Source organism: Poromitra crassiceps (assembly GCF_964638095.1).
Source record: "Poromitra crassiceps genome assembly, chromosome: 28".
Lineage (NCBI taxonomy): Eukaryota > Metazoa > Chordata > Actinopteri > Beryciformes > Melamphaidae > Poromitra > Poromitra crassiceps.
The window spans coordinates 2,648,045-2,711,193 of NC_139651.1; the positions used below are offsets into that span (position 1 = coordinate 2,648,045).

Consider the following 63,149-nt stretch of genomic DNA (forward strand, 5'->3'; position numbering starts at 1 on the left):
TCACAGAAAAAATATGTTTTCATTTAAGACAAACCACATGGTCAAAAATGCAAGTTTCAAAGGGAATCTTCAGCTCATGTAGACAACGTTGCCGAGTGTATACAAATATATAGGCATATATATTTACACTTAGGCTGTACAATTGGCTCCACCACGTATGTTTAAGATGCACTAACTAAATGCAGCAATCACTCCGACAATAAAGTCAGTTATAAACAACCTCGACACTCTTTAAAAAAACAGTGACAATGAGGTGTTGGGGTGGTCATCCCAAAAGTCAATCATCTTCCTCGCCCTCCCGAGCTCATTGGGGACAGCAAGTGAAGGAAGATGGCGCTGGAGTATTATGGGATACAGCACTGGAATGTGTAGTCAATCACTGGGTCAGGACTCCTCTGCCATGATGCGGGCACGACACGATGCCCGGAGCTTAGTTACGGTCGCCATGGGCAGACTTCTGGGTTCAGCGAAGATTTTCTAGTAAACGCACACAAAAAACAGACCGATTATAGAATTGAAAACAGCAAATAACCAGGGAAAACTCTTACTCTCACTGACGCTGCGTCTCAACTAGATACGAAGGAAAACTTTTTCTTTTACCTGCATGAAAGCGTGACACTCTTCGACAAATGGTCCATGTGTGATCTGCTTGAAGTTCTGGCAGACGTCCGGCAGCGACTGGGCCTGCTGGATCAGAGCCTGGTTGTGATGGATCAGTGTCAGAGCGACGCGGAAGAGGATTTTAGAGCCCTCGTAGAAGAGGCAATCCCAGATCCGCAGAACTGTCTGTGGGAGAGGAGAGGAGGTGGTGAGCAGAATCAGATGGACCTGTACGGTGCCGAGCTAAGCTGCAGAGAGGCAAAGTGAACGTCACTTCCTGCTTCAGCACTGTACGAGAGATTTTCTTCCGCAATTTATTTTCCCATAGACATTTCGTAAAATGCTCAAAAACGTTTTGGTCCCAGTGAAATGTTATGCGATCTCTCCTCTTTCTAAATATATCTGAACCGTTTGGTTTGAACAAGTAAAACTCTTTTTATAAGGATTTTACGAAATGTCTATGGGAAAATAAATGGCGGATGAAAATCTCTGGTACAGTGTTGAAGCAGCTAAGTGACGTAAACTCTCTGCCACATTTCAAAAACGTTTATCCTCCCCCGTTTATAATTGTCTTGACCATCAAAATTGCACTTGTGAAATGAAATGAATGACTATGCCTACAACACAGCACAGCGAATCCCACACTAGCTGTTGTAAACAGTAGCATCCATGGTGGTACGCTAGTTTAGATGTAAAGCACCTCCTGGATCCTGGAAGTACCGTAACTCACTCACATACTCAACTCGTCTCCATCCATTCTATCTTGCCCCTAGTGGCCATTAGGAAGCATGACACACAGGATGCTGAGAATCACTCTTTGAAACTTCAATAGACCCTTTTCGCAGCAGCCATTTTGAGTCCCGAGGCAGGGTACACACGGGTGTATAACCAATAACACGAATGATGGTTTCCAACTTCCATTCCATTTAGTGTGTTCCAATGCCTGGGCCCTCAATGTTATTGGTTACACCTGTGTTTACCCTGCCTTGAGACACAAAATGTTTGCTGTGAAAACGGTCTTTACTTCTGCACTGTGCGTGTCTCTGTTTGCACATCTATCTGTTTTGTAGATAGTTCTGAAGAAGGAAGCCATGATGGCATCAGAACCTGTCTCTGACGAGCTGCCTCTTTGCCACACAGCATGTTGCAAGGCTTTCCAGGGGTGCGAGATGCAAGTGATTGTGACATTTAGGTGACAACATCTTGGGGCTATTTGAGTAAGTAAGACTGACTCATGCGCACACACACACACACACACACACACACACACACACACACACACAAACACACACACACACACACATTTGCACACACACTCGCCCTCACCTCTGTTGGCAAGATGTCTATGTAGAGGCAGATGAACCATCGGGAGACCACCAGGGTCCACATGACGTTGTGCTCCACCATGGTCTCCCACACCCTGGGGACCTTAACCTTCACCAGCTCCCCCAACACCTCCTGGTCCATCTTCAGGCCCAGCATGGCTGGAGCGTAGTAGTCTGGTGAGCGGACACATTCATGTCAGTAATACAGTTCTCTGATTTAACTGTGAGTTGATGTACACAAATCCTGCACATTTGAGGTGGGGGGAGGAGAAATCCGGTAGAAACATGTGACTGAATACTGTGGGTATAGAGAGGCAAAGTGACCGCCTACTTCCTGCTTCAACACTGTACCAGAGATTTTCATCCGCCATTTATTTTCCCCATAGACATTTAATAAAATGCTTATAAAAAGAGTTTTACTTGTTCAAACCAAACGGTTCAGATATATTTAGAAACAGGAGAGACCACATAACATTTCACTCGGACCAAAACGTAACACAATTGCGGATTTAAAGAAAATATGTTTTTTTTTAGGTTTTGGTCCGAGTGAAATGTTCTATGGTCTCTCCCGATTCTAAATATAGCTGAACCGTTTGGTTTGACCAAGTAAAAGTATTTTTTATAAGCATTTTATGACATTTCTATGAGAAAATAAAGGGTGGGTAAAAATCTCTGGTACAGTGCTGAAGCAGGAAGTGGGCGGTCACTTTGCCTCTCTATTGTTCCTTCTAAATGTCAGGTGGTTCTCCATCATGTTCACCTGTTTGGTTGAAGCACCGTTAACAGACTTGATTGAATGTGTGTGTGTGTGTGTGTGTGTGTGTGTGTGTGTGTGTGTGTGTGTGTGTGTGTGTGTGTGTGCGTGTGCGTGTGTGAGTGACAAGAGACAAACGTAGCTCTTAGGCTACAGACAGATAAAGACCATGTGACCTCCAGGGTTATTCTTAGCACGGAGCACAGCAGACAGCCGGAACACACACACACACACACACACACACACACTGTCTCCATAGTGAGTGAGTGCTTCACGTGATGCTTTAGTGATGTTTTAGTGTGTGTGAACAGTGGGCCTTCTGATGACGCTTTTAATCCCCCCCTCCTAAAACACACACACACTCACTCACACTCACACTCACACACACACACACACACACACACACACACACACAGCAAGTCTACACACGCAGCGTGACATGGGCTTCCCCATAACTACAACACAATGGGATGCAGCACTACAAAAATAGTACAAAAATATCAAACTGTGTTAGATATAAGATCATACAAATAAAGATAATACACAGGGCTTATATTACACCCTGTACATTAAAGAAAATCGATCATACATGATCTAAACTGTGCTGGCATGGATGTGGAGTAGAGGGGACGCTCATGCACTTGTTGTGGAACTGCCCTCTTGTCAAACAATACTGGTCCGACATTACTGTAATCTTGTCTGGTCTCCTTGGCTTTGATATTAAACCTTGTCCTGTAACCTGCATATTGGGGGTAAAACTGTCTATTGAGCAACCAAAAATGGTCCATGATGTTATAACATCGGCCTTCCCTGCAGCTAAACGGATCATTCTAATGAATTGGAAACAACGGAAGCCAAACTGTTTCAATATGGAGACCTGGCGTAAAGACTTCATGGACTTGTTGTCAATGGAACAGGCAGCTCTACTCCTCCAAGAAGACAGGACTCAGGATCTTTATGGACCCTGGAGCTTTGTCACAATCCTCACTGGAATTTCTTAAACAGACTTTGAATTGCTAAATCTTTGTTTATATTCTGTACACCCCTCCCCCCTTTTCTATCCTCTTTGTCGTGTCCTGTTTGTATTATGGGGGGGGGGGGGGGGGGGTCTACACATGCATACACACACCTGGTAATATCCTGCCCAGTAGCACATCCATCAGCCAGAAGGATTTCTCCTCATCTTTAGTGACGAGAAGTAGATAACCAGCGACGAAGTTCATCCCCTGAACAAGAGAGAGACGTTCAGGTTACAACACACAGCAGCAGGTCACTTCTATAGAGCTGAGCAGTCACGTGACAGCTCTTTGCACAAAAAACAAAAAATAACAACGGGCCGGGGGTGATCAAAAATTATATTTTCCCCCTGTTTTTATTTTTTGTTCCTGCTCCAACTGAAATGTTTTATGGTCACTCACGATTCAGTAGATCACGGGTTGGCTTGGTTCCGGCCTTAAAACTCGTTATATACAGATTTTTCAAAATTGTCTATGGAGAACATGAATGGGAAACTCACTTCCGGGGCAAGAGATGTCACGTGACTGTTCAGCTCTATAAAGACATTTGGGTTACAAACACAAGCAGCAGGTCACTTCTATAAAGAGGAGAGTGAATTAGGCAGACGCAGAAAATACACAGCTCGTCATTTATTTCCCTCTGCGGATCAGGAGAGAACAAAACCTACAAACGTCTATTCAAGCTGAAATAGGCTACATGAGTATGAATGGAGCCTAGATTTGTATGAGAGCTGAAACCATCAGATACAGACAGGCCTGTTTGAATAGCTAACCAACTAGCCTCTGCTGTGGTGCACCAAATCGGCCTTTCAAATGCTAATGAATGAATCTATCTTGTACTAATGATTTTTTCCCCCCAATGATTCAGACAGACATAGGCTTTTCATAAGGACATGCACTGAACCCACCAGCACAGCACGTGGCTTTGCTTCATAAGCCATTCAAACTATAACTATTCCCTTTTAGGATTTGTGCGACATATAGAGAGGCAAAGTGACCGCCTACTTCCTGCTTCAGCACTGTACCAGAGATTTTCTTCCGCAATTTATTTTCCCATAGACATTTCGTAAAATGCTTATAAAAACGGTTTTACTTGGTCAAACCAAATGGTTCAGATATATTTAGAATCGGGAGAGACCATGGAACATTTTACTTGGACCAAAACTTAAAAAACATCGAAAAAATATGTTCTTTAAACCCGCATTTCTTTTTACATTTTGGTCAGAGTGAAATGTTATGTGGTCTCTTCTATTTCTAAATATATCTGAACCATTTGGTTTGAACAAAAACTATTTTTACAAGCATTTTACTAAATGTCTATGGGAAAATAAATGGCGGATGAAAATCTCTGATCTGTATCAGAGATTGCTGCTGAAGCAGGAAGTGACGTTCCACTTTGGCTCTCTATTCATGTAAACAAGTCTGGGGCCTGGGCTCGACTATCCAAAGATATTGGACAAATTCCATTTTTGGGGTGGATCGCCACTAGTCCAGCATTACCTGGCAGTAGCCCACAGCTGGATTGTGGTGACCATAAGCGAGCAGCACATTGTGCAGAGCTTTCTGCAGACATGGGCTGGACGTCTTGCGGAAATGGACGTTGTCTGGAAATGTTCTGTTCAAGTCTGAGAGAGAGAGAGAGACCACACAGATCATACATACACATCAATTATTATATTCTGATGTTCCTCACTCACAGCACAACTTCTGTTCATGGAAAAGCAATGCTAGATGATTGTGTTCACTAACTTTACTGTGTCCATACATCAAATGTAGATGTGCAGACTGCTGTGGAACAAGATCTGGCGTCGCAGATTAAAATGCCGTGCTGCAACTGGGCCGCAACAAATCCAGTGAGGGTGAGCGAGTCGAGCACACCGTTATCTGGATCTGTATCCGTACTCGGGAGGGCGCGTGGACTTAAATCGAAAATGGGCGGGGTTTAGACCGAAAGTGGGCGTGGCGCAGGTTTTTGTTTGTTTGTTTTTACAACCCATTTACAGAAGAGCCTCAGAATTCAGCCGGGATTTCCTCTATAGACGGTTTTAACTTGACAACAAAAACATTCTAAATTGAACCCCCGCTCACTTCCTGTTGCAGTGTTTGCTATGGACATAAAAGAAAAAAAAAACATTCAAGTGCAGGACTGACCATTCCGTGAAAACCGTCTATACAGCTGAGCATTGAAAACAAAAGTAACGATGTCAAGTGAATATTTCTGCAGTTTGCCGAATGCTGAGAAAAAGGAAGTGCTGTGGGGTTGCGCTCTGGTGAAAACCGTCTATATAGTAGCTAGTTTAGGCGTTACTCAAGCCCACATCAGCAGTAGGGGTGTCAAAAATAATCGATTATAAGATGCATCGCGATGCGGACGTGCACGATTCTGCATCGATTCACAAATGTCAAAAATCGATTATTAAAATAATAATAATAATCAAATAAAATATAATGGAAGTACATGCAGTTGTTTATTTTAATTATGGATCATAATACAATGCAATTCCAAATGCACTTTTATTTTAAAAGTAGCCACACAGTGAGAAAAAAGAAAGTGAGAAAAAATAAATCATGTATTGGGGGAAAAAAGTGATGCATCGATTTAAGATGCATCGAGATGCATCGATAATCGTAATCGAATCGAATTGTAGCCCTCTAAATCGTAATCGAATCGTGAGGCCAGTGAAGATTCACAGCCCTAATCAGCAGGGCGGCTGCTAGTTGACACAGGGGTTTGAACCCAGCAGGTCCAGATGAACGACAGTCTCCCTTACGATGCCACCTTGCAGTTCATGTGTTGAGCTCTTTGCGAATACAAAATTAACACTAAAAGGTAATGTCGGGTGTAAAGGAGCCTGGAGGCCAGAGTGAGCGGATGTGTCAAAGAGAGGGACTGTTTCACAGCCTGACCTGTGCAGATAGTTTCCACCAGTTTGGGGTCGTGCTGTGCCCGCAGCAGGGACTGGTAGTAGCCTTGGTTCTTCTCCAGCTGCTCTTGGGCCCCGCTGGCTGCCATCCAGACCAGCGCACGGTGCTCGTTGGGAACCCCCTTGCGTACGTAACGCTTCACTGAAGGAAAGGTACGACATTTCCATTTAGTACAAAGTCTGATTGTGTGCGAGAGGAGAGTTGGTGTGTTTGCTTGTCACACTCACGTTTCACATTCTTCTCCACCTTGCCTTTCCCCTTCAGTAGTTTGGACCACCTGATGGATCGTCTGGTGAGCACAGCTAGATACTCTGACATCAGCTCCTCATAGAACTCATAATCAAAGTCCTCTGAGCGCTCAAAGCCGTATGGATCCACACTACACCAAGAAGCACAAAGTCTCAGGTATATTAAAATGACTTAAAGTGTATACATATATGTCACTAACTGCTCGAGTGACATCACTGATGACATCACAACTGCTCAAGTGACATCACTGATGACATCACTATTGCTCAAGTGACATCACTGATGACATCACTTCTGTCACAAATCGTGACTGACACCACCACAGACAGAGCCCAGACTCTGGAGAATCTTTCCCCCCTAAATTGGCATGTTTTTCAGTCACATCATAATCATTCTGGATAATGGTAAGGCCCATTTGGTCACTTTTAGAGAGGCTTTGGGTAACTAAGAGATTAGAAAAAAGAGAAAAAAATATTTCTAAAATACAACAAAGTTGTTTTTATGAGTAATTTATGTGATACTGTTGACACACACAATTTATTTTATTATATACCTAAAGCCATTTGGTTACCAGGTAAAGCTTTTCAGAAATGCGCCTAGGTATTACCCTACAAAAAACACTGCCAAATACTATTGTCTTTGTATTTTTTCATCTCCTTTGAGTTGGGATGTGGTAAGGCCTGTGGCTCCATTGGGTTTCTAGTCAGAAATACAACAACCACACGTAACTGTTTACACTCTAAAAGCGTTTTATATTTTAGGCGAGAATAAACCACTGTGTTTGAGCTGGTGTTGCTCAGGGTCAGTAACACACACAGCCATTCAGGAATGACCAACCTTTTGTCTGTGGTCATAGGGGTTCAGAAACCGTAAGCATTTTAGTTTGGGTATGTCGTTTTCAGCATTTTCTTCGGAAATAGGTGATTGTATGAAAAAGAGGTACCGGTATTTCAAATCCAAAATCAGTCACCTGTTACGGTTCAACAGAGTTTAGGCCTTGTCATGAACACTTACTGAGCGCTTTTGATCAGGCATACCTAGACTGGACCAAACCATTACAGCACAAAAGAAAGGTATGTTCTTTTAGTGCCATGTTTCATAGCCTTTATCTCCACATTGTGTACATCTAACATCTGACTCCAGATTAAAAAGTTGTGGGAGTAGGTGGCTGAAACCAACGCCGTAAAGATGCTTATGTAACACTATAATCTTGTTGCCGCGGCGCTTACCCTGAAAGAACTGCTTGAAGAAGGAATGCACCTTACATACCAGCAGTGTGTGGTAGCTGCTGTAATCATAGATTGTTTTAGACATGTCCAAGCACAACAGCCTTACAAGCACCTTACACACAGCCATGAACTTGGCTTGTATGGATGTGCAAATACTGTATGAAAATAAAGGTATAGTTTGCATTGTAAATGTTATGTTCCCAAGCAGAGAATGCCCTTGTTTTGCCAAAACAAAAGCAAAGGTACACACAATATCCATGTGAATGTTTGAATTTCAGGTGTTGGGTTGCATTATCACATTTATTGTTCTTTCTTCTTTTAACAATGTACTGGCCCTTCTCATACTGCAAAAAAAAAGTTTTTGTATATACTGAACATGTGCAGAGAGAAATGCAGTGCAGTCTGTGCCGAGATTTCAAAAATATCTCAAATGCATTATGGATAGTTCAATGCATTATTTCTACATGTAGCCTATAGGTGTTTTGCACTTGTCAAGTGTCAAATACATGAATAGGATATAGTCTACGTCTAGCTATATGTTGTGAACCGCTCATGGGAATAAAATGTTAGCCTTCACAATATACCGGTAGGCCATTTCAAATCATTTTTTTTTTTTTTTTTTTTTTTTTTTTTTTTACTTTTAATGAAAACTAAACTAACGTAAACATCTACATCTGTGTTCATACACCCACGTGAACACAAACAGGCAATAATATAGAAAATAGCTCTGGGGTAAGTCATAATAAACCTGTTTATTCCAGTAACCAAGCTATAAAATGCCAGCGTTGGGAGGGAATATTGTGAGTTGTTACTCTTTCCCTGAGTAGCAGCAGCAGCAGCCAAAAAAGTATCTGATAGTGGTTGAAACTTGAAACAATTAACTTATCCAGACATCCCCATCGTCCAGAGCTCTTTGACCCAGGCACACACTGAACTAGAAAATAGACTACTAGAATCTAGAACTAGAAATGGAAGGTTGAAGTAGGCTACTACGCCATTATTTCCCACGGATTGGATTTTATGGAGCACACTGATAAGAGGAACTTTGGACACAGCAGGAAAATTGTCACGATTTCGTTATGAAGAATTATGGTGTAACCATGCCGCCAATTTTGGGGGTGTCACGGAAAGTAACTAACTTAACAAAGTAACGCTAAATGAAGACCTTGTAGGCTACTAATAATAGGCTACCTTTTTTATGATTTAGCGAATAGTGTTAGTTAGCCTCCTATATACCTTTTCGAGAAGGAGCTCCCAACACTAAAGCTATTGCGTTTGAAAGTTACACAGAGCCAACATAACATTAGGCTAAGTTAAAAGTTAACAGAGTGTAACTGTTAGCCTACCTGTCCACTCTGTCTTTTGCTCCAGAGTCGGGGGAGCGGGTCCCGTTCGTCGCTGTGTTCCTCTTGTGCTCCATATCGTCTTCTTCTCCAGACGGTTAATGTCTCGGAGATCTCGTGCTACGATCTCACTGGACAGCCACCTTGCAGCTTTTCTTCAAGAAGACACAATCTTGCGGTGCTAAAATGTAACAAGAAGACATTCTCAAAGTAACGTAACTGGTTAAGTTGCTGCACTAAACTTTGCTCTCCATATGGAGAACATAGTGCGCACCCGGCTAAACGGGACAAGCCGCTGCTTTTACTCGAGTCGGACTTACTTACATGCTGCACTGGAAAGCCATCGTCGTTTTCTTGTTGTCCCCCAAATCAAGCCGTTGTTCTACAGCAGTTTGGCTCTTTTAATCGATCGATCGACAGATGCAGAACCGTGTGGAGTGTGCGGTGGATTTGTCCTGATTGAATACCATCCACATGCACCTGTCGCTAGCGCCCCGCCTTATAGCTGTAGTACAATAACGCATTTGACTGAGTATCATCAACAACACCCAGAATACATCGGCTGAACCATAATTTCACATGAATTATCATAAATCTCTCTCTGGCACTCTTCACCTCCTGCTGCTCCTGGACTCTGGAGTCCGAGTGTCCGTCCGACTCTCTTGCAGACCCGTGTCGGACCCGGTCGGACCCCGTGACGTCTTCCCGGGACATGCGTCAATCAAGCTTATGCTGCCTTCACGTGCCTCTCGTAAGCTCCCACTTCAGCGCTCTTATTAATGATAACACAGTCGACCAGCTAAAGCAGTTTCTGCTAGCTGTGGTTTTGTTTTAGACATAAAGCGGCACATACAGGTACATTGTGTTACAGTGATAGAATGAAGAGGAGAAAATATGAATCAGACATACTAACGGTTATAAGTACTTTAATAGCCACAATTGTTGTATCATAGACCAAGTTTACTTCCCCAGTAGTTGCGCTCAACATTATCCGACATCACTTGAAGGCAGCAAAAAAAAAAAAAGTATGTAGCCACTCCTTCTCTAGCCACGTAGGCGTAACCATGAACAACACAGATCATCAACCTCAACCAAGTGGCATATTCTCCTCACTCATGTCTGCACAGTAACATGGCTCCAGATGCAAGGAGGAACAGACAAGCAAATCTGAATTAGCTGACTGCAAATGTCAGCATTAAGCAATAAGCAGGCAGTTTCATCAGCACACTTCAGCAAAATGAGGGTTGCAGGTTGTGGTCCCAACACCACCTCTGCCCCCCACCACCCTCCTTTTTTTGCAAGTGAGGTGATGCAGTAAACGCATGCAATCTCTTGAGCAATGGAAAAAGTCATGGTCCGTTTTTTCCATGGTACACTGGTATAAGTATGTGTAAGCTACATAAATGACATTAGATTTTAATGTTTTGCAGTGCATGTAGGCATCCTGAACAGGAAACACACACAAAACGGGGGTGAAATCCCCTTACTTTAGTGAAGTATTTTGCTGGAATGCATGCAGGCAAATCTACCAACCACTTGGTGGTGCTAATTTTGGACCCTGCCTGCCAGGCACAGCAGAGCAGCAAACATTAATCCTATTATGCATTATGCGTCCTGATGAGACTGAAGTCTTTCCCACGGTGTAGCCGAGAGCATCACGCAGGATTGAGATGGCTGATATGGGCTAAATAAATACCACATTCAGTGACGTACACTGATCATGCTGTAGTGCAGTCTTCAGTTCATATTGTGTCATGTGAGTGTTTGTTCTCACCCAGCCTGTAGGGTCATAACACTAGTCACGCTTGCCAAGGTTAACACAGGAAGGAAGGAGCCATTTCAAAACCTTGTTGCAAGACGAAAGGACACTGTTGCCTGTGCCCTGTGAATGAAGGTGCATCAATTGGTCTCAAACCAAGTTGGCCCATATTTTTTCTTGCATTTCAACTTACAGAAATGTTATAGCTATTTTGATATGGGGTACTATAACTGAACCTTGATAAGCACTTTCTCAGCCAGTTTAAAGGTTAGCCATTAAAATATCTTCTAGTATAGCAGTGAATGCTGACATAATAAAGTCTCTTTATGAAGTAATATACAAGTACATTTCTCTGATCTATGAAAGGCGGTAACCCTTTATTTTACAGGTACCCTAGTTACATATTAACTATTTGTAATTACACATGAACACCAAATGTAATTACACAGTAATTATCAATAGTTATAAATGACATTCATATGTAGTTATATTGTAACGGACCTGTAAAGTGGAGTGAGTCTGTTCAACTGTAATTCATATGTAGTTACATGTTACCGGACCTGTAAAGTGGAGTGAGTCTATTCAACTGTAGTTCATATGTAGTTACATGGTACCGGACCTGTAAAGTGGAGTGAGTCTATTCAACTGTAGTTCATATGTAGTTACATGGTACCAGACCTGTAAAGTGGAGTGAGTCTGTTCAACTGTAGTTCATATGTAGTTACATGGTACCGGACCTGTAAAGTGGAGTGAGTCTATTCAACTGTAGTTCATATGTAGTTACATGGTACCAGACCTGTAAAGTGGAGTGAGTCTATTCAACTGTAGTTCATATGTAGTTACATGGTACCGGACCTGTAAAGTGGAGTGAGTCTATTCAACTGTAGTTCATATGTAGTTACATGGTACCAGACCTGTAAAGTGGAGTGAGTCTGTTCAACTGTAGTTCATATGTAGTTACATGGTACCGGACCTGTAAAGTGGAGTGAGTCTATTCAACTGTAGTTCATATGTAGTTACATGGTACCGGACCTGTAAAGTGGAGTGAGTCTATTCAACTGTAGTTCATATGTAGTTACATGGTACCGGACCTGTAAAGTGGAGTGAGTCTATTCAACTGTAGTTCATATGTAGTTACATGGTACCAGACCTGTAAAGTGGAGTGAGTCTGTTCAACTGTAGTTCATATGTAGTTACATGGCGGACCTGTAAAGTGGAGTGAGTCTGTTCAACTGTAGTTCATGTAGTTATATGGTACCGGACCTGTAAAGTGGAGTGAGTCTGTTCAACTGTAGTTCATGTAGTTATATGGTACCGGACCTGTAAAGTGGAGTGAGTCTGTTCAACTGTAGTTCATGTAGTTATATGGTACCGGACCTGTAAAGTGGAGTGAGTCTGTTCAACTGTAGTTCATGTAGTTACATGGTACCGGACCTGTAAAGTGGAGTGAGTCTGTTCAACTGTAGTTCATATGTAGTTACATGGTACCGGACCTGTAAATTGGAGTGAGTCTGTTTAACTGTAGTTCATATGTATTTACATGGTACCGTACCTGTAAAGTGGAGTGAGTCTATTTAACTGTAGTTCATATGTAGTTACATGGTACCGGACCTGTAAAGAAGCTCTGGCCTGGGACAGAGTTTGCTAAAATCCAGTGGTGGATTCGAACCACTGAACTTCAGATTGCAAAGCACACAGCTTTAACCACTCAGCCACGAGGGCTTTCCCAATTTCTTAGTGGAGTTTGAGAGGATAACTGTATCAGTCAGATGTAGTCGCTTGTAGCGTTGTTATTATACACAGACTTGGGGGTAAATTTAATAATAATATAATGCATTTATTATATTACACGGGAAGAAGCACCCATAAGGCATCATGGCATCTAGAAATAAGGTGGATAAACAGACACTTAAAACTCAACAAAAAACCAAACCAATTCCACCATTGTGCAAAGTGCCTTCAGCCAGTCAGCCTTTTCTGTTAGAGCCTCACGAGAGTGGAACAATATTCCAACACACATCAGAGAACTCAACACATACCGTTAGTAGTTAAGTAATACTTGTTCAACACTGCTGAATAAGCATTACTTAACTATGGTTAAGTAACTCAGCACCATTAGATTGTTGAATAAGCATTACTTAAAGGGGGACTTACCCCCCCAGATATGTGATAAAACGTCATGCTGCTTGATTTGAAAAAACCTATGGGAAAAACCAAGAAATGAAGGTGAAGACGTCTCCTCTTGTCTCACTACACTCTTTGGCTGTGCTCAGACAGGAAACTTCAGAATTATTTTTACCGGAAAATGATGCCATGACAGTTTGCCCACCGCATCAGGAAAAACGTTATATGAGAGCTACAAAATCTTTATAAATATCAACAACTAGCCAATGCTGGTGGCCTGGTTGAAAGTTATATCAATTTGGTCATTCAGTAGCAAACTACTTAACTGCCATGTAACTATCGTTAAAAGAGCCTGGTGAATAGACTCACTCCATTTTACAGGTCCATTACAATGTAACTACATAATGTCATTTATAACTATTGGTAATTACTATGTAATTACATTTGGTGTTCATGTGTAATTACAAATAGGGTTCATTATGTAACTAGGGTACCTGTAAAATAAAGGGTTAGCAAAAGATGTTGCTAAATGTAACACTGAATAAATGTAAGTGACATGCATGTTGCATTTATTAAAGTTTTTTGACCTTGCAGGTGTGGGACATTGTGGTCCACTGATTGTACAAATTGTATATTAGCTTTCACTGTGGAGAGAGATTGAGATAAGATTCTGTTTCACCTTGTTTTTCAAAGCGACCTAGAAGGTAAAAGTGTCAGTAAAACGTATGATTTTGGGCTTATATGTGAGTTTCACTGAAGGATCCCCGTAGTTTATAGATCTGTATTTTGGTCTATCCTTCTGCTTGTTTGTCTGAGGTTGAATCTGATGTGGTAGTGCCAGGACCGGGGCCTTGCTTTCTTCAAGCAACAATGCCTTAGTGGTGGCGGGGATCTCAGAAGGTCTACAACTATGCAGCGCATCTGTATCTCTCCTGTCCTCAGATGTTACTCTTCCCTCTGTTCCCTCCTCTTCCTCATCTCGCTTCTGCCGCTCCTCCTCTGCTGCTTTCTCTTGTGTGACTGTGGTGAGGGTTTGCACTTGGATGTCAGGAAGGTGTGAGTGGAGGAGGGCTTTTAACTTTCCTGCTGTCATGCACCCAGTGTTAAAATCAGTCACTGAAGTGGCAGAGGTTGAAGGCAACATGGTGACCACAGTAGCTTCAGGGTATGGTGCGGATTGGGGCGAGGAGGAGTCAGTCTGATCAGCTCCTTGTAGACGATCTAACCCATAACCTGGCGGGACGAGATGATCTAACCCATAACCTCGCGGGATGACGTACTTGGGCAACCGCCTTTGAGCGATCACAGCTTGAGGCGGATCCAGCGCTCCCATAGCACTTCCTAATAACGGGGTGTCTGAGGTTGAATCTGTGTACGTACAAAATCCCTCGCTTTGGGGTTTTGTAGTGGAACTCCCTTGACGAACTCTTGCAGAAAGTCTGGCCTCCGTGTGAGAGCCCTTCAGGGCCACATTAGGTATGTGTTGTTCAGGTGCGGTTTCTGAAGTCCCAGGTTTGAGTTCCTCGAAACGTTGTAGAGCAGGGGACTCGGCACAAGCCAAAGACCGCACAGAAGGGCAGGGCAGGACAGTTGTGCTGCCCTCCATGTGAGAAGACTGTAGGACCACGCGAGGAGCTTCTTTTGACAGGTTAGATGACTTTTCCACCACGCGTGTTCTCGGTCTGTTTTTTGAAGTCCCAGGTTTGGGTTCCTTGAAATATTGTTTAGAAGAGGACTCGGTACAGGACAAAGACGGCACAGAAGGGCAGGACAGGAGGACGGTTGTGCTTTCATCCTTGTGAAGACACTGTAGTGCCACATGAGGAGCCTCCGTCATTAAGTCAAATGACTTTTCCAAGTTTTGACTCGGTGGCTTTTCTGATGTCTCAGTTTTGGGTTCCTCGCGATATTGTTTAGAAGATGACTCTGCACGAGCCGAAGACGGCACAGGCACAGAAGGGCAGGGTTGGAGGGTTGTGCTCGTATCCACGTGAGAACCCCGTAGGGCCACACGAGCTGCTTCTTTTGCCCGGTTAGGTATCTTTTCCATTTGTCGACTCAGTGAGTTTTCTGAAGTCCCAGGTTTGGGTTCCTCTGAATCTTCTTTAGGACAGGCTGTCTCTGCACAAGCTAAAGAGGGCACAGAAGAGCAGGGTGGGGCGGTGGTGCTTGCCTCCATGTCAGACTGCAGTAGGGCCACAGGAGGAGTTTCTTTTGCCAGGTTCGATGACTTTTCCAAGTGGTGACTGAGGGAGCTTTCTGATGTCCCAGGTCTGGGTTCCTCTACATCTTCTTTAGGGGAGGGTTCCGCACAAGCCAAAGACTGCACAGAAGAGCAGGGCAGGATGGCTGCCACACACCATTTCACTGAGGGCTGTAGGTGGGGAGAAAGCCTCTGAGGCTCTGGCAGCGACCACTCCACGACAGAAGTTAGACTGAGCAGCTCTAGACGCCCGTATTTTATCTTTTTAGCGATGCTATGGATTTCCTTAACTGCACTCTGAATTTCATCATATTCCCCAGAACTCCAAACCTGCACATCCTTATCATAAACCTGACCCTTTACCTCTTTCAAGGAACCACAATCTTCAAACTTTCCATCTGAAGGCTGGTCCCTCACTTGCTTTGCTTTAAAAGGAGTTTGTTCTCCCCGTTTTGAATTTTCTCTCGTTGAAACATCTCTTGGCTGCTCTGCTCTTTGTTCTTTCTTCTCTGTAGTCGAGTGTTTTCCTTTTACTTGTTGTCCCACAGGTTTACTTTTGATGTGCTTTTCCTGTCTTTGTTTCAGGACAGTTTGATCTCCCTCCTGTCGGTGCCCTTTTTCATGGCAAGCTACCATCTCTTTTATATAACTTGATACCTTGACTCCTCCAGAAGGCCTTTCATTCGAGCCTTTCAAGTCACCTGCCTTACGTACAGTCGCCACGGTTTCAAACCTCTCCATCAACGAAGATAGGAGGAGCCCTTTCCCAATGAGTCTCGTCTTGATTGGCTGTTGCCTCTCCATAGTCACACCCATTTCCTTCTGCTCAGCTGATGCAAACCTGGCCACCATGTCCTTCACACTGCCCCCTCTCTTCAGTCCTTGGCCTCTTTTAGCCTGGTAACTCTTGCCCTTGTGCACGGCAGGATCCCCATCTTGGTTCTGGAGGCCATTACCGCCCTCTCTTCCTCTGGAAGGCAGAGCCCCCACCATCCTGCCCTCTCTTCCTCTGGAAGGCAGAGCCCCCACCATCCTGTGGTGCAGAGCCCCCACCATCCTGTGGTGGGTGATGGGGGGTTTGGGAGTGGATCTGGTGAATTTGGCCTGGATGAGCTGGAATGAGGTGAGGCGCCGCGGTGTCGTTTTCCCTGCCGTTTGATTTCCTCCATACGTGTCCGGTACCGTCTCCTCTCTTCGATCCGGCCCGCATCGTCTAAGGTTCTTTGGAGCCGTCCCACCACCAGTCTTGCCCTGGGTCAGCTTCTGTACATCGGGGATCTGAACGGCATTTGTTTTAAGTCGAGTCTGTTTCGTCGGAGCCTCGGCCACCAGATGGGGCCATTCTCTGTTTCTTGTGTTTGTGTTTCGTTCGGCTTCAATACCCGACCCGGGTCTTTTCACGTTGCCATTCGTGGTTTTTCGGCCAGGAAGCTCCTGGGTCAGGTACTGCAGGAGACTCTCCAGAATCCCTCTGAGCTCCGGACGGCAGCTTCGGTCCCTGATCAACTTCCTCGCCATACTGACATCAGGGCCGATACTGGGTTTCTTCTGGTAATCTGCTCTGTGGAGAATAGAAGAGACGCACAACTAAATCCTTGGCGCTGTCTTCAGCGATTACCAAGTATTACTGAGAAGATGGTTACAGATGTTTTACAGTGGAGTGTGGAGGGATGCTTCAATTCATTCATTTACCTTAACTGTTGTTGGGAAATAGTGTCGGTGTTCGGTGCATGTTTGTGAGGAGAAGATGTTCTTTTATTTCAGCAGGATGTTTAGACTTGAAGAAGTATTCTGGCAGTGCAGAAGGTGTTATAGATTATTAGGGGATCGGGATGGTAGGACGCGTGGGGTAAGAAGAAGGAGAAATAGGATAGAAACTGAGAATATGAGGAGATGTCAGTGAAAATAAATTTTACCCATATAAAGAGAGACAGGGACTTCGAGAGTAGTGTATAGTTGAGTCCATTTTAATCTCATATCATATTTAATAATCACCATGTAATGGGGACTTAACAATATACAGGAGTAGTACACCATTATACATGCAAATAATTGCAACTCATCACAGTATAAGAAAATCACTATTATATTATGCAAACAAGTTTAAATCATTTGAAAATCTCTACCAAATGTTTACATCATGCAGCGATCGACTAAAGATAGACGAGTTGAGTCCAGAAATAAAAGTCTTGTTTTATAAAGCACCCGAGAGATTCAGGTAATGTGTATTAACAAGCTTCTGATACAAACAGCATAACTGTATGTGTTGAATGTTAATACAGGTTAGCTTTAGAGGGGGGGAAATGTCAGAGAAGGAAGTTATCGCCTGGTGGTAACTACAAAAAATTAACGATCCGGTTACTTCCCCCCCCCACAATTATCATTCAATATTAGCGGGAGTCATAGCAACTAAACTATTGGAGCAATTAGTAAAAACTGATTTTATGCTGTATCCCCTGTCATCAACAGAACATCATATTTAGAGTAGACTGATCCTAGACAGGGCTAGACAGAAAAGCCCTGTCATCAACAGAACATCATATTTAGAGTAGACTGATCCTAGACAGAAAAGCCTAAATCAGATCATGGCTGCAACTCAATACTAAGGAGGGAAAAGAGAGGATAGGATGCCTACTGAGACACTACCAAGGAGGACTTGGGGGGGGTGGGTTGGTGGGGGGTGGGGGGGCAGTGTGCCACAGAGTCATGTGCAGTTCCTCTGATAGCCAGTAGGGTTCAGGCCAGTGGAGAGCAGGTTTTACTTCTCTACTATGCACTTCTCAGCAGACGCTGCCTTGTACAGCGCAGCTCCCAGCTCTTCCAGGCGCTGCCGTTTGTCCAGATCCTGGTGCAGCCCGGCGGGGACCTGCTGGTTCAGGCCGTGGATCAGACCGTAGAGACAGCCTGCTATCAGACCCGTGGCTTCACCCTCACCTATAAGACCACAGAAGGTACAGAGGTCACTGCTATATTCACCCTGAGCTCAAACAACAGTGTGTTACAGAAGACACTCTAAACCAGTGGTCCCCAACCACCGGGCCGCAGACCGGTACTGGGCCGCAACGCATTTGGTACCGGGCCGCGAGCCGGGTAAAAAAAAAATGTTTTTTTTTTATCATCTGGTGGTAAAAAAATATATATATATTCTTTTTTTTAATAAACATAGGCTATAATATTATAGGCTGTGTGTGGTAGTTGAAACATAGTTTCAAGTTGACGTTTATTTATGTTTGTAGTTGAAACAAAAACATAAATACTGTAGGCTACATACAGTACAACACAAAAGGCCGTTATTTACCCTTTGTCGCTACCTGGTGAGTAAATATATATGTAACTAAAACCATTAAAATTGACAACTGGTCCGTGACTTTTCTCCATGTATCTACTGGTCCTTGGCACAAAAAAGGTTGGGAACCCCTGCTCTAAACAACAGAGTGTGTTACAGAAGTCACTCTACACACAACAGAGTGTGTTACAGAAGTCATCAGCAGCACGTTTGTTTTGGCACTGTTTGAAAGTGTCTTGCAGTTGCCGGATGCAGTAGGCTAGTAGCCCTCACCTCCGTGGAACATGGCCCGTCGGCAGAGGTCGGCCCAGTCGCTCCCTGCTGCCAGAAGCGCGTCGTAGGCAATCATGGGGGCATCGTGGCCCCTACGGCCCGCACGGCCCTCAGAGCTCCAGCGCTTATAGATCTGTATGAACACGGACATGGAGTGTAGAAGGAGCTTATAATCTGTATAAACACGGACATGGAGTGTAGAAGGAGCTTATATATATGTATGAACAGGGACATGGAGTGTAGAAGGAGCTTATATATCTGGACATGGAGTGTAGAAGGAGCTTATATATATCTGTATAAACAGGGACATGGAGTGTAGAAGGAGCTTATATATCTGTATAAACAGGGACATGGAGTGTAGAAGGAGCTTATATATCTGTATAAACAGGGACATGGAGTGTAGAAGGAGCTTATATATTTGTATAAACAGGGACATGGAGTGTAGAAGGAGCTTATAGATCTGTATGAACAGGGACATGGAGTGTAGAAGGAGCTTATATATCTGTATGAACAGAGACATGGAGTGTAGAAGGAGCTTATATATCTGTATAAACAGGGACATGGAGTGTAGAAGGAGCTTATATATCTGTATAAACAGGGACATGGAGTGTAGAAGGAGCTTATATATTTGTATAAACAGGGACATGGAGTGTAGAAGGAGCTTATATATCTGTATGAACAGGGACATGGAGTGTAGAAGGAGCTTATATATCTGTATGAACAGGGACATGGAGTGTAGAAGGAGCTTATATATCTGTATAAACAGGTACATGGAGTGTAGAAGGAGCTTATAGATCTGTATAAACAGGGACATGGAGTGTAGAAGGAGCTCATATATCTGTATAAACAGGGACATGGAGTGTAGAAGGAGCTTATAGATCTGTATGAACAGGGACATGGAGTGTAGAAGGAGCTTATATATATCTGTATAAACAGGGACATGGAGTGTAGAAGGAGCTTATATATCTGTATAAACAGGGACATGGAGTGTATAAGGAGCTTATATATCTGTATAAACAGGGACATGGAGTGTAGAAGGAGCTTATATATCTGTATAAACAGGGACATGGAGGGTAGAAGGAGCTTATATATCTGTATAAACAGGGACATGGAGTGTAGAAGGAGCTTATATATCTGTATAAACAGAACAAATAAAGATTAGACCACGGGCCCCCATATGATAATAAGATTGATGCTTTTAGATGTTTTATTACAGAAAGTGTATAAAACCCATGATGACCAAAATAGTCGTGTTACTTATGAATGGAATTATGGCGAAAATAAATGTAATTGTTTAAGAGTTACCTTGTCTGTCTCCTCGGCATCGTAGCGATCAGGGAACAAGGGTTTGTTCTGTCCTTCCTGCTCTATCGCTCTCTCTTCCAGGTAAAACTGCCACTTGGCCTCAAAGTAGAACCAGTTCTCCTGGTACTCTACACAAGAATGCACAATTACAGACATCACAGGCGTCAGCTGAGATACCTACACCTGACATACCTATACCTGTACACCAGTGTTGGGGAAGTTACCTTCAAGATGTAATACCGTATACTACATATTACTAATTACTTTCATTTGAAAGTAATAAGTTACTTTACAATATTACTGTCTGTGTAGAGTAACTCGTTACGTATTACACTACTTTTGCATTACTTTCACCAAAATAACAGCAGCAGCAGAATGACATTGCCACCACAGAACCATCCCGAAAAATAATTTCAACCGTCTTGAAGTCAGCGTAAACCGACTAAAATTCTAAATGTTATTATTTTCCTTTGTTATTGTCATCTATAGTGGTTATTTGCATAAAAACACACACTTTGATTAGCACATGATTCTATCTTTATTTAAATATGTGCTTTCATTTAAAAAATGTAACTCAATTTGTTACTTGTGTTACTTGACAAAGTAACTGGTATAATATTACTGCAATCCTATTGGTAATAAGTTATTACTGAGTTACTGCTAAAAGTAATATATTACATGTAATATGTTACTTTTGTAATGAGTTACCCCCAACACCGGTACACTGGTCTACTGATGTTCTTGCTCACACTCATACAGTAGCTACATATATACTGAAGCCTTACATACTGTAGACACACAAGACACACATACTAATGTTACAGATTTGATGACAAATCCTACTCAAGTACATTGTTACTTGAGTGAAAATTAACTCAAGTACAAGTACTAGTACTAGTCCAGGAAATGACTCAAGAGTAAAACAGTTGACTATTTAAAAGTACTCAAGAAAAAGTACATTGGCGTTACTTTAGAAATGTTTTGTATTTTAATGATTTACCCTAATAATTACATTTCACACATCCAGCACACGTTAGCAGTGTTAGCTAAGCTGTCCCTGTCTTTGTCTGTCTTGTCTTTCATGCTGATGCAGAGGCTGTCAGCGATGCTCAGTTTGCCAGATGTGCTAGAGCTGCTAGCAGCAGCAATATCACAATCAGATACATGTTGCTATGGCTATTAGCATTATGGCTATCAGCAGTGTCAAATGAAACGGAGATTTCTGAACTAAGGTGATGATGGGGATCATTACAATTTGATCGTCTACACGTCTAATTCAATTGGCCAGTCAAGAGCGCGAGCCACGCGGGGGGCATGGTGGTGCAGTGGTAAGCGCTGTCGCCTCACAGCTAGAAGGTCCTGGGTTCGATTCCCACCTGGGACGCTGAAGGAATGCGTGCCCGTCCGCATGTCCTCGAGTGCTCACCGCCCGGGTGGGGTCATCAAAAGGGCCTTTCTGTGTGGAGTTTGCATGTTCTCCCCGTGCCCCCTGGGGGTTTCCTTCATATAATGTAGGAACCCCTCACCAAAACATGCAATATCCTGGTTGCCGATGTGGTGCCTCCTCTGGTCGTTAGGGGCGCCTGTTCGGAGGGAGGGGAACTCTTTGGAATAGCGTGATCCTCCCACGTGCTATGTCCTACCGGTGAAGCTTCCCCTGTCAGGTGAAAAGAAGCGGCTGGCTAACTGGCCATGTCTCGGAGGAGGCATGGATTCAGTTTCGGCTCTCCCCAGATCGGCAGAGGGTGGAGCAGCAACCAGGATAAATACATTTAAAATTAGCACTAATGGGGGATAGAAATGGAATTAAAAAAATTGTGGAAGAAATATTTAAAAAAAAAAGAGCGCGAGCCACCAGTTTGGGCGCCCTAAATCAAGGCCATAAATGCAGCAGTGATTCTTAGCTAGCATTCCCAATGCTACTGTGCTGTTTTCATAGTGTGGTGTGCAAACCAAAAATCTGAATTTACTAATTAAAGTACTCATAGAATATCTATTATTAAAGTTACTCAAGTAAAAGTATCGCATTATAAAAAAAATACTGCAATTAAAAAGTGCAAATCCCCCCCCCCCCCCCAAAAAAAAACCTCAAGTACTTAATAATTAGTAAATGAGTACTTTCCACCTCTGGATTTGAATCGGCCTGGATGAACAAACCAAACTAATAGCGTGATCAGCCTCTCGTACACACAGAGAAACACCTGTAGGCTGACCTGCCATGTGTCGTATGGTCCTCCTGCAGTACTCCTCAGCCTTTGGGATGGCCTTCATCAGCTCACGGCCCCAAGTCACAGGGGGTTTCCCCTGGATAGCATAGGATGCGAACAATGCCGTTGTCAAGGAACCTAGGAAGCCTGAAGCCAAGAGTCTCACCTTGAGTCACTACAGCAACGCTGCCTACTGAGAACTCAAACTCATCATTTAAATGAACCAAAATAATAATATAATCAACTGTTTACTGATAGCTGATGATGATGTCAAATGATGGCAGAATACAATTAAAGATACAGACAGGTAATCCTCAAGACATTACAGTATTATAGCGGACAGACTTTTTTTTGGATGGGTTAAAAACTGCCAACAGTGTCACCTGTGGGGTGATTGTGGGTCATCCTGCCTGTCTCAACGCTGACCTCCACCAAAGTGTCCAGTCTGTCAGGTTGCCAGTACCTCATTCCAACACACATGGACTTGGCGGCTGCCCCAAACCCAGACCCTGGACATACACAACCAGACACAAAACTTTTATCTTATTATCTTGAAGGCCCAACTAATAAACCGTTATATTACCATGTGACCCAGGATTGGGGCCATTCATGAAATTAATTGAGAATGCATGGTAAATTGCAATTCAATTACCGGAATTCGAATTGTCAAAATTGTGTCGAACTGTTCGAAGGAATTAAATTGTAATAAAATGATAATGACATGAAACAGGATTGATTTGCTATATCAAATACATGAAATCATAATGTATGTATTACAGATACATGTTATGCATCACATACCACCTGAAAAGTACCTTCAGGCTTTCCCAACCTGTGCGCCGGGGACCACTGGTGGGCTGCAAAGGTATTGCAAGTGGGCCCGCCCAATCCTTTGCAAAACATTATGATCTTCATCGAAAAAATGTAATTATTATGATTCATGAGAATGCATTTCTCCATTGTTGAATGATACCTTATTTAATTGGTAATCAATTATGGTCATCGATTATTTGTCAATTAGCCTATTGCAGACAGCCCTTCACTTTTTAAACACGTCCTCTCAGATATGTGGTAAGAAAAAACTAAATTCCAACACTATTCCAATACTGTTTCCCGTGGGTTTTTTCAAATTACAATTCTAATTCCTCTGATGAATTGCTATGTTCATTCATGACTTGACCCCAACAACCCTGATATGTGAACAGGCAGTGAAAAACAAGATATGTGACATTTCCGGTGACCTTTTTCATTGAAGGGAGTATGCCAGGCCAGCAGGAAGTTGTGGGGTTTGAGGTGAGCGCAGCCCTCCACTGTGGCAGGATCAGCGGCTCGACCCTGGAGAGACACCATGGCCTCCACATAGAGACGCACCAGCTCCCGGTACAGGTCCTCCAGGCACCAGTAGTCTGTACACGCACACACACACACGCACAGTATATACAGTGACTGAGAGTCATTCAGTGATTGGCATGCAAGTCGAGATGAGTGGCGCTGTGGCGGGCTAAGTTTAGCCTGACCGCAGATTAGGAGCAGAATGCCTGCAGAGCGGAGTGGAGTGCTTTCCAGACACCATGGGCCCTTTTCGCAGCAACCCGTTTTGGAGCGAAGCAGGAAGTAAAGCAGGTGTAACCAAAACCATTAAAGGAGAATTTCATTTTTTTTTAACCTGGAGCCCTCTCCTCACGTTAATTATTATCTGACGACTCACCCAGTGTTCTCCGCAGCGATTTGGAGCGTCGTAGGCGTTGTTGTGATCTAAATAGTACTCCAAGCCAGTCCTTGAATGCGCTCCGTCGGGGCCGCATGGCAGCGTGCTGTTACTCCATGTAAATAGACAGTTTTCTTCCCGTGTTCTACCCATATCGTCATTATTATTATCCCTAAAGAAACATCAGACTGCTATTCACCCCCAGGCTATTTCCACTAGTCTTTACAGGGATCTCATTTCCTCATTCGGGGTGAGTTTCACCAACTCTCGTCAAGTCCCGCGAGATTTTCCTGCCGGCTGGCCTGTGTAGTGAAAACTGTCTATTTACATGGAGTAATGCCATGTGGCCCCGACGGAGCGCATTCAAGGACTGGCTTGGAGTACTATTTAGATCACAACAACGCCTACGACGGTCCAAATCGCTGCGGAGAACACTGGGTGAGTCGTCAGATAATAATTAATGTGAGGAGAGGGCTCCAGGTAAAAAAAAACAACGAAATTCTCCTTTAAGGGTGGATCCATTCCATTGAGGTGTGCCTGCCAGTGCCAGGGCCCGGCTCGTGAATGTTTTTGGTTACACCTGGCTTTACTTCCTGCTTCTCACAGCCGTCCTGCTGGAGTGTGTTTATAGGTACGTATGTGAAACAGAGAGAGAGAGAGACCGTGCTGTTGACGAGGGAGCATCACTTCTCATTTGGCGCTGTAGGACTTTGGCAACAGACAGAACTGGGCTGTGATGCAGACGGGTCACAGAGAGGTTGAGGAGGGAGGGCAGGAGGCCAAGTTATTGATCTATGCTTTGATAAATGCTAATGTGGAATATAGTCATTCTTGTTTTGTTTTGTACTACCTTATGTTCTTAATCGCCTATTCTACACAAGAAAATATAAGATGTCCTGACACTAAAAAGGACATAGGAAAGGACACATTTTTAGTGGCTGACGCCTGTCATTAAAATGCCTCGACTTCTGTTGTGGGATACAAATAATCAATGTCAAATTATTGTCAGTACTGGTGTCATCTTTGTAACAGAAAATATTCGTTTTCACATACTAGCCTTATAGGCTACTATCTGTTACCTGTACAATATGTTGCTAGATCCAACAAATACTGATGATAGAGAAGAAAATGGGGAGAGAGGGCTACGGCGTTCTGTCGAGTATAGGCTTTCTCAGAAGGTGCTCATTGGATCCATAGGGTTGAAGATTCAGTAGAAAGAACAAAGGAAGTCCAAGGCAACTCTTCAAGAATATTTTGAAAAAGCCTTTATTAAAATATGGCTTCCACCGACATGTTTCGGCCAAACTGGCCTTTTTCAATCACCTTGAGAAATACTGATGATATTTGATATCATATTCCACTGCGATGCTGTGGTTTGTGTGTGTGTGTGTGTGTGTGTGTGTGTGTGTGTGTGTGTGCGTGTGCGTGCGCGCGTGTGCACAGTCAGTGTGCTGGCATGCTGGAATGTGGCTAACCAGGGCTTCATAATCTGGAAATATGTCATCGCCATGGCAGGACTGCAGTGGCGTGGCTTTGAGCCGTACCCACAGCCAAACATGATACGGCTAGATTATATAGGAGCTTGGCCTGCTATTGTTTAGCGAGCGAGAGACGAGGCTCAGCTTTTCCAGATCATTTTCTATTTTGGACTATTCTGTCCCGGCAACTCCTGGCCCCAGCCTTCAGAGACCACATTGAGACCACATTGAGACCACATTTCTGTCATGGCATCTATATTAATGCTGTCATTGGGACTTTGTCTCTGATGATGGCTCGTTTGTGGCTGCGAGGATTACGGCGTGGTCGGCAGGCTTGCTCGTAAAAGAAATATGGTCCCGGCAAAGTGATTAAGCAGCTTCCACGGAGTCTATACAAGAAGTTATTCTGGTCTTCTTCTAAATGGGAAGGCTGAAAAGCCCAGTTTGGACAGGTGTGCTGCGAGTGCCTGTATTTTAGTACTGCGTGGATTCGAGGAGTGGATGAATGAGTGTGTAAGACCTACTAAAGATGTTGAAAAAGATGGATGTCAAACGAAATTATACAAACACCTTAGAAGAGAAAGGCATGTTAGTGTGTCAATTAACACAAGTGCTGGTTAGACACAATATGAATGATCCTTTCTTTTAGCCCTGTGCAAAATACATCTTCCTTGCAGTAATCTTCATCTCAGCAGACAGTTTCTCACTCTTCTCCACCTCCACCTCCACCTACCTGTGATGAGTGCCTCTGCTGTGGTCATGTGCATCAGGGCTGCGTCACTCAGGGGCCAGTTGTCGTGGTCCAGCTTCAGGGCCCCCAGACCCCCCAGAGAGGCCAGCTCCTCCTGGATCTGCCGGCCGGACGTGCAGCCTTCCCAGCGGCCCTTTCTGGACCCCAACGCGTCGCCGACCGCACCCAGAACCATGGCTGCCTGGAACTTCTCCATGATGCCGGCCCGGGACCCCCTCTCTCTCTTTACAGTACAGGAACACGCTCAGTCGCCGAGCTAAATGGGACAAGATCTTCCTGAATGACCTTGTCCTCGTCACGTGCAAAACAAAAATCTGAACACCTTCAAGCTAGAAGTCTTTTCGAGAATGCTCCAAGAACTCTACGAGCTGAATCCAGGACTATCCTGCCACAAGTTCAACTTCCAGCTACTTCTGTTTTCGCAACAAACAGAAAAAACTCTCTTGGCCCCAAGAACATCCCCAGGGATGCTCTCTGATGACGGGAGCGATTTCTCTCTGAAGCTCTCCCACCTTCTCAGCCCCAAAGCTCTCTTCTAGACGCTCAACTTATCAACGGGGCTCTCGCAAGCCTCTATCAGTCTCTCACAACTCAAACACACTCGCTCTGTCCCGAGGGTGGGCGCGCACACACACCACACACACGCACGTATGCATGCATGCATCATCTTATCATCCGCAGCTTCTTTGTATTGGGCGGTAGCGAGTTCAGCTGTGATCAGGTGTCTCCTAAAAAGGCAATCCCCATGGCTCCATAGCCTAGACGCTGGATGGGTGGTGCAGCAGGGGGTGTGGAGGAGTGGGCGGTGGGGGGCTGTGGAGAGGCTAATGGGCTGCTGGGCTGGAGTGCCAGGCCCGTCAGCTGGCGCTGGCCGGAGGCTGTTGACACCCGTCTCCGCCCCGTGGGAGGAGGGGGAGAATGGAGCATCATCCCAGCCCTGACCACCGCCCCGTGCTGCTCCTCCTGTCCTGCCTCGCTCCCTTCAGTGAAGCTCAACTCTCTCGGGCGGCACGGTGGCTCAGTGGTTAGTGGCTGTTGCCTCACAGCAAGAAGGGTCCCGGGTTCGAACCCAGGTCCTTTCTGTGTGGAGTTTGCATGTTCTCCCCCGTGTTCGTGTGGGTTTTCCCCGGGTGCTCCGGTTTCCTCCCACCATCAAAAGACATGTATGTTAGGGTTAATACTCCTGTCAGTGCCCCTGACCAAGGCAATGAAGAAAGAACTGGAGTTGGTCCCCCCGGGCGCTGCACTGTGACTGCCCACTGCTCCTAGTTCTAGGAAGGTTCCTAGTAGAGGATGGGTCAAATGCAGAGGATGAATTTCCCCCATGGGGATAAATAAAGGATAACTTAACCTTTCTTTCAATCCACATCTTCACCCAGCGCCTTCGCCCGAATCCCCCAAATAACCCAACTCTCCTATCCACACCCTGCCTATTCTCACTGCCACATCTTGGTCCAACCCATTCTTTTCTCTCAGTTTCAGTTTTACTGTGTTGGTGAATGGGCCCATAAACATACTCATTGTAACAAAACATACTCATTGTAACAAAACATTGTAACAAAACATTGTAACAAAACATACTCATTGTAACAAAACATTGTAACAAAACATACTCATTGTAACAAAACATACTCTGTAACAAAACATGCTCATTGTAACAAAACATACTCATTGTAACAGGAGACAAAGCATTACCAGGAGAGCTGATGATGATGATGATATGCAGCAGGAATGCAACCTGATAGAGGTCAAGTGTTGCCATGTTATTTTACACACACACACACACACACACACACACACACACACACACACACACACACACTCTCTCACTCACTCTCTCTCTCTCACACACACACACACACACACACACACACACTCTCACTCTCTCTCTCTCTCTCTCACACACACACACACACACACACACACACTTAGGGCTGTGGCTCTCAGCTGTGTGCCCTTGTGACCTACGAGTGCAGGGTTTCCTTACAACAGGACAATTAGTTCAATTCCCAGCAGTGGTACTTCTGGCTCGGTCACACGTTCCTACAGTAAAGACACAATTGGCCGTGTCTGCGGGTGGGAAGCCGGTGCATGGGTATGAGTGCACTAGCGCCTCCTCTGGTCAGCCTTGGCGCCTGTTCGGGGGAATGGAGGGGGGCGCTGGGGGATAGCATGATCGTCCCACGTGCTACATCCTAATGGTGAAACTCCTCACTGTCAGGTGAAAAGAAGCGGCTGGTGACTGCACATGGTTCAGAGGAAGCATGTGCTAGTCTACAACTCTCCCCAGATCGGCAGAGGGGGTGGAGCAACGACTGGGACAGGGAATTAGCAGTTGGGGAGAACAATATATACCGGTATATATATATATTTTTTAGTTTCCCCTCTCTCTGGTTGCTCAGGGGAATAAACAGAACCAATAGGTGGTGACTTTGATACTCAGATAACCAACTCACTTTTATCAGACTCAACATAACCTCTGACTTGACTTGCCCAAAACAAAACGACTTGGGACTTGGACCAAATTACTTGGTCCCACGTGTCTGCCTACCAGTTCGGCAGTTACTGTTCTTCTCGCTTCCTCAGGAAAAGCACTGCATCGCAAAATACTAAGAGAAAGACCATTTTTAGTCAGACCACCTTTAATAAATAAATAAAAACAAATTAATAATTCAACAACCTGAAAATACATGATCTACAACATTTTGATGAAAATAGCATCTCTTTTTGTCCTGGAGGACTCATTCATGACCACCCACACTATAAATATGTAAAGTCAATCGATCAAAAATAAAGAGAAACACCCTCTCGGTTAACACACTCAAAGAAGAAACTGACGGCAACATTAAAATATTAAATAGAATATGACATGGAGCTGTGCTACATACATTTACATTGCACATTATGAACAATAAGACAACATTTATAGCACCGGATGCTAAATGCTAAGATCTGAAAGTCTTATTTGTAGGTCAGTGTTTGGTAGCAGACAGTTTGACATTCTACGGTAACTTGTGCAGGATTTGCCTCTAGTTATAACATTGCTGGAATAAATTGTGATCATCTGCAATGGCCACTAGACACAATGAGAGAATAAAGCAGGTCATATGCTACTCTTAGTCAAAGCGATAGTTGTAGCCTCTTTTTTAGATAGCATTAGAATTTTTATAATATTTGTGCATCATGACTGCTACATTCCCAATGTGGCATATTAATGAGAAACTCCTACAAGTAACATCTATCAATACAGCAGATAGAAAGAAGGTGTGCTCAATCAGAATCAGTCATTTGCAATCCACCTAAATTTGAACTATAGGTAGATGTCAGAATTGGACAAACGTCAGATATAGTGAAAATGGAAACTGTTTTAAGACTTACAAGTGCATTCTTATTATATATGTACAAGTGCATTTATATATATTTATATATATATATACATATAACAATATCTGGAGTCTAACCCTCAGATTTGGTCCACCAGCTCGATACAAGGAAGATGGATTAGGAATGATTGATTAAAGAAGCGATGAGGCAGTGTTGTGGTCCTCATGCACTGACTTGGAAGTTGGAGATGAGGACTCCGATTTTTTATTGATAAAGACTTTATGTTTTATTTCTGTTCATTTTTTTCTAATAATAATTTGGCATAATATATTGATAGCTATATTAATACCATGACATTATTCACAGGGCAGGCACGTTTGTTGTGTATGTATTTGGATTCACGCTCATGTTCAGTAACTTGGAACTAGCACTCAGGGAGTCTCAACACCAGACCCATGAGGGTTCTTACGCGGATACACTACGTTACTGCATGCTGCAGATCTCTCTCTGGGTCTGGGTCCTCTCACCAACCTGGTTACGGAATCTTGGCCAGTGATCGGGTCGAGTGGTGGATTCACCGTTCACCAATCGGTAACGACTTTGCGACCCCACCCGCCCTGAGACCGCCCCATCTAACTGGCTCCTGCAACATCGAGCATTTCGAACCACTCTCTCATTGCTGCTACGACCTGTCACTCATTACATTTCAAACCCCTAGGCCCGCACTCAAATACCAGCAGTGGCTGTGAAGTGGCACAGACTCATTCATGTAGTATGCGGAGTGCAGCGGTTGAACGTAATATTTGAGTCTGGGGAGAGACTAGGACTCAGGTAACAGCAAATCGACTCGGGACAGTCTTCAGTGACTCGAACACTTGAACACTGGGGACTCGAGATAGTGACTCAACTACAACACTGTGATGAGGATGAAAGAAAGAGTGAGAGGATGAAGAGCGTCAACGGCAAAGCAAACAAAAATGTTGATCCATCCGTGTGGGACTGAAGATTGTGGAGGGGAATTTAATACGGATGCAGTTCTGTAGGTTGTGATGGATAATAGGGGTGGGGGGGGGAATCGATTTTGCCTGACGATATTTTATCGATATTAAAATATATATAATGTATATATATATATTTTTTTTTGCAGGCCATGCCAGGCCACCGGGCATCTGCCCGAAGCACCCGATGTTGCAGTCCGCGCCTGCAGTGGCGTATTGAGTCCAGAGAAGCTTAATAATGTAGCCTACATTTTGGGCCAAAACAAAAAAACACTACATGTTTTACTTCCGGTGAGGTCAAGGAAAAGGTAGGAAAAGGAGTTAGACAATATATCGAAATATCGCAATATTCAATATACCTCAATATCGGCGATATCGCAATATTCAATATATCGCAATATCGGCGATATCGCAATACTATCGTATCGTGACTCAAGTACCGTTTTAGTATCGTATCGTGGGCATCTGGTGATTCCCACCCCTAATGGATAAACTTGCTGAGTAAAACAAAAAGGTGATGCAAAGTGAATTAAAAGTATCAGAACTGCGAGGATAACAAGCGTAATCTGAGTACATAATAATGGTAGATTCTTGACAGTTATAAATGATTCCAAGTCTTTTAGATTGCTGATTTATACTGAAAGAGAGAGAGGAATGCCGGTCAGTGATGTACTTTGATGCAGTCATTAGCATGAGTTCTCAAGCCAGACCATGTCTGTGGTATCTACTTGGATGCGGTACTGGCCAAGAATATGGACGGCTCCTTCATTTAACATAGGAGGTGCGTTTCTCCAGGTGACAAATGTGCATGAAATAACTCCTATGGAGACAAGGTGACTGATAATACATGGCAGAAGATCTTCAGGTTCAGAGGCTTTTGAAGGAGAGACTTCCATACGCTCAGGTCCATGTGTGAGTAATGAGCAAGTGTTTCTTCTCTCTTACTCCACAGATTCTCTCATTAAGCAGCATGGTAATTCATCAGAAGATCCAGGGGTTGGTGGTAATTCATCTGAGGAAGTTCTGGTCCATAGGATGTGAAACGATGACACACACACACAACAGGCCATATCACACCGTTTGTGTGTTGGCGTGAAAGCGCTTTTTTTGAACGTCTGCTTCTCGTGACGCCGCTCCGGGCCTTTGCAAGAGTATGTGGGGAGGTTCTTTTGAAGCCCTGCAGCCGGTTCTGGTCAGGTGACCGTCTTGCGTTCAGTCCGGGGAACCCATCTGTGTGTGCTCACTCGCCACAGCACCGGTGCCAGGAGCAGACTCAGAGTGGTGACACTGAGAACCAGCAGGTACACCTGGGAGGTGGGAGGAGATCGAGGGATCGAGAGAGCTTATTACTCCAATGAATGTTTCCCTATTTGCATAAACAATATGCAACCGTATTCTTCTCTGTTCTGTCTTAAGCAGTTTGGAGACCAGGTGCTACTGACCTCTCTGGAGATGATGCCAGCACGACGCGCACGGCTGCCCAGCACAAAGGAGAACTCGCTCACCTGCGCCAGGCCGGCCGACACCACCCAGCGGATGTGTCGCGAGCCCGGTGGCAAGATGGCCGACAGCACCACCACAGCCATCAGGAACTAGGAGAAAATGAGGAGAGAGAGAGAGGGGACCGCGGAGTGATGGAGTGAATGAGAGATATTAAAGGTACATGCCAACATTTTGGGAGATTTGATATTCCTGATAGGAAGATGAGAAGATAGATGCCCTTCTCTTCTCTGTGCGTGTAGTAAAAAAACATCTAGCACATATAGCAATAGTTAGCTTAGCACAATGAGACAACGAAATAAAGAAAAACGCTGTACCTTCATGATGACCAGTGTGAGCGTTAGCACCACCAGGATGGTGAGTTCATACAACACGAACGTGGGGAAAACATGGAGACCTGCAGCAACACACAACACCTCTTAGTAAGTCTCACTGTAAATGTGCACCGAAGGTAACTGTATGATGTGACAATAAAAGTTATATTGCTGTTGCATCTGACCAATAGAGGCAAAGAAGATGATGGCCAGGAAATCTCTGATTGGCTCGATGCATCCCATGACCTCCGTCGTGACCATGTGACCCTGGGCGGAGAGCAACGCTCCGGCCAGGAAACAGCCCAGCTCCATAGAAACATCCAGAAACTCGGTCACCTACTAGGGAACAGTCGGTGTTAGGAAAAGAAACGCAAACAACGCTCTTCAAGGGAGGTTAAATAATGCGACTTTGAAGGACACATATCTGGTATTTGTAGACAAATCCAAGAAATCTGAATAGAAGGAAAGAAAGATGGAGCATGCAGAGAGTGAAAAGTTGAAAATGGGGCTTCTTATCTTCGTCTTATCTTCCTCTGTTTCTGTCATCATCAATTTCCCATCTTTCTCATGTCTTTGTGGTCATTTACCCCTCGTCCTCCTGCTTATCCCCCTCCATGATATTTTAACTTGAGGAAACACCAGATCGTCTGGGAGCACTCAGATGATGCTGTTGTCTGTATCTGGAAGTACACCCAGAAGAAGAAGAGAAAAGGCGAGGAGCATACCGTCAGCATGAAGAAGACAAAAGCCGTCATCCCCAGCACCAGGATCTCCTTGTTGCCTTTGCTCTCGGCGTGGAGCTTCTTGTAGTAGGGGCCGATCAGGAAGGACTTGAGCAGCGCACACAGCAGCAGCACGGCAGCCAGAGAGAGCAGGACCTGAGCCAGGAGGATGAGCACACGGAGACTCCCAAACACAAAGCTGCTGGACACAGAGGGGACAGCAGACTTAAGCTTAATTTATACTTATTAGAAAGTGTCACTCAGCACATGGTCGCAGACGAAAAAGAAAGTGTCGCTCATGGTGTTGCATTTATACTTCAGTGAACGTTCGCCTCGGTTTAACGGTCACGTGACACTCGAACGCTATAAGCAGACAGCCGAGAGAAGAGAGGGAACGCACAGTGAAAACACCTCGGAGGCAAGATGTAACGTACTTGGCTGCAGCCGCATATAAACGACACACAACCACACAACTCACCTCCTCTCTCTCTCTGGGAAATTGGTCACGATGTTCTTTGTGATTTTCACGAAGTCATACATCAAGGACAGGCTGATAAAAATAGCGGGTTCATTCATTTCAATCGAGTGAAAACCAAAACAAGGAAGTCAAGCGCGTGCCGTCTATATAGCCAATCAGACTTGCGGAGACACATCGTGATGTAGTCAGCGACACTAGACATTTCACCAGGTAGCAGACACTGCTCGCCGACAAGTGTCGACTCAAGTCCTCATTTCTGTCGGCGACCGTTTCAAAAGTGTCGGCAGACGAAGCATAAATTGGGCTTTACAAGGCTTTCTTTTGAGGTACACATCTCTGTTACTTGAGTGCTCAATGTACTGTGTTTGTAACTGACCTGTCCAGTACTGTGTTTGTAACTGACCTGTCCAGTACTGTGTTTGTAACTGACCTGTCCAAGTCTCCACTCTGTGCCTGGATAAGAGTGGGCATGACAGCGATGAAGAGGCCAAGCTGAACATCTTGCATCACCAACATCCCCAGGAGAACACTGCTGTAGTCCAGCTCACCTGTCAGACATGCAGACACACGCCGAGAAACACATTACTGACAACTGTAGAATTACAGATGACTAGTAATTAAACAGAATGTATCCTGGTAACAAAGTTTGGCACAGCATTGGTTTTAATAGTGTAAATTTGCTCCACAGTTTTACCGTTTCACAGTTTTGTATTGTATTTTTTTTGTATTGTATTATTTTCTTTCTCTTATATCTGTTGAGTAAGTCTTCTATGTAGATCTTACATTTTAGCTGTATGTTGATCCCAAACTCAGGTTTTAGTATCCGACTGTATATTCCTGTATATTTGTACTTTGCACTTTACACTTAGCTACGTAGATCTCAAACTCAGGTTCTTAGTATCTGATTGTATATCTCTGCATACTTGCACTTTGCATTGTGTTTACATTTTAAATATGTATTTGTTGCACTATGTTACTTTTTACCCCTATCAGGACTCTAAGCCTGTATCATCTGGCAGGGGGACTAACAATGGAAATCAGTCTTGTGACTGCAATTGTTGTGCATTTACATTTTTTTTAAATGTTCATTAATGTACACCTGTCCCCTATCGAACAAATAAATAAATTGAATTGAAAATTGAATTGAATTGTGTTGAAAAGTGAATGCTAATTCAGGATGCTTGAGGTGTGCACGTCATTTTTTATTCCTGCTGTAATTGGGTAACTCACGATCCAGCCCCTAATGACTCACAGTTTTCAGCACTCTTCATAGTCATCATGACTACCTCCAAATAACTCTTCATAGTCATCATGACTACCTCCAAATAGTTGAGAATAACCCCCCAAATCATAATTTAAACACGATGGTGAACAATTACAGAAACTAGGGCTGTCACGATACACTCAGTTCACGATATGATACGATACACGATATTAGGTTCACGATAACGATACGATACGATATTTTAACAATATTTTTTTGCAATCGATTTGTAAGTTGAGGGGGCATCCTCCACGCTAATTTGAGTAATTTCACGATTTTCATCCTCCGTGTGTCTGTAACGTCCCTCGTCTGTTCAAACAAAGCAATGAAAAGGAGAGCGAGCATGCAATCAGACGCAGATCAGTACCACCATGTTCAGCTACTTTTTCTCGCGATATGAGATTTCATCTCAACGATAAATATTGTCACGTTTTGATATGGCGATATATTGTGGGACGATATATTGTGACATCCCTAACAGAAATGGATTCACATAGCTAGCTACCTTCCTTCTCCCCTCTGGCGCTGCCTGCTAGGAAGCGGGACACCAGAGGAGTGCTGGACAGGGACAGACAGCTGGAGATGAAGACAGTCTGGGTGGGACGAATACGCAGGACCTGTCCCCACAGCAGCCCGGCCGACACCATCAGCAGAGTCAGGTAGCACGACCCCTGCACTGATATCTTCCATACCTATGTTCACAAACAACACACACACTGAGTATCAGTATGAGTTGTATAACACACTATAGTATTATAAAAGACACGTTACACACAAGTTATTGTCATGCTGCTGAAGTAGTAGTTATTGTATTACTGACTAGTGCAGTGCCCGTTCGCCCCCCGTCACTGTAGAGCGCGGTTCGCTAGTTTATTCAAAGTTTATATTGAACGTGTGTCACGTGTTGTCAGATTTGGTGTCCCCATCTCGATCTCTGCTGTGTACCTTGCGTACGCGTTCAGGCGAGAACTCCAGTCCCACCACAAAGAGAGTGAAGAAGACACCCAACTCCCCGAGAGTCTCCACCTGCACCATCGACTGCAACACACAGAGTAATACATACATATGTAGCAACTATACATATATAGATACTATATAGCATTCAGGATGACAACACACAGAGCAAGATATATAGATACATTTAGAGGCCATTTACACCTGGCGCTAACATGTGGTTTCTGCCATCAGATTGCAATCAGATTGTATTTTATCACTTGAAATGCCAGGTGTAAACACCCCCAAAACGCATTGAAGAAGGATTGCAATCTGATCGGCCAAACCACCTCCGGAGGTGGTCAGGGATGCATTGTGTACACATTGAACACAAGTGTAAATGCAATGAGGCCATTTACACCTGGCGTTAACATGTGGTTTCTGCCATCAGATTGCAATCAGATTGTATTTGATCACTTCAGCCTGATTCCATTTACAACTGGCGTTAACATGCATTTTCTGCCATCAGATTGCAATCAGATTGCAGAAATGGTTGTCCTCTCAATCCGCATACAGTTGGTGTATCCAGATTGAGAGGACACATTGCATTTACACTTGTGCTCAATGTGTACACAATGCATCCCTGACCACCTCCGGAGGTGGTTTGGCCGATCAGATTGCAATCCTTCTTCAATGCGTTTTGGGGGTGTTTACACCTGGCATTTCGAGTGATAAAACACAATCGGATTGCAATCTGATCACAGAAAGCGCATGTTAACGCCAGGTGTAAATGGCCTCAATGTGTCCTCTCAATCTGGATACAGCAACTTTATGCGGATTGAGAGGACACCCATTTCTGCAATCTGATTGCAATCAGATTGCAGAAAACGCATGTTAACGCCAGGTGTAAATGGAATCAGGCTGAAGTGATCAAATACAATTCTGATTGCAATCTGATGGCAGAAACCACATGTTAACGCCAGGTATAAATGGCCTCATAGATCTATATAGCATTCAGGAAGGCAGGCTAAAGCAGAAGTGTATAATTATCTGGCACTTTCTATAGAATGCATATAGCATACCGTCTGGTACTTCACAAGTGTTGGTAATGTTGCTGTGCAGAACATACAGCTGTTCAGTTGAAAGCAGTTTGAGTCCAACATACATATAATACACCACACTTTGACTGACTCAATTGTTTCATGCCAGCGTAGCGGCCATTGCCTAAAGAGGCTTGCTGGCTACTAGGGCTGTGAATCTTCACTGACCTCACGATTCGATTCGATTACGATTATCGATGCATCTCGATGCATCTTAAATCGATGCATCACTTATTTCTGCAATACATAATTTCTTTTTTCTCACTTTCTTTTTTCTCACTGTGTGGCTACTTTTAAAATAAAAGTGCATTTGGAATTGCATTGTATTATGATCCATAATTAAAATAAACAACTGCATGTACTTCCATTATATTTTATTTTATTATAAAAAAAAAAAAAAAAAGATTTTTGACATTTGTGAATCGATGCAGAATCGTGCACGTCCGCATCGTGATGCATCTTATAATCGATTATTTTTGACACCCCTACTGGCTACCTGGACAGTGCACCTGCTCGTTTTGATGTCTTTAGTCTGATCAGTCATCACACACACACTGCAGCCACACACCTTAATGCTGTTCAGCCCAGAGGGACCAAGCAGCACCCCACATATAATATATCCAAACATGGGGGGTAGCCCCATCAGAGTGCACAGCCAGCCACACGGGAGAGACAGCATCACCACTGACACCAAGTCCTGTGCACACAGAGCAAACATTTGAACAAGTGTATTCTTTCATAGATTAGATTAGATTAGATTAGCCTTTATTGTCTCCCTTAGGAGAAATTTGTCTTGGGCATTTCAAGAGAACAAACTGTAGGTGGCGTCATAACACACCGACTCATACACACACACACACACACACACACACACACACACACACACACACACACACACACACACACAGAGAGTACAATCAGACTACATTTAACATATTTAACATATAATATTGAGGCTTAACCGAGTAAGGGATTTGAGGTTAGATTGATATGACTGACATGGCCTCTGTGCATAGGTTGAGGCCACGTCTCGTCATAGACGCTGGGTTAGCTGGCTGGTTAGGGTGGGGTAAATTCCCCCGTTCTATCCATTCAGCAAAGTTAGAATTTAGCTGATAGCCCAGCCCAGGCAGACACGATCGGGGATTTAACCACCGCAGTAAACGCACATCTGAGCAGACGTCTTGTGTTCTGCTCTAGAACCCCCAAACCTGTAGTTTAGAGCCGCAGCACCGTCTTTTGGTGAGTCAGCCCATGAGATATATGGGCGGTTTTACCCCACTCGCGCGTCAGCCGTTTAACATTTTGTGGGCGTTCCCAGACATGTGGACTGTCTCTATGGGACCGCTCTCTAATATACCTAGCAGCGGTCTGTTATACAGAAATAACACACCGCTGAATGCTGAGATTAACCAATCAGAAGCGAGTGTTCAACAAGGCCATGTAAATAACTGACCTTGATGAAGTGATGGTCCGCTCTCGGCATGGTGGAGTCTCGTGGTTTGGTCAGGACGTACTGGTTGTTCTGGGAGTCGATGAGCATGCTCAGCCCCAGGTTGTCTTCCACCTCCTTCCTCCTGGACGTGTTCTTCCTCTTCCCTCCGTCCTCCTCGTCCTCCTCCACTCTCAGGACGGCCTCTACGTTCACCCCTTTCATCTACACAGCAAGGAGCAGCGTGAGGGAGGGAGTCATCACGGAATGTTGATCCCTGTGGTTAGGGGTTATGCTCTTTTCAGCTGTAGAACAGCACACATGCAGCTGGTAGGTATTCAGTGCAGAGGTTAGATTCTCTGCCCGAACCCATGGCCAGCCCGTGGGTCAGGGCCGGGTACAGTAGGCTACACTGGGAGACGCGCTGCTTGTGCGTACGATGAAATATGATGCTGCCGGTGCCACTGAATTGGGGTTTGGAGTAAAAGCTATTTGGTGTTATGATCAGAATGTATTATAACACTTATGTATCGATTACTGTGATCAATGCATATTTACATCTCAGTCAGCAGTGACACAGCATCTCTCCTCCTCTTGATAACCACAGATCCTGTGTGTGATTCTGAACAGATTGCTGTCATTCAAATTTCACTGTAATCCGCAAAAGTCCGATTGTTAATTCCTCGCGTCAATGATGTTTTTATCACCAGTCAATCAAAGGTTACTGTACGTGTAGGTTCCGTGTAAGTGTCTGTGTTTTCTCTGCCCACGGCACCACACTCGCACACTCGCGTCTTTTGCAAGAGGAAGACTATTCAGTGAGATCCTGCTTGTAATTCTCCTTTGTCATTCAAACAACTCAGAATTAGTTTACTTATAAACAGCCAACTTACTAAGAGGACATTTTCGTTTTAAACCGGGCTCAGGCCCATAAATGCGGCCAATGGGACGGGTCCGTGCCGGACTCGGGCAGAACGTGCACGTGCTCGGGTAGGATGATCGGGCTTGTTTTTTGGGGCCCGATCTAAGATCTGATTCAGTGTCTTACTTCAGCACGGTTGCCCCACTTATTTTGGCATGTGTTACATAAAGACTGAACTGGTGCAAAAGACTTGCTGACTACCCTCATACGATTCAATCTTAGTGTGTAAAATCAGCTACCCCCCTCCGCCCAAAGAGGAAAACAACAATAACGATAACCTCATGCAGAGCCAGTGCTGTTCTCTGCTGACCTGTTTGTTGTTGTCGAAGGCGTGCTCCTCGATCTCCTCCTCTAGCCGGTCTGCTGCCCTCCTGACGTCCTCCAGGATCTCGTCCAGCATGGACAGAGTCTTGTTGCGGGCGAGGGCGCTCTTCACCGCCTCCTGCTGGTGCTTCTCAGCTGCCACCAGCTCCACATACTCCTGCTCTTCCTGAAGGGGGAGAACAACAAACCCACAGGACCCAAGGACATGCAGACATATTAACGGAGACACATGTGACACAACATACACTCAGACAACACGCACAATAGCTTCAGCTTGCAGTTCACACACCCACAAAGTTCATATTCAGATGCACTCAAAGGACAATATGTTTTTTTGTTTTTTTTTGGTCCGAGTGAAATGTTCTATGGTCTCTCCCGATTCTAAATATAGCTGAACCGTTTGGTTTGAACAAGTACAACTATTTTTTATAAGCATTTTACTAAATGTCTATGGGGAAATAAATGGCGGATGAAAATCTCTGGTACAGTGCTGAAGCAGGAAGTGACGTTCACTTTGCCTCTCTATATAGACTCTACTTTACTTACTTTAGATTACCATCGTTCTATGGTCATTAATACTGACTGTGCTCCCTTACCTTGGAACAACCTCGCCTGTGGCTACCATGTGATATTTTTTGTCTCATCTCTTCCTGTCCTCTTCTAGTCTAACCGAGGAAATACCCTTTAAATACTTCTGGCCCCCATCTCACCTTGATGGCTGCTTCCCTGAGGGCCTCCAGTCTCTGTCTGCTGCTCTCCCTGATGTTGACCACATCCCTGTAGTCTCCCTGCAGCGCCCTCTGCAGGCTGTGCAACGCTTGAAACACAGAGCTCTCGCTCTCGTTCAACTCCTTCTGGAAGACCTGCAGAGTGTGCACCTGAACCCAGGCAGGCAGGAAGACGCAGGTTATCACAGTCACAGAACAGCAAGATATCTGACATCGTCTCTCACTATACTACGTTCATATCTTCAGGGGATTTGGATTTGCAAATGGGGCAAAATCAATGTGGACAACATAAGAAACATCACAGAATGGTGATTAAATGATCTATCATGGATTTAACAAGAGGCACTTGAGCTCCCTAATCACCATGATATAGTAAATATACCCGCTTGTGCTAATGAGGCTATTAATTACACTAATTAATGCATCAATTAGCAAATATATGTCAAAATACTTATCGCATAATTCATGTGCAGTGTTAATATGAAATAGTAGTTTCAGTCAAATCAGTTTTGCTTCATTATTATGCAAATGCGTGCAGCAAGGTGCTCCAAAATGTAATCGGATCATATACTGTGCATTCAACCGGTGTTCTGACAAAACAAGCTATCGCTCAGATTGAGTTACCGACTCACAATGATGTGTGCATGCGTATTAAAATGGTGAAAAAACATAAATTAATAGATCTATTTATAAAAATAAAAAAAGAGAGAATGTGCTGTGAGAATGTACCCATCTCAGCATCTCCATGGAAGCTTTAGTTTACACCATGCCTATTCGGATACATTTTCCTACCCGACACAGCGACGGGATGGGCTAGCCTAGTCTTGAGCTATGCTCAGTTTATCAGAACTGAACTGAACTACTGCTAGCTCCTCCTGAGCAGGCACTGCAGCACAGACTGAACACCGGGTTGAACGTACACTGATCTGATTAGGGAAAACCTGTGGTGTAAGTATGAAGTCTCGATCATGTGTTGTTCTTCAGTTATTGCGTTCACAAAATGTGTTGACACACACACGCAGGGAACACACACATGTACTATGATGGTGGAATGAATACATGTAGCTAAATTAGGGCTGTGAATCTTCACTGGCCTCACGATTCGATTACGATTCAGAGGGCTACGATTCGATTCGATAACGATTATCGATGCATCTTAAATCGATGCATCACTTTTTTTCCTGAATAGCTACATGATTTTTTTTCTCACTTTCTTTTTTCTCACTGTGTGGCTACTTTTAAAATAAAAGTGCATTTAGAATTGCATTGTATTATGATCCATAATTAAAATAAACAACTGCATGTACTTCCATTATATTTTATTTGATTATATATATATATACATATATATATATATATATATATATATATATATATATATATATATATATATATATATATTTTTATAATCGATTTTTGACATTTGTGAATCGATGCAGAATCGTGCAGGTCCGCATCGCGATGCATCTTATAATCGATTATTTTTGACACCCCTAAGCTAAATGTAGGTAAACAAATCACTGCGATGGGATACAACCCGGTGCCCTACCTGGAAGAGCCTCTCGGGTTCTGAGAGGGCCCGGTCTCGTCTGACGCCGTCTGCTGCGACCGCCAGCTTCCTGACCACCACGTTCTTCTGCCGCAGGAGGCCCACCAGACGCTTGCAGCTGCTGGCCACCCAGGTGTGGCCGTGCGGCGTGGCCCCGCGGCCCCGCTGGAGCTTGATGATGGCATGCTGGGCCACCTGGTCCTTCTTCTTCTGCAGCACAGCGAGCGCCCCCACCAGGCCGAGGCACAGCAGAGAACACACAACAAGCTGCATCCAAACAGTCTGTCTTCACTAGGGTGTAGAAGAGAAGGAGGTAGAAGACAAATGGAAGAAAAAAAAGCGTGTCAGATTATGGCAGGTTGAGTCATGGGGGAGAGAGGGAACAAGAATGAGTAGAGACAGAAAAATACCAAAATCCAGTGACTTAAGAGAGGCAGCAGGAGGAACTACAGAGAGTCGAGAGCACAGGCAGGGACGGTGTTTCTTGCTTTTCCTTCTACCAAAGGCTTCATCATGTGACAGTGCTAGATAATCATTATTCCATCACAATGTGAGTGCTTTGGCTCTCGAGTGCACTCTCAAGAGACGGGCTATTGTTTAGGCTGGGTGTGGACTACACCTGAACAGCTTTGCCAACCAGGCTACTGACTGTCTTACCGGTATGTGTTCCGGGTTAGCCCTCAGGCTCTTTCTATGTTTGTGTGTGTCAACACTACACCATAGTAAAAAAAAATGGATGCTGAAAGAATGGAAGTCCCCCTCTTCACCTTCTTTCCAATTGTGGTTGACGGACCGGATCTCTGTTATAAGGATGGAGAGGCTCAGATCCCTGTCTTTTAAAAGAATAACCGCTCACTTTTCTGGCGCAACTAGGCGTCCGATATAATGAGGTTGCCCCCGTGCGACCCTACCTGTGACTTCAAAAGTGCAGAAATAAGGTGAGTTTAATGCCCGACAGATTCCCTAACGACATTTACCTTAGTGATGGGAGGGCTCTTACTAAAGTGTAGTGTTGACACGAATATAGAAAGAGCCTGAGGGATAGTTCTGGATGAGACACACCTATAATATACAAGTGACCTAGTGACCTGCCTTTCTGGTTTAAGTGTTTAAGTGGCTAATAGTACCTTAGCTGCACTCGGTCGAGTACACTTCACGTGAATGGGCATGTCACACTGGTATGAATTCCAATTTGTGCAACGCTTGCTATCCTGCCAGCACTCACTATGATCTTCATGTATGCCTTGAACACAAAAGTATCAAAGTATGAAGCCAAGTTGACAAAACCTTTTTACCGTCAACTGCATGTCATGTCACTTGCCCATTGTGATTTTAACACGTGCATGACTGAATCCTACAACAAACTGAATTCAGACCCAGCTGAGTCTGCACCTTTGTGAGCATGAGTCAAGGCTGAGTGATGTTTACTTTCCAAACCACTCCTCTGTCCCTCTGCGTATGACTGACTGACTGACTGACTGGGCTGCAGCTACTCCACTACTGTTGCTATAATCAATAGCATCACTGTTTAGGGCTTGCCTACTGAAAAGAAAATGGGCAGACGGACGGACACACACACACCACACACTCATAATAATGACCTCAGTCCAAAATGTTCAGGTTCTTCATATAAGTATATTTGATTACATGTATTATGCCAAACAGCAGACAACATTTGCATACACCAAATAGAGAAACTCTACGTGCTCTGTAGCATTATTTTATTATACTGTATGTCTTACAGGATTGCTCTATGGCCACAGGAGTACTGTAAGGGCACTATGGCCTTTACACTTATGTTGGTTGCTTCTGAATTGTTGGTCATCTCTAGGACCTGAAGCACACACATGACTGTAAACTCACTGCTCTGGTGTGTTCCTCCTTAGGGCAGATGTTATAGCGCGTTTACCTCAGTACCAAGCATAAAACACAGGCACAGCCACACAGTGAGGGATAATCAGAGAGACTACATGGAAGTAACATGAAATCATACATTATAAACAGATTGTCAATGCAGAATACAATGAGAATGCCAACAGTTTGAACGTTATATGGTAAATAATGAAGTCTATACCTGCGAATGCGAAATATCTGCACTGTCTTGGCTCTGAACTCCACTCCACGACTGAGGCACGGAACAATCATGCTGTTGTGTTGTACCACCTCCACCCCTCCTCCCCTGCTGCTGCCACATAGCTGCTGGAGCCAGCAGCGTCGCGTCGGGGCAGGCAGGCAGGCGTTCACTACTTCTGGACGAGCAACAACTTCATGTTTACTTCGACGGGCTAACAGCGGTTGTTAGTTAGCGCTAGCTAGGCGGTAAGTAACGTTGGAATACGATCTAGCGTGAAACACCAAGCGAGTTGAAGCACTTTGTGCGTTAAATTCGACTTGTTTTCTGTTCTGATCGCGGTGTCTTCGCTCACTAAAACTAGATTCAAGTTCCCGAGAGCTGTCAGACCAGCTCGATCCAGCCAGCTGAGTTGATCAGGACTTCCATGACACAACAACACCAAGCTAACGCTGCTAACGTTAGCGAATGAGCTAGCTGTCACTACGTAAAACTCAGGCAACTTTTTTGGCATGTCATAATTGAACGTTAGTAAAATAGTTTTTTTTTTTTTTTTGCGATAACGTTATTTACAGTTATTTGCTTTAGGTTGTCGCGAAACAAACGATTAGAACTTTGATGATAACATTACTTCCGAAACATGTCTTTATCATGCTTTGATATGGGAGTTGTAGTTTTATTTTATTTTATAGTTTGCTCGTCTGTGTCAAGCGCACTATAGTGACAGCGTCCGCGAGGTTAATGATATGTCGTCGACACGAATCATAAAAGAAATACGCCAGTATAACTTTCGTAGTTTAAAGAAATGTTTACATCCTGTGGTACACGTTTTCACGGTTTTTGATCGTAATGTGACCTTTTTTTAATGGGTCTCGGTATTATTATTACTAACCCAGGCAAATTGCTGAGACGGTTGTCTGTAACGTTACTGCGTAAACATTAACCCAAAGCGCATCCGAAACGTGCTTACGGTTGTAATGATGCTACGGAACTACAATCCCCACCATTCAAGTGTCCTACAGTAGCGCAGTGCTTTTCGCGCAAGCGCAGTAGGAGTAATTGGATATCAAGTTGGCCAAAACAGCGGGTGATAAAATGGTAGGTATAGATTAAAAAAAAAAAAATGACAACCCCAGAACCATTTTTAGCACTGTTGAAACAAGTGCAAATACTGATAAGTAGTTGGATGTTACGGAGTGGGGACACTCGATGTGGGGGAGCGGGGTGTCCTCTGTAGTGTCGCATTGTCAGAGTGATGTGTCGTTCACATGAGGGAATATGAGGGGAAATGGAAGGTCAGTTGTTGGTATGTTGAGATCGGACACCCGCACTTGCGCGGCACGTACCTTTCCCTTTTTGGTATCTGGCCTATGCTGCCCTGGGTTAGGTTAGGTTAGGAGAGACAGCCTGCTGCCTGGTTCACACGCCCCTGCTTTGGAAACTGGGTCGCCTAAAAGACTGACTGCCCGTCACGGCGGATTGCTGTTTCGTGTTTTTATCATCGGGTGGGTCAGGTCTGCAATTCTGCAAAACACGGTGCAATTCTCACGATGGCCATCTAACGGCTGGGTTAAATTAGCACGCCGACGCATTTCTTGTAAACAAACGCAAACTGAATCTTGTAAACAAACGCAAACTGAATCTGGTAAACAAACGCAAACGGAATATTGTAAACAAATGCAAACGGAATCGTGTGAAGGAGCGTTTGCCATTAGCAACGATTTCCTTAAAAATAACTTATGTCAATCAACACATAAAGCGTTATGGTTCTTTTACTTTGTGAGTTGCATGCATTTTCAACAGTAGTGTTTGACACTTATCTGGCCATTTAATGAGTAGCTGTTTAGTAGGCTATACAGATGGATGACAGCAACAAGTTTGCAGTAAGCTTGCACTCAGATTCAAAGCTTCAGAAAGTGTGTGTGTGTGTGTGTGTGTGTGTGTGTGTGTGTGTGTGTGTGTGTGTGAATGCAAACAAACATCACATGCTTGTCTTTGCATCCCCTCCCATCCCTTTACTGTGCGTGATTTGTCTCGCAGCACAAGCTGAAGTCATCGCAGAGGGACAAGGTTCGGCAGTTCATGTCCTTCACACAGGCAGGCGAGAGGACAGCCGTGTACTGCCTGGCCCAGAATGACTGGAAACTAGAAGTTGCCACGGACAACTACTTCCAAAAGCCAGACGTCTACTATAAAGAATCCATGAAAACCTCCGTGGACCGCAAAAAGCTGGAACAGCTCTACAACAGATACAAAGGTGAGCTCTCGGGATCGCCTTCAAGTGTCTGTTTTGCGTGTGTGTGTGTGTGTCAGAATGTGCAAAGCAAGACGTGTATTTATAGCGGTGCTGTCTCGTTTGTTTTGTGCCCTTCTCCGCACTGTTTTGCTTACAACACCGGGCCATCTTTGCAGACCCCCAGGATGAAAACAAGATAGGCATTGATGGGATCCAGCAGTTCTGTGATGATCTGGCCCTGGACCCGGCCAGCATAAGCGTTCTGGTGGTGGCATGGAAGTTCAGAGCCGCCACACAGTGCGAGTTCAGCAGGAAAGAGTTCCTGGACGGCATGGCTGAGCTTGGGTGAGCAACAAGTGATACAGTTGGCGGCAAGTCGTTATTACATATTTGTTCAATGTAAATGAAAAGGGTCGCTACACAGCCCTACACTTAAAAACTAAATTGGATCATTGGATACTACAGCTTTCTTCAAACTAAATGACACTGCTCCATAACTAGTGTTGCATTAGGTATTAGTTTAATGATGAGGGTTTTAAAGTGAAGTGTTTTAAATTTGTTTAAAAAAATTTAGATATCTAGTCTAGTCAGTTTATGTATATTGTCCTTTATTACAAGATGTATCAAAGAGCTTTACATACAGTACCATCATGTTATATACACTACATCTAAATATGTAGTAAACTTAAATTCTAAGAGTGTATTCACACCTGTAGCTCGTTTGATTTGTTTCCGATTCAGGGGCTTAATTGATACAATTGTTGCATTTGTGCCCTGGTTCGTTTGTGTTCACACAGCCACAAATCAAACGGTCCAAATAGTATTGTCAAGCCTCCTGGATCGGCCAGAGACTCCGGTAGGCTAATAGCCTCCCAGTAAGGAAAAAAAATAATCCCCAGAGATTTTATAGACCTACATTGTACGTCGGGTGCGCAAGGAGAGAGAGAAAGAGGGAGAGGATAAAGAGTTTATTTATTTATCTAATACCACCTAACCCTCCCTCCCCCCCGGAATTTGGAGATGGAAGACTCAATCAGATCTGATTGAATCAGACAATCAGTCTGATTGAATCAGACTGGCTCTGATGACCACGACTTGTTTTCATTTACCATATTTGAGACCAGAGGTAAGTTGGTCGAGTTCAAACTGCTGATGCTATCATGCAAAAATCCCCCAAAGTTTATCCATGCAAATGCTAGTTTCACAAGTTGCCAAAACAGGATCTGAAGAATGAAGATGTCGTTTTTAACCGATAAAAATGCTTGTTCTTCAGGCCATTACGCACATCGCAGCTGACTACGTCAGCTGGATTATCCAAAAATGCACACTGTTTCCTGCAGGTGTGTTGGATCGAGGTCGGATCACGTTCTCACCACAAACGAACCGCTCCAGAGTTCGTTTGGAAGCGGACCGAGACCACCCTTTCTTGGCGATCTCGGCCCGCTTGTTTTGTCCCGCATCCGAGCGCGGTTGCTGTGTTCACAGTCCCAAAAACGGACCGCACCAAGGGGGAAAGCGCTCTCCGTTTCGGAACAACTGCTCCAAACAAGACAGGTGTGAATACACCCTAAATTGATATCATCAGAAACTTCAGATTGAGATTTAAAGTGAGGTCTAGCAGCTCCACAGTTCATAGCATGTACAATCCATCACATGAGTAGGATTTGGGAAATGTGATGTTGTCGTCTGTGTGTCCTCACTGTCTCCACCAGCTGTGACAGTCCTGAGAAACTCAAGGCGATCCTTCCCAGACTAGAGCAGGAGCTGAAAGACATCGGGAAGTTCAAAGACTTCTACCAGTTCACCTTCAACTTTGCCAAGAACCCCGGCCAGAAGGGCTTAGGTAAGCATAGACGGGCCAAACGCGTAGGAGAGGGCAGCACGGTTAATGCTACGAGGAAAACGAAGCCCCCACGTTGGCATTGCACAGCAGTATTTTGAATATTTCTGAATGAATTGGAAGAAATAATGATCTTGACAGACATCATTACAATGAAGTTTTGTTTGAGTTGAGTTTTTGCAGCCAGGTGGCGCTGTTTGAGAGAGACTTCACCTTGGTGCTGTTTTCCTGACTCGCATGTTGAATTTCCTTCGGGGCAGCACTGATGGCTCGGTTTCCTCGGTGAGATATCTGTGTCCTTTTCCAAAACGTTGAAATTCTACTTTGTTCCCCCTAGACCTAGAGATGGCCGTAGCTTACTGGAATCTAGTTCTGACAGGTCGCTTCAAGTTCTTGGACCTCTGGAACCGCTTCCTACTGGTGAGTGAGGAGTCCTGAACAAATGATTTATTACCTCCGCCAAGGAGGTTATTATGATTGGGTCCTTCTTAGTCTGTCTGCAGGGTATGTTTGCAGGGGCAAAACATCCCTTGGTAACCCTTCCTTACAGTCGGGTAATTACCAGGGCCCAGTTGCACAAAGCACCTTAGGTTAAAATTTCCCTTAGGGCCAGAGTTAAGGTGTCCATAAAATAGAATCGGCTGCACAAAACACCTTAAATCTTCTCCATAAGGTTAAACATTTTAAGGAAAACATAAGCACAAGATTTAAGGGTGTTTTGTGCAGCCGATTCTATTTTATGGACACCTTAACTCTGACTCTAAGGGAAATCTTAACCTAAGGTGCTTTGTGCAACTGGGCCCAGGTATTTACCCAGTAATTAGAAGTATTTACTGGGTAATTAACTGGTAATTACCGGACTGTAAAAGGAAGGGTTACCTATCCCTTTAATCAATGTAAAATTCTGGTCATAGGCCATTTCCCCCTGCCAAGCCGCCATTGCTCTAGCTCTGCCTCTCTGGGGCGAGTTGTAGACCAGCACATACTTCCTCCGACACATGTGAAGTCGCCAGCCGTTTCTTCTCACCTGGCGGTGAGGAGTTTCACCAGCAGGATGTAGCGTTTGGCGTTCAAGGTCCATTCAGTAAAAATGACGAGCTGTTGAAATGTAATCTTGTAAAATCTAAATAAACCAAAGAAAAGGACTAAAACCCATAATGTTGAAAAGTTCCTTTTAATTAAAGGCATTAAATAAAATAAAAAAAACAGCTGTCTCCCCCTAATTAAGTACTCGTATCGGTACTCGGTATCAGCAAGTACCCAAATGTCATATTCGATCTGCAAAAAAAGTGGTATCGGTGCGTCCCTCCCCATTAATGATGTATTTTATTGTAACAACATTTTAAGAATTGCTCAGCATTGCCTGAGGTTTGCGCCCTGCCTGTGCCTCCTAGTGGTCAAAGTGAAGATGTGCAAGAGCAAAACATTATCTGTCCTTTCTCATCCATGTTCTTTTGATGGTATTCGGCTGGTGACAATGTTGACGTCTCACTCTGGTCCCCCCCCCCCCCCCCCCCCCCCATCCCCGTTCTGTGTTCAGGAGCATCACAAGCGCTCAATTCCAAAGGACACATGGAACCTCCTTCTGGACTTTGGCAATATGATCGCAGATGACATGTCCAACTATGATGAGGAAGGTGAGCTCAAGATACAGTTCAGTGATTAGCTCCATGATGAAGGCTTTTCTTGCTATCAGCCCCATTAATTAAGCCCAGATTTTCCTTCATATCAAATATCGCAATACCGCTATTTCCCGAAATATTGCGATTAATTATATATCTCAATGGTTGCCACGGGTCTTGAAAATACTTGAAAGTGATAGATAGATACATTTTTGTTTTAATCTCTTCTTTCCCCAGGCTTTATTGCTTGAAAACTGCTTGAAAAGTCCTTGAAATGTATCATTACAAAACAGTGGCAATAAGTGGCAACGCTGAAGTTGCTCAAGTGTAGTGTGAACAACAGCGCTGTTTGTGTGTGAGTGTGTTCTTCATCGTCTTCTTCTTCTGGCAAACTCTGGAAAAGCTTGCAGGTGCAGGACATTTAATTCATTGAATGTAAATAACATGATCCAAATCTTTGGGGGCAATTTTTGCCCCTCGATCACGCTTTTTAGGGGCATTCTGAGATTTCTCGGCGGCATTTTTGCCCTTTGCCCCCTGGCTGATTTCCTACACTGGCGTCTTCTGCAGTGAGAATAGTGGTAATAAGTTGCTTCATAAGCGCATCAAGGCCATCTAATCAAATGTTCCAACAGCTTTCATCTGATATCCAGATGACTGGGTTGGATCTTATTGCATCACACATCCTTCTCTGAGCAAATTATCAAATCAAATCAGGTAAACCTGGTTATTGGGCGAGGAAATGGCTTTTCTTGGACCCATGTAAACACTTTCCTGAAACCACCTCTTTAATCGAAATGACTCAGAGTTACTTAGCATTGCGTGTTAAGACACTAAACTCTGCTTGGACCAATCATGAACTAGATCACTTGAAACGGTAAATAATCGTGTGTTCTCTTCTCTGTCCTCAGGGGCGTGGCCCGTCCTCATAGACGATTTTGTGGAGTTTGCTCGGCCAATCGTGACGGCGGGAAGCAAGCGCAAAACCATATAGCGTCTGTCCCCGGCTCCGTGCCACGGATATAGCCTCTGTCCCCGGCTCCGGAGGTGCCTCTGTCCCGGGGGGCTCCTTGCCAACACGGGTGGGGATTGTGTTTCTCCCCCATTTTTTTTATACACACGAGCCAAAAAGAGACGACTCCTCAAGAAGCCTGTCTGCAGGCTGTCGGCGAGATTGTTCTTCCAACTGAATAGGAGAACCTTGGTTGGGGGCGAGACACCTGGGACGGCCGGTTCAGAGGGGTAAACAACAGGAGAAGAGTGTTTTTTCTTTTGTTTTTGTTTGTGTTTGCCGCAAGTGGGACTGACAAAGGAAAGACGTTGGAATTGCTAAATGCAATGACGGTGATCCTTCCTCAATCATGAGCAAAAGCCACAAATGAGTGTGGCTTAGAAACGGCTGCTGTGTGACTTGGCTGGAACCCTCTCCTCCCCCCCCACCAGCACAGTGACGAGGGACAAGGACAGAAAGTGAGCGTTCAGCAGAAGCAGGTGATCGGGAACACGGCCTCTCGCGCGTTGCCAAATGTGAACGGAATAGTTCAACTGTGCATGCTTCTGTCAGCTGGTGCCATGGAAGGTGTGGAGGGGAAAACATAATAATGACATTATTTTCACTGAGATGGCGAAACGTGTGGCTCTCATACAATCAGACAAAGAGAGCTTGCCATTGTGTGTATGCGTGTGGGTGTGTTTTGTGCGTTTGAGGTTCCGCCACTTTTACGACGTAAATGTTCAAAAGTTCTCATTTTGGTTTTATCGTTATGCGCAGAAGTTTCGGGAAAAAACGACGATCCCACTCTTACTGAGCAACCGTGTCAAAAAATTCACATCCGCGTTTTGGATTCAGATTTGAGAATTGGGACAGAGCGGGCAGCATGGCTTTCTGAGCTCGGCACCAGCAGATACACACGACTATTACTGCAGGTTCTGAGATACTGCACCGGACCGGACCGCAGGACTACCCAAACGGACCGAGCTTTAGAAGAATATCTGAGAAAATAAGAGATGACATTTATAATCACGAGGAGTGCCCGAGAAGCATTATGAGATCCTCCGTTTTTACAACACTACTGCGTTGTTGTTGTTTTTTTGAGTTCAGTTTGGTTTTGCAGTGTGTTAAACTGTTGTACACGAGGAGGGGACTGACTGGCACATGGACTGTTTTCTAATATCCAGGTGATGTCTTGGACTTGCCAACTCTACAAACTGCACTGATTGACACTTTTTATTATGTTGTTGTTGTCGGTCTTTTACCAGGCAGCACTGCACACGGCTACAGAGCTGTTCCGTTTACATGACAGTAGGTCTCACTCACATCCTACACGTTTTACATTGTCTACATCCCAGTTAGTTCCAAGTATTTCAACGTTTTGTTTACACTGTTCTTCTCAGAGTTTTCCGCTCGGTCTGTTGCTTTTCATGGATTCACAACTTAAGTCCACACTGTGGTGTTAGCAAGCGGGGGGGGGGGGGGGGGGGCAGTGGTGGCATTTGAAGCGACCATTTTCGCTTATTTCACGACAACTCTGCGTAATGCTCAAATGCATTCAATCCCGTCTCGGCTAAAAGCGTGTGACATCGAATAGAAACTCAGGTACCCGGTAGTTCCCTCAGTGAGCAGCAGGAGGCGTGCTGTAGCTGCGTCAGTGTTTGCCATGTTCTCTGTGCTAAACACCAATCAGCCACACTGATGTCACTGATGACAGTGATGTCGCCCTGCCAGTTGTTTATTTGTTGCCATGGATACGACTGGGTCAGACCTATGCTGTGTCTCGAAGAGAAACGAGGGGTGACTGAAGTGCTACCCCTGTAGTAGAGTAAGTATGCACCTAATTCTGCCCCCCGTCAGTGGCTAACTACAGGGGAAATAATAATTGCCCTTTCTGTCCACTAGGTTGACTTGCGTCAGAGTTCTCTCATTTACATAAAACACATACCTACATCAGTCTTAAACTGGGGCGTATGCAGGAATGTAGATTTGAAGAGGTTGGCAAATCAGGAAGTGGAAGGGCAATTGTTTTTTTTTATTACGCCTACTGTAAATGGTTTTTATGCCGATGAGGTGTGGAGAGGCCAGTTCTGTCGCGACTGTTAAAACAGTCACTCTCTACAAGCTGGAAAATGTAGAGCTCATTTTTAAGTAAACAGCCATTGAAAGTATTTCTGGTGTTTCTGAACTACTTTAACGCTTTTCTTCTCAAAGGTCATCTGTCCATCTAGTACAAGGATGTATACCAATTGTGCGAGACAAACTTTCCCCAGTTGATTGATTGCAGTTGACTTAAGACCAGAGAACGTTTGTGGTTCTGGTTGTCCTAGAATGGTACATGTGGTACGGTTTTAGCTGTCAACTGTGTTACTCACAGTCATATGATGCAGATCATTCTCAAATCAGTATTATTTCCGCTGGCAAGAAAACAATATTGACAGCATATTTTCTTTTGTCATGGAGGCGTACAGCACATTGTTTTGACAAAAGGTTGTCAATAAAGCATGTTTTTAACAAAGCATCAATCTGTTTTTTTCTTTTTATTAGTCGGGTAGGAAGGCACAGGAGAGAGAGAGAGAGAGGGGAGGACATGTAGCAAAGGGCCGCGGGCTGAATTTGAACCTATGTCGCTGTGGTCTACGCGGTGAGCCACCAGAGGGCACCAATCTCTATTGTATGTTGACAATCTACTAAGTATAGCAGTTATACCTGGCATCAAATGTACTGTTTGTTTTCAGATATTAATTGTCATACGAGTTTGGAGATGATGAATGCAAATGTCTGTAATACTGTGTTAATATATGGCTCAAAAGTACGCAGGTTGTTATCCCATTCAAACACTGGTTTCATTCATTTGCACACAATTAACACAACTACTAAACGGCAGTGTTGGGAAAGTTACTCGGGAAGTGTAATTAGTTACTTATTACTGATGAAGTAACTTGAGTTACTGTAACTAAGTTACTGTCCGACACTGCTAAACAGCTACTTTCTGATGAAGGAATGTCTCCTCTCTCTTCATACCTTCCTGTACTGAAACAAAACACAGAAATGGGCGGTTTGTTATGAGCAGATCATGTGACTAAATCCTAGTTATTATCGCATCGTAGCTACAACAAAATACCCTAATCTCCTTCTTTGAAAAAACGTCTGGCTTCCAAGAGCTTTAAGTCGACCAAACTCCTTCTAATAACGACGGGCTGATGTTGGTGTATGTGTGTGTGTGTGTGTGTGTGTGTAGTACACACACGTAGGCTACTATGTAACCTGATAACCCACAAAGTGCGCCGTCGGGAGAATTATGAGAAGCCTCATCATCCTATTAAATGGTGTGTGTGTTTATATATATATATATATATATATACAATATATATATATATACACACTATGTGTGTATGTACACACATAGGAGGTAACTGGTTACAGCTACACTACCTAATATACTGTACTAGTAGAGTTTTGCTACTTTTCTGTACCAGTTTTTTCTTCACTGGGATCTGGTATTTACAGTGAAACAGACACAGAAATTCATGTCTCACTGAGAAGTTTGCAGTTTTGTTGAGCAAAAAAAGTTCCTAAACCTTAGAGACTATAGCAAAAAACAACAACATTACTACCATTATTACTGCTAATTAGAAATGTTAATTCAGTTGCATAAACGGTGTCTACTTCACAGAATAATCCTAAAGACACACTCTGTACATGTTTAATCCCAAATCTACCTCTAGAATATAATTGATCTCTCTCTCCCTCTCTCTCTGTCTCTGTGTGTGTGTGTGTCTCTCTCTCTCTCTCTCTGTGTCTCGCCCTGCGTGTGTGTGTACGTGTGGCTACACCAGGTTCCATAAAAAGCATTCGACTTTTAATGTTTAATTCAGTTATAGAAAGGGAAAAAAAGATACAGATTGTAACATGAATCAGCAAAGCAGGACAAATCATGTTTATAAAAGCACCACATTCTGCAACAATAATGCATCTTCACTGTAAATATTCATGCTTTGCAGATTTGCAAATGGACCTACAACGGTAAATTGAATAAAAGTGGTTATAATAATGCTGTCAAATAATTCCAGTCAGTAAAATACCCGATATATTTGATACTCATGGGTAAGTTGTTATTATGGGGTGTCTTTAAGTTCCCCTTTCTGCCCTGTTGGTTCTGTTTCTCATTTCACAGCCTTGAGGTAGAAGGTGACTTTTCCCTCGTAGGGGTCGTAGAAGTTTTCGTGGCTGATCCTGTCGGCGACCGCTCGGCACTGGATCTTAGCGTGCTTCTCCCCGATCAGGCTGAACCGAACAGCCACCAACGGGTTCACATAGGTGGGCTGAACAGGAGAGAGGAAATGCAAATTACTATATATATATATATATATATATATATATATATATATATATATATATATATATATATTCTCATTTATGAGGACATGCTTCTATTTGATTCCATGAGATATCCACTATTTGAAAAATCTGACACCTACTTTTTTTTTTTCCCGATTTTTCATCCCATTTTCATCCCCCATTAGTGCTAATCCAATTTATATATCCTGGTTGCTGCTCCACCCTCTGCCGATCTGGGGAGAGCCGAAACTGGCTCCATGCTTCCTCCGAGACATGGGCAGTTAGCCAGCCGCTTCTTTTCACCTGACAGAGGAAGCTTCACCGGTAGGACATAGCACGTGGGAGGATCACCCTATTCCAACCAGTTCCCCTCCCTCCGAACAGGCTCTGACACCGACTTTAATGCAATAATTGTTACATAAGTAGACTACATGAATGTAAAAATGCATGTCATGGGTTAGCAGTCAATTCATTTGGACCTTTTTTGCAAAACATTTTGCAATCAACTCTAAACCGGTTGCTTGACTGAGAGGACATTTTAATGGCATACAATAGATCCGTGTTTCTCAACCACTGGGCTTTGGCCCACTGGTGGGCCTCAGAGCGCCATCTAGTGGGCCGCGGACTGGAGGACCTCTCAAATCAAGATATCAGATTGATAGCCTATCAGAAATGTTTTAACAATCAGAAGTGGGCTTGAATTACATGAGTTCCCCTGCAATAGATCTTCATGACAAATTATCAATGGAAGGTCTTGCTAGCACTTGTGTATGTTGTGGCTTTGATGTTGATGTTGTGGCGTCGACTTGCTACTTTCTTTGAGGGTGGCTTTAGCTCAGGAGGTAGAGCGGGTCGGCCAATGACGCAAGGGTTGGCGGTTCGATCCCCGCTCCCTCCCAGCTGCTGTCGCTGTGTCCTTGGGCAAGACACTTAACCCTCCTTGCTCCCGTGGCACGCTGCCACCGGTGTATGAATGGGTGAATGTAGACTATCTACTGATTGTAAAGCGCTTTGGAAAGCGCTATATAAATGCAGGCCATTTACCATTTTACCATTTGACTTTCTTGTTACCTGAGCCAGTCTTCCGTAGTAGGGGAAGTAAGAAAAATCCATCATTCCCTTTTCAGGGAAATACTCCATTTTTGCCACATTTTCATGTCCCTCCTACGCACACACACACACGCACACACAGATTGTCAACAATAGCCTACATCAGGGATACTCAACTAGCTTTGCCCGGGGGCCACTTTCATGAAATGATAGAAGGCCAGAGGCCAGTTAATAAACAAACAATATACATTTTTCTGTAGCGGATTGTAGGTTTTTGGGGTGTCAGCCGGAGTTTAGTCTGACTATGTTGTGCACACCGGATAGTTAGTTAGGTTACCGGTAAGTTAGTTAGGTTAAGTATATACATAAGTGCCTGGGTAGCAAGCAGATGGCTGTATTTGACAATTTAGCAGCTAAATCATAACCTGACGCTGCCAGATGAACGGTATAGCTCCACATAGGTTTCACTAAACCAGTCGACCAAATGAAATGTGAGTTCACGTGACGGGCGGTTTACCAGGCTAGCTAAATCATAGATTATTGAAAGATATTCCATATTCCAGACTGAAATGCTATAACAGAAGTCGAGTATTGACCAGAATGACATGAACATTTGGACACTTATTCAGCGGGCATCTTGCATGTTGCGTTCAGGTGCACTGTAATTTATTTATTTTTTGCAATTCCATCGCGGGCCCCTGTGTGGCCCGCGGGCCGCAAGTTGAGTATCACTGGCCTACATGTTTAGACCGTATGTAAAACCTCATGCATGTGAAATCATCGTCTGCGTTTGTTGCTCACCAGCACAGTGCAGTTGACATACGGGGCCACGGTGCTATTGGAAGGCAAAAACTCAATGATCTGGAGACACACAACATTTACAAATTAGTACTGGTTATTTGAATGCGCGATGAAAAAACAAACAATGTAACTGCCCATTTCTCCTTTATAAAAGTGAGAATGGCTGCAGAACGCACCCTGTTCATCTTAAAGACGACACAAGGCATGGTGCAGTTGTAGCCAAAGGTGGGATCCTCCAGTCCTGAGCAGGGTCCCAGCATGCTCTGGGTGAAGGGGCACGCCCACTTGGTGTGGTGAGGACCAGAGAAGCTCTTCTGGATGAAGTACTTGCCCTTAGTGCAGTTGTAGTTGTTGCATTCCAGCTGCTTGGTGTCGTTGTACGCTGGAGAAAAAGCGAGAGGGAGAGGATTCAGAAATAAGGAGGGTGCGTGCGGGCAATGCCTCGTTAGGTGTTAGATCAGGGTGTGTCAAACACACGGGCCCGGGGGCCAGAACCGGCCCACCGAAGGGGTCCAGTCTGGCCCACAGGATGACTTTGCAAAGTGTGGAAATTGCTACGGTACTGAGAAGAAGTCCTTCAATCCAAATTCTCAAGCTCAGGACGACACCTAAAGTTGATCGGACCAGGTTTCATGGGCAAGTTAGAATATTAAGTCGCCTGTTCATGTTTTCTGCATTCATCATTATGGTAAACTAATTTCATTACCCTAATGGATATAGAGAAGAATTTCACCGTTACCGTCGATCGTAACGCACAGTTACAGACAGTAGATCTGATATGGTAGGTCTATGATAGCTGAGATAATAATAACCCTAGTATGTGAAACCATGTTCTTAAAATGTACCTGTAGGCCCAATTCTTGACACTAAAAGAAACTGGAACATCTGGAGGTGTTGTTATTTATAGGTTGTTGTTATTTATAGGTTGTTGTTATTTATAGGTTGTTGTTATTTGTAGGTTGTTGTTATTTATAGGTTGTTATTTATAGGTTGTTGTTATTTATAGGTTGTTATTTATAGGTTGTTGTTATTTATAGGTTGTTATTTATAGGTTGTTGTTATTTGTAGGTTATTATGCATTGATTTTCTTTGTCTGACCCACTTGAGACCAAATCGGGTGGCATCTGGCCTAATGACTTTGCCACCCCCGCGTTAGATGATTGATAAATGCCCACTGGGGTGATTTGAGTGACTACTAACGCTTCAGGAAGTCATGGAGGCAGGTGGACATCTTCATCCAGTTGTCCTTGTTTGACGTGTTGTACTCGATGTTAAACACCTCCTCTGTGAAGGCGTCTGGCCACGCCATCACCCCTGGACAGACAGACAAGACAGACAGACAGAGACACACACACACACACACACACACACACACACACCAAACTGGTTGAGGAGTACTGAGATCTGATGTAAGTCACTGCTTTAACTCCTTGTTGTTATGTCTTTTTTATGTTTGTTACCCGGAGATATGAGTCGATCCTGGTAGTCCGGGGCGTACGGGCACAATGTGTACATGAGCGTCCAGATGGACAGAGCGAAGAGTCCTGTGACCACTACATAGAAGCCCACATAGTACAGACTGATGTACACTGTAAGAGAGAGAGAGAGAGACATAGTACAGACTGATGTACACTGTAAGAGAGAGAGAGAGAAAGAGAGAGAGACATAGTACAGGTACGGGTTTCCTTCATATAGGAACCCCTCACCAAAAACATGCAATATCCTGGTCGCTGAAATGGTGCCTCCTCTGGTCGTTCGGGGGCGCCTGTTCGGAGGGAGGGGAACTCGTTGGAATAGCGTGCTCCTCCCACGTGCTATGTCCTACCGGTGAAGCTTCCCCTGTCAGGTGAAAAGAAGCGGCTGGCTAACTGCCCATGTCTCGGAGGAAGCATGGAGCCAGTTTCGGCTCTCCCCAGATCGGCAGAGGGTGGAGCAGCAACCAGGATAAATAAATTAAAATGAGCACTAATTTGCTGTTACCACCTAAAGGACCCGTGGTGCTCACCGAACCCCATGTTGAGAACCACTACTGGCCTACACTGCCAGAGGTCAAGGTGTCCTCTGTCCATGTGAGCTCACTCTGATTGTAAGATCAAACAGGAGAAGTCGTCTCACAAACCCCCTCACTTATCTCAGCAGCAGCCTGCGTATCTCTCTCTGTCCACACACTGAAAACACACACAGCTCACTGTGGTGATATTAAAAGGACATGAAAAGTCATGTGTGATACACACACACACGAGTGTGTGCTGGATGTGTGTGTGAGCACAAAGGTGTGTGTGTGTGTGAGCTCACGTTTCGGTGTGTGCGCCTGTTTAAGTGTGTGTATACACACACTTACACTTGTTACTTATTACACTACTTTTGCATTACTTTCACCAAAATAACAGCATCAGCAGAATGACATCGCTGCCCCGGAACCATCCCAAAAAATAATATCAACCATCTTGAAGTCAGTGTAAACAATCCAAAATTCTAAATGTTATCCTTTTCCTTTGTTATTGTCATCTATAGTGCTTATTCTCATAAAAACAGACAGTTTGATTAGGAAATGATTCTATCTTTATTTAAATATGTGCTTTAATTTAAAAAAATTAACTCAATTTGTAACTTGAGTTACTTGACAAAGTAATTGGTATAATATTACTGAAATCCTATAAGTAATAAGTTATATTACTGAGTTACTGCTAAAAAGTAATATATTACATGTAATATGTTACTTTTGTAATGAGTTCCCCCCAACACTGTACACCACACATGAAACCAGCACAGATCCCCTGATGGTTAAGTGTTATTAGAATATAACGCATCACATTAAGTCAAGTGTATTTATGTAGCCATTCATCGCAAAGCATGTCTCAAATGGTTTTACAGAGAGCAAGCCTGCCTGCAGCGGTTCGCAATGTGGGGGCCGGGGACCACAAGGGGTCCTCGAAGGGGTTCCACGGGGTCCCCAGAAAATGGATGAATTGTTCAACTTCACCATTATTTCATTGACACAATTCAAGAATGTAGGCAAGAAGAAGAATGACCGCTCTGATCGTAGCTTCACTGTTCTCTCTCTACCTACAATAGTCATGGAATTCTGCACAAAATCATATCTAACAATCAAAAAATATTCTCAGATTTGGGTCCCGAGAAACAAAATCGAATGGGGGTCTGTTGACGAAATGAGGGGTTCTTGATATGAAAAAGGTTGAGAATCACTGCAATGCAGTATGCAATCAAAATGAAACAGAAGGGAACAAAAGGAAGCACAAGACACCAAAGTGCACGTTGGAAAGACGTAACAGGCCGGCAAGTCTAACCAGCACCACCAGCCGTCGACCTTCAATGAAGACAAGGAAAAACTCCTAAGAAAACTTGACTCACTTGAATCAACTCATGGCGCCATCAACTCTTTGGATAAATATTGGTATTTTATGATCATTTAACGTGTCATGTGAATGCTTCACTTCTATTTCAATGTGGCACGGCACGGGAGGAAGTAAATCAGGGGGGTCTCAAATATTATGAACAGTATTTTGGGAGCCTTCTGCCGTTCCTACCCCATTTCACCGGCGTTCTCCCCATAAACGTCCCATCGTCCGAGTTCCAGATGAAGCGTCCAAAGTCTTCACAGCGCTGGCCACAAGTCCTCTTCTCCTTCAAGGTGGCCATGTTGAAACTCTATGCTGAGCAGGGTCCACAGCAGCGCTCTTCTGTACTCTACTCGCTGCACTTCTCTTCCCCTCGGTTCTTCTCTTCTGTTCTTCTCTTCAATCAAGAAACGAATGTTCTGATGTGTCTCTAGTTCTCCTCTCTCTCCTGTCCCGATCCCTGATGTTGAGGTGCTTTCAGCTTTTTGTGCTCTTGTCTCGGCCCTGACTCATTGTCTTCTACTGTAACGGTCCAAACTCACTCCCTGGACCTCGCCGCGTAGTATGATGCATGCGTTATCTCTTCTTCCCTATTTATAAGGCCCAGATAAGGTGTGTAAATGTCCTCCTTCAGCAGCAATGTCCTTCGCTCCTTCTCAGAGGATCACCTTGAGCAGTCAGAAGGTCTTCACGATACACCTACACACCAAATCACTCACTGAGCCTCGTCTCAAACGGCTTGAGCCCCCTGGGGAGGCCCACCTCCCACTGTGGAAACCTCTGAGCTGGACCTTTTGATTGTTATATTTTTCAGGCTAAGATTAGAGTAGAGTAGGACAGGGCAGACTAGGCTGTAGATTAGTTAGATTCCTTGTGTGCTAGTTAGTTCCGGTTAATGGCTAGACTAGTCAGATTGTCTGAGCTGTTGCTCGTTTGGCCTGGCCGCATTCGTTGGCTGTCTATTCAGTGGCTCACATCGCCTGGTAACTACATTACATTACATTACATTACGTCATTTGGCAGACGCTTTTATCCAAAGCGACTTACAATAACACATTTTTGTCAGCAATAGAGCAATCAACTATGGAGCACAGTCTATGACAACTACAAATTCTGAAGGAACAGTGGTACAAGTTTAGTTTAGTTTTTTTTTTTTAGAAAGAGAGAGAAAGAGGTTAGATCAAGAAGGGCCCAGATGGAGCCTGAAAAGGTGTGTCTTTAGTCTTTTCCGAAAGATCGGCAGTAACTATAATACATAACTTGATTGCTACATTTGACTGTCCCCTGTGACTATGAGGCGCTAGTGCAGCAACCAGGACCAGGCCCTCATTCTGGCTTCCTACCCGCAGACACAGCCAATCATGCCTGTATAGGCGCCCCGACCGAGCCGGAGGGAACACGGGGGGGGGGGGGGGGGGGGGGGGGGGGGCGCGAACCTGCGACCCTCGGGTTGGTAGGCAGGCAATCTACCGCTAGTCCGCTACAATACCCTACATACACTTCTAACACAAGGACATCTTTGAGTTGTCGCGCTCTTCGAGGCTCATGAGTCGTCAGAGGCACCGGAGTGTGTGGGCCAACATACATAGCCTGGGTAAACCCATCCCCCACGTGACCTGCTCTCAGACCTGTTCTCAGTCACTATGATAGTGACTGGGAACTGAGAGAGTAGGTCACGTGGGGGCTGGGTTTACCTAGGCTACAACATACAGGCCTCTCTGTGTGACGTGCGCAGTGCTTGACATTGGCCTGGTGTTTGCTCTTCACTAGAAGAGCCTGGTGACGCGAGGTCAGCTCTCACAGGTAACGGCCGTATCTCTGACCTTGGTCTTCTGGCTGTGGAGCTGCTGGCTGACGATCAGTCCAAAATCAAAGGCTACTCTGGGACTCCAGGTACAGTGGACCCTTTACCATCCCACCAATCCCCCTGCCCCTTACCTGCTCTAACGAGAGAGAGGTGCTTCTACAGACCTGTTAACTTTTCTCACTCAGGTCAGTTTCCTCCCATACAACACCACACTCTGCGACATATGCAGTACATTATTATTATTAGAGAGAGTTGTTCAGATTTAAGTTTTGAACTTGTGATTATAGTAGCCTACTGGCAGGAAGATATTTTGAAAAAGTCAGTTGAAGATCCAGGTGACCATCCTGTTTTCAAAGGAATGTTATTTTCCGTCTAACCTGTAGGATTCATGACACCAGAGCTGCTGAAGCGGGACGAGTACGATGTCGACTATTTCACTCTGGGTGTCACTCTGTACGAGGTCGTTGCTGCCAAGCGACCCTTTAGGAGCCGAGGAGAGAAGGTAAAGTTATAGGAACTGTTTTCCACCTTCTCAATTCCCTTTTGAGGCTGTTGTCAAACTTTGAACATGCTCTGTTTAACTTTACTGGATACATTGCTCTGCCTCATCCCTCACAGTCCTCTAGTTTCCCACCTCCCTTTGTCAGCTGCTATTTAAACCTGCTTTTGCTCAATCCGTGTGACAAAATCCTCTTTCATTTGAATACAGAAACAGTCTTCCATGGTTAGATAGCTCAGCCATGCCCACTTGTGGTTTGCTGCTGTCATTGCTATGAAACACAAAGCCAGAACCTCTTACAGGTTCATTAAACAAACCTGTCATGCCATTTTGCTGACTGATTTGATCTACACTGCCTTACAAGTGCATACGTTTTATGTACATAAATATAGATATTTACATTACAGAG

General features: G+C 44.2%; 6 protein-coding genes across 7 annotated transcripts in view; 2 read left to right on the forward strand and 4 right to left on the reverse strand.

The window, feature by feature from the left end:
* LOC310799636 (growth hormone-regulated TBC protein 1-A-like) overlaps nt 1-10,041 on the reverse strand; it is a 10,418-nt gene extending 377 nt beyond the window's left edge. The window contains exons 1-9 of one of the 2 annotated variants that reach the window (XM_083662226.1): nt 9,766-10,041; nt 9,445-9,622; nt 6,848-6,999; nt 6,603-6,761; nt 5,196-5,320; nt 3,809-3,905; nt 1,927-2,099; nt 601-786; nt 1-477 (exon numbers count right to left, since the gene is read on the reverse strand). The exon at nt 1-477 is cut by the window's left edge and continues 377 nt beyond it. In XM_083662226.1, the coding sequence (XP_083518352.1) occupies nt 385-477; nt 601-786; nt 1,927-2,099; nt 3,809-3,905; nt 5,196-5,320; nt 6,603-6,761; nt 6,848-6,999; nt 9,445-9,518 (1,059 nt within the window). In that variant the 5' untranslated portion in view covers nt 9,519-9,622; nt 9,766-10,041 and the 3' untranslated portion in view covers nt 1-384. Of the gene's footprint in view, nt 478-600; nt 787-1,926; nt 2,100-3,808; nt 3,906-5,195; nt 5,321-6,602; nt 6,762-6,847; nt 7,000-9,444; nt 9,623-9,761 lie in introns of both variants that reach the window. The other variant, XM_083662227.1, reaches the window with a different exon arrangement.
* A 7,496-nt stretch (nt 10,042-17,537) lies between these two features.
* Nucleotides 17,538-27,121, reverse strand: adprhl1 (ADP-ribosylhydrolase like 1). Its single transcript, XM_083662345.1, has 7 exons — nt 26,518-27,121; nt 23,840-24,004; nt 22,982-23,107; nt 22,605-22,745; nt 20,392-20,519; nt 19,087-19,219; nt 17,538-18,461 (listed from the first exon to the last, which is right to left on the reverse strand). Exons 1-7 carry the CDS (start codon nt 26,729-26,731, stop codon nt 18,286-18,288), a joined length of 1,083 nt encoding a protein of 360 aa, XP_083518471.1. The 5' UTR covers nt 26,732-27,121; the 3' UTR covers nt 17,538-18,285.
* A 4,823-nt stretch (nt 27,122-31,944) lies between these two features.
* tmco3 (transmembrane and coiled-coil domains 3) lies at nt 31,945-44,230 on the reverse strand. The gene is made up of 14 exons (XM_083662115.1): nt 44,198-44,230; nt 42,124-42,414; nt 40,557-40,724; nt 39,833-40,012; nt 38,625-38,825; nt 37,737-37,865; nt 36,081-36,173; nt 35,641-35,827; nt 34,302-34,419; nt 33,397-33,595; nt 32,857-33,007; nt 32,675-32,754; nt 32,300-32,449; nt 31,945-32,164 (listed from the first exon to the last, which is right to left on the reverse strand). The coding sequence occupies exons 2-14, from the start codon at nt 42,394-42,396 to the stop codon at nt 32,051-32,053; spliced, it is 2,043 nt and encodes a 680-aa protein (XP_083518241.1). The 5' UTR covers nt 42,397-42,414; nt 44,198-44,230; the 3' UTR covers nt 31,945-32,050.
* A 99-nt stretch (nt 44,231-44,329) lies between these two features.
* On the forward strand, nt 44,330-52,343 carry dcun1d2b (DCN1, defective in cullin neddylation 1, domain containing 2b). Its single transcript, XM_083662194.1, has 7 exons — nt 44,330-44,442; nt 46,235-46,451; nt 46,607-46,775; nt 48,143-48,273; nt 48,608-48,690; nt 49,811-49,907; nt 50,804-52,343. Exons 2-7 carry the CDS (start codon nt 46,277-46,279, stop codon nt 50,884-50,886), a joined length of 738 nt encoding a protein of 245 aa, XP_083518320.1. The 5' UTR covers nt 44,330-44,442; nt 46,235-46,276; the 3' UTR covers nt 50,887-52,343.
* A 2,706-nt stretch (nt 52,344-55,049) lies between these two features.
* LOC310799511 (potassium-transporting ATPase subunit beta-like) lies at nt 55,050-60,735 on the reverse strand (the record flags this gene model as incomplete). Its single annotated transcript, XM_083662106.1, has 7 exons — nt 55,050-55,208; nt 56,296-56,388; nt 57,076-57,135; nt 57,252-57,457; nt 58,276-58,389; nt 58,536-58,664; nt 60,624-60,735. The coding sequence occupies 7 exons, from the start codon at nt 60,733-60,735 to the stop codon at nt 55,050-55,052; spliced, it is 873 nt and encodes a 290-aa protein (XP_083518232.1).
* A 1,244-nt stretch (nt 60,736-61,979) lies between these two features.
* The window catches only part of tmem255b (transmembrane protein 255B), a gene marked incomplete at both ends in the record, with an annotated part of 27,016 nt that continues 25,846 nt past the window's right edge, over nt 61,980-63,149 (forward strand). Inside the window, 3 exons of the mRNA XM_083662445.1 lie at nt 61,980-62,028; nt 62,205-62,327; nt 62,625-62,743. Of these exons, the coding sequence (XP_083518571.1) occupies nt 61,980-62,028; nt 62,205-62,327; nt 62,625-62,743 (291 nt within the window). The remainder of the gene's footprint in view (nt 62,029-62,204; nt 62,328-62,624; nt 62,744-63,149) is intronic.

What these genes read in the sequence shown, in the direction of transcription:
- adprhl1 (XM_083662345.1), bottom strand. Translation starts at nt 26,731, where the DNA reads ATGGAGAAGTTCCAGGCAGCCATGGTTCTGGGTGCGGTCGGCGACGCG. An exon ending in TACTCCCTTCAATGAAAAAG is followed by an intron (nt 23,108 to 23,839) that starts GTCACCGGAAAT and finishes GTGTATGTCCAG; the next exon opens with GGTCTGGGTTTGGGGCAGCC. An exon ending in ATGCCGAGGAGACAGACAAG is followed by an intron (nt 19,220 to 20,391) that starts GTAACTCTTAAA and finishes GTGTTCATACAG; the next exon opens with ATCTATAAGCGCTGGAGCTC.
- tmco3 (XM_083662115.1), bottom strand. Translation starts at nt 42,396, where the DNA reads ATGCAGCTTGTTGTGTGTTCTCTGCTGTGCCTCGGCCTGGTGGGGGCG. An exon ending in CGCCTGAACGCGTACGCAAG is followed by an intron (nt 35,828 to 36,080) that starts GTACACAGCAGA and finishes TTGTGAACATAG; the next exon opens with GTATGGAAGATATCAGTGCA. An exon ending in CAGAGTGGAGACTTGGACAG is followed by an intron (nt 33,596 to 34,301) that starts GTCAGTTACAAA and finishes CTCTGTGTCCAG; the next exon opens with CAGCTTTGTGTTTGGGAGTC.
- dcun1d2b (XM_083662194.1), top strand. Translation starts at nt 46,277, where the DNA reads ATGTCCTTCACACAGGCAGGCGAGAGGACAGCCGTGTACTGCCTGGCC. An exon ending in GCTCTACAACAGATACAAAG is followed by an intron (nt 46,452 to 46,606) that starts GTGAGCTCTCGG and finishes CCATCTTTGCAG; the next exon opens with ACCCCCAGGATGAAAACAAG. An exon ending in TCTGGAACCGCTTCCTACTG is followed by an intron (nt 48,691 to 49,810) that starts GTGAGTGAGGAG and finishes TTCTGTGTTCAG; the next exon opens with GAGCATCACAAGCGCTCAAT.